General features: G+C 43.0%; 2 protein-coding genes and 1 pseudogene across 4 annotated transcripts; all 3 read left to right on the top strand.

Annotated features, from left to right (window-relative positions):
* The first annotated feature begins 14,289 nt into the window (after positions 1–14,289).
* On the top strand, positions 14,290–14,832 carry LOC308617483 (large ribosomal subunit protein eL31-like; annotated as a pseudogene). Its single transcript has one exon. The product of its transcript is annotated as a large ribosomal subunit protein eL31-like (transcript).
* A 13,193-nt stretch (positions 14,833–28,025) lies between these two features.
* Positions 28,026–28,415, top strand: LOC308617868 (vacuolar ATPase assembly integral membrane protein VMA21-like; the record flags this gene model as incomplete). Its single annotated transcript, XM_081235298.1, is given in 2 exon segments — positions 28,026–28,393; positions 28,396–28,415. Coding segments are annotated over 2 exon segments (303 nt in total). The 5' UTR covers positions 28,026–28,110.
* An 11,461-nt stretch (positions 28,416–39,876) lies between these two features.
* IFNAR1 (interferon alpha and beta receptor subunit 1) lies at positions 39,877–66,747 on the top strand. Of its 2 annotated transcripts, none has more exons than XM_081234967.1 (11): positions 39,877–40,284; positions 45,140–45,263; positions 50,788–50,969; positions 54,649–54,806; positions 54,919–55,060; positions 55,959–56,073; positions 59,049–59,248; positions 59,357–59,514; positions 61,974–62,124; positions 62,616–62,761; positions 64,221–66,747. In XM_081234967.1, the coding sequence occupies exons 1-11, from the start codon at positions 40,212–40,214 to the stop codon at positions 64,443–64,445; spliced, it is 1,674 nt and encodes a 557-aa protein (XP_081091093.1). In that variant the 5' UTR covers positions 39,877–40,211; the 3' UTR covers positions 64,446–66,747. The 2 variants fall into 2 exon arrangements, with proteins under 2 accessions (XP_081091093.1, XP_081091092.1); XM_081234966.1 differs by having other exon boundaries at positions 39,879–40,284; positions 64,206–66,747.
* Positions 66,748–72,089: the final 5,342 nt, after the last annotated feature.

Raw genomic sequence — 72,089 nt, 5'->3', positions numbered from 1 at the left:
TCGTATGTGACCCTTTGTGACTGGCTTCTTTCACTTAGCATGTTTTCAAGGTTCATCCATGCTGTAGCATGTAGCGATACTTCATTTCTTCTTATTGCTGTGTACTATTCCATTGTATGGATTTACCACATTTTGTTTATCCATTTATCAGCTGATGGACAGCTGGGTTGTTTCCACTTTTTGACTAGTATGAATAATACTGCTATGAACATTTGTGTAGAGCAGGTTTTTGTGTAAACATGTGTTTTCAGTTCCCTTGAGTGTATCACCAGGACTGGAATTGCTAGGTCTTTGGACAATTTTATGTTTAGCTCTTTGATGAACTGCCAGACTGTTTCCCCAAGCAGTTTAGCACCTTTTAACATTGTCTTTTCACAGCGTTGGTTTCACACTGTTAGCTATTAAAGTGGTGGCACCATATCCTTGTCTTCCCCAGCACTTAGAACAACAAAGGGGCTACTAGATGGTTGCTGAGACTTTTGCCGATTTAAAGTTCTCTATTCTTTAGGGCCCATCAATCCACTAATGACCTTTATACTCACGGTGAGACAGAGAAATATTTCTTGGTAAAGCTTTACATGCTTTTATTCCCCCTCCCCAAGCTAACTCGGTGTTACCTCTTCCTTAATTAGTCTCTTTCCTCTTATAATTTCTGCTGCCAGCCCTTGGCTGGTCCAGAGCTGTCAGGATTTCTTTTCATGGGCTCCATGGCTTCATCTGCCTCATTCGTACTCAGTGGGAAAAGTGATGGGGTGAGGGGAGTGTAGGCAACAGGATCTGTGTCTAGGCTGGGTGTGGGGATTAAGGGAGGGGGAAGGGAGGAGGGAACGCCCAAGAATTGAATCCAGTGGATTCGAGAGATATACACTATTGATTCTCCTTGAAAAGGACAGAGAATAAACATTCAGAGAGAGGATTGCCTGGTTAGCTGGCTGTATATATCAGTATTGGATAAAGTTCATTAGTACTTTTTCAACTAAATATCTCCAACTCCCCAAAATCTCCCTCAACTCAAATTATCCTCTGGGCCATGGTTAACCGATTCTCTACATTATGAGTCAAACTGGAGAATTTCATGATCTGAGGACCCTGATCTGCTCATGGGCTCCTGGTGCTTCCTTCGCCCTCATTCCACTGGCGCCTCTCCAGCCTCCCCACCCGTATTTCTCACTGGTCCACAGTGAAGTCGGCTAAGTCTTCTAGCCTTGGAGGCCAGAGCTCCTTCCAAAGGGCCCTTAACTATGCTCATCTCTGGCTTTGATTTGCCCAGCAGCACGTTGTCACCCCATCTGTGCTTTCCTGTCTGAGTCGCTTTGATGGTGGAGCCAGAAGCAAAAATAGCAGGTAAATAGTTTTGCTTCCTCTTGGTTCTCCATTTACAAAACCCCTTCTACCCAAAGCAGAAGGCGTGGCCCTCTTTGTTCTTCCTGCTGCAAATGTGGCTTCTCAGAAGCTCACCTCTCGAAGATACTCGGCTCATTCTGGTGCTGTAGTCTCGCTGGCACTCTCGTTAGCAGGTTCTAGTCACTAACACTTGCCTGAAGCTGTGTGCCCACCTTGCACCTTTAGAATGGATCCTCTTTGAGTCTGAGCTCAAAAAACATTAATGGGTGAACATTATTTAGTTACACTCCTCTTCACTTTCGTGTATTGCCTCTTCCTCTACTGGGACTTGGTGACAGCCTTAATTGGTTCTAAAACATTTGGAAATGACCTTCTTGCGGTCTACGATTTCAGCATCTCTCAGCTTTTCCATGACTAGACCATCTTCTCCACTTTGTCCACTTGGGCATCATTCAGTCATTCAATTGTGGAATTATTCAAGCAGCAGGACGGGGTAGGGTAGGGATGGGATAGACTGAAAAATAACCCCCTGAAAAGATATCCAGGTCCTTACCTCTGGAACCTGTGAATGTGACTTTATTTGGAAAAAGGGTCTTTGCAGATGGGATTAAGGTCAAGGTCTTGAGATAAAGACATTATCTTGGATTATCTGGGTGGGCCTTAAATGCCCCTACAAGTGTCCATATATGAGAGGCGGGGTGGGGGGGGGTGGATATTCCGTGGATAGGAGAGGAAGAGGTGATGTGAACACAGAGGCAGAGATTGGAGTGACGTGGCCACGAGTCAAGAAATGTCTGGAACCACCAGAGCTGGAAAGAACAGATTCTCTTTTAGAGCCTCTGGAAGAGTGGAACCCTACCAACACCTGGATTTCAGGCTTCTGGTCTCCAGAACTGTGGGAGACTGATTTCTGTTGTTTTAAACCACTCAGCTTATGGTAATTTGTCAAGGCAGCCACAGGAAACTAACAGAGTAATGAATGGCTCCCTTGTTTTAATCTGACCAGTTATAACCTCTTTTTTGTTTTGTTTTGTTTTTCTGTTTTTTGGGAGGTTTTTTGTTTTTTAAAACATCTTTATTGGAGTTTAATTGCTCTCCAATGGTGTGTTAGTTTCTGCTTTATAACAAAGTGAATCAGTTATACATATACATATGTCCCCATATCTCTTCCCTCTTGCATCTCCCTCCCTCCCACACTCCCTATCCCACCCCTCTAGGTGCTCACAAAGCACCGAGCTGATCTCCCTGTGCTATGTGGCTGCTTCCCACTAGTTATCTATTTTACATTTGGTAGTGTATATATGTCCATGCCACTCTCTCACTTTGTCCCAGCTTACCCTTCCCCCTCCCCATGTCCTCAAGTCCATTCTCTAGTAAGTCTGCATCTTTAATCAAGACAGTATGGTACTGGCACAAAAACAGAAATAAAGATCAATGGAACAGGATAGAAAGCCCAGAGATAAACCCACACACCTGTGGTCACCTTATCTTTGATAAAGGAGGCAAGAATATACAATGGAGAAAAGACAGCCTCTTCAATAAGTGGTGCTGGGAAAACTGGACAGCTACATGTAAAAGAATGAAATTAGAACACACCCTAACACCATACACAAAAATAAACTCAAAATGGATTAAAGACCTAAATGTAAGGCCAGACACTATCAAACTCTTAGAGGAAAACATAGGCAGAACACTCTATGACATAGATCACAGCAAGATCCTTTTGGACCCACCTCTTAGAGAAAGGGAAATAAAAACAAAAATAAACAAATGGGACCTAATGAAACTTCAAAGCTTTTGCACAGCAAAGGAAACCATAAACAAGACCAAAAGACAGTCCTCAGAATGGGAGAAAATATTTGCAAATGAAGCAACTGACAAAGGATTAATCTCCAAAATTTACAAGCAGCTCATGCAGCTCAATAGCAAAAAAACCAAGAATCCAATCCAAAAATGGGCAGAAGACCTAAGTAGACATTTCTCCAAAGAAGATATACAGATTGCCAACAAACACATGAAAGAATGTTCAACATCATTAATCATTAGAGAAATGTAAATCAAAACTACAATGAGATATCATCTCACACCGGTCAGAATGGCTATCATCAGAAAATCTCCAATCAATAAATGCTGGAACCTCCATACTGTTCTCCATAGTGGCTGTACCAATTCACATTCCCACCAGCAGTGCAAGAGGGTTCCCTTTTCTCCACACCCTCTCCAGCATTTATTGTTTCTAGATTTCTTGATGATGGCCATTCTGACTGGTGAGAGGTTCCTTAAAAAACTAAAAATAGAACTACCATATGACCCAGCAATCCCACTACTAGGCATATACCCTGAGAAAACCATAATTCAAAAAGAGACATGTACCAAAATGTTCATTGCAGCTCTATTCACAATAGCCCGGAGCTGGAAACAACCTAAGTGTCCATCATCGGATGAATGGATAAAGAAGATGTGGCACATATATACAATGGAATATTACTCAGCCATAAAAAGAAACGAAACTGAGCTATTTGTAATGAGGTGGATAGACCTAGAGTCTGTCATACAGAGTGAAGTAAGTCAGAAAGAGAAAGACAAATACCATATGCTAATACATATATACGGAATTAAAAAAAAAATGTCATGAAGAACCTAGGGGTAAAACGGGAATAAAGACGCAGACCTACTTGAGAATGGACTTGAGGATATGGGGAGGGGGAAGGGTAAGCTGTGACAAAGCGAAAGAGAGGCATGGACATATATACACTACCAAACGTAAGGTAGATAGATAGTGGGAAGCAGCCGCAGAGCACAGGGAGATCAGCTCGGTGCTTTGTGACCGCCTGGAGGGGTGGGATGGGGAGGGTGGGAGGGAGGGAGATGCATGAGGGAAGGGATGTGGGAACAGATGTATATGTATGAGTGATTCGCTTTGTTATAAAGCAGAAACTAATAAAAAAAAAGAGAAAAAAAATTAAATAACTAAAAAATAAATGCTGGAGAGGGTGTGGAGAAAAGGGAACCCTCTTGCACTGTTGGTGGGAATGTAAATTGATGCAGCCACTATGGAGAACAGTATGGAGGTTCCTTAAAAAACTAAACATAGATCTACCATATGACCCAGAAATCCCACTACTGGGCATATACCCTGAGAAAACCATAATTCAAAAAGAGTCATGTACCACAATGTTCATTGCAGCTCTATTTACAATAGCCAGGACATGGAAGCAACCTAAGCATCCATCGACAGATGAATGGATAAAGAAGATGTGGCACATATATACAATGGAATATTACTCAGCCATAAAAAGAAGGGAATAAAGACACAGACTTATAACCTCTTTTTAATGTTTAAAATGGGGAGGAGGACAAGCAGCTGATTGTATGGGAACCTGATACCACCCTCTCCTCAGCAAGGTACTAACCTGAGGACTGACTGCCTGCTGTCTTGTATCCTGAACTCTAGTTCAGACAATGCTCAAGCCAATCCACTCCCTGGGGGGAAAAATGGAAAAAAAAAAAAAAGTCTGTTTCATGCAACAAAGACTCAGTGTGATTTTTCTCCCTGAGTCAAGTTCACGTTCTGTCTCCTGGCTACCTCACCACTCGTGTCTGGGCCAAGAAGACATCAAACACGGCCTTAGTTTCCACACCCATCAGAACTCTTCATTCAACAGCCACTAACGTACAGGCTGGCACTTTATGAGCTGGATTATTGCCCTGGGTTTGTGACTAAAAATATGCCCAGAAGGTTAAAACCATGGGGATAAAGTCTCTGAGCAGGAGAAATCTGGGCAAAGACAGACTCTAGATTGGATTGAACAATTCTACAAAAAACAGGAAACCCAAGGCAGCTGAGACTTCCTTTCCTTTGAGGGTGACAGTGTGCACTTGCCCTGATGGAGCAGGAAGGAGTAACAGCCAATCCTGTGGGCAGGCCCTGTTCTAAGCCCTTCTGCATTTTTATTTAATTCCCACAACAGCCCTATGAAGCAGATGCTATTATTTGCCTCACTTTTCAAATGTTGAAACCAAAACACAGAGAGGTTAAGTAACTTACCTGAGGTCACACAGGGAAGAAATGACAGAGCAGGGATTTGAAGCTAGGTGGTCTGGCTCCAGAGTCTGTGGTCTTACTCACCTGTGCCAGGCAGGCTCTGAGATGGTCACCCCTGTTCCCCATCTCTTGGTAGTCACACCTTTGAGTAATCCCCTCCTCTTGAGTATGGATGGTACCTATGAGTTAATAGAATGCGGCAAAGGGGACAGGATGCTCCTTCTGTATTTAGGTTACAGGTGATTGTGGTTCCCATCTTTCTGGCAGACTCTCTGTAGTGCCTTCTCAGCTTGCACCCTTTGAGGGTAGAAAAGCCCACATGGGGACTTCCCTAGTGATCCAGTGGTAAAGAATCCACCTTCCAATGCAGGAGACAAGGGTTCGATCCCTGGTCAGGGAACTAAGATCCCACATGCCGTGAGGCAACTAAGCCCGCACGCCACAACTACTGAGCTCGCGTGCCTCAACGAGAGAGCCCACATGCTCTGGAACCCGCAGGCCACAACTAGAGAGAAGCCCGCGCACCACAACAAAAGCCTGCACGCCTCAATGAAGATCTCGCGTGCTGCAACTAAGACCCAACGCAGGCAAAAACAATTAAAATAAATAAATAAAATAAATATTTTTTTTTAAAAAGAAAAGCCTACATGACAAGGACCTGAGGCGGCCTCCAGTCACTAGCCAGCAAGGACTTGAGATCCTCAGTCTAACGGAGGTAGGAAGTAGATGGAGCCCTGGGCTGGACAGCTGGTGTTTGTCAAACGGAGTAAAATTGAAGCTTTGTTTTCCCTAGACACTCTAAGGACAAAGTTAGTGGCAAGAGCTGATCTCTGCTGAAGTAAAGAGATAAGATGACCACTACAGAGGTCAAGGAAAACTTCCCTGGCTGCACATGCTCAGCAAGGTTCCTTGGGGATCAAAAAGGGAGGGGTGCCACCCCATAATAGGTGATGTCAAGCCTCCCACAGGCCCCCACGCTGGAATCCATCTTGGCGGAAAGATGCACAGGCAGATGGGGGAGGACCCTAGGACAGGTCAGCGGTGGGAAAAGAAACAAGATAATTGGCCAAAGGTAAACAAAGACCCGGAAGAACCGCCCTATATAAATGATTTAACCGCCTCTTTACTGCACCCCTCATTCAGGATGTCCACACCCTTTCTCTCCATGTGTGTATTTCTGCCTTGCTTCTGACTTAAATATGTAAACTGTTTCTCTGTGTGCTCTCCCATATGTTGTGCTGTGTCTGTAATAATAAACTGTTTACCTGTTTTTACAGTTTTTGCCTCCTTGAAACTTTCTTGCTTTCAAACAGGGGCAAGAGCCAGGGCCACTTTGCTTCTAGCCTCTAGCCCCTGGTGGTCTAGCGGCTAAGATTCCTACTTTTTCATCCAAGCTACCCAGCTTCAATTCCTAGACAGGGAGCTAAGATCTCTCTTCAGGACCGCTCACTGCTCTCTCTCCAAGATCATAACAGCCCTAAAGAAACTAAATTCTGCCAACAACCCTGTGAACTTAAAAGTGGATTCTTCCCTTATAACACAGGGAATACAGCCAATATTTTAAAACAACTATAAGTGGAGTCTAACCTGTAAAAATTATGAATCATGATAGTGAACACCTGAAACTTATATAATATTGTACATCAACTCTACTTCAGTAAAAAAATAAAGAAAAAGTTGATTCTTCTCCAGTGGACCCTCATCCTGGCTGACACCTTGAGAGACCGTAAACAGAGGAGCCAGCCAAGCTCTGCCTGGATCCCTGACCCATAGAAATTGAGATAATAATGCTGTTTTAAGCTATTACGTTTGGGGTTATTTGTTATGCAGCCATAGATAACTGATACAGCCCCCTGGGTTTGAGTCCTACCTTAACCAGTCACAAGGCCACTGACCATGCACCATCCTGGGCCTCAAGTTCCTCATCTTCTCAGTGAGAGATGGGTTCGTTTCACTCATTCACTCAACAGATATTTACTGAGCAACTATCTGGTGCAGAACCAGAACCAGAACCAGATGCAGTTCTAGGTGCTGGAGATACAACACAGAAGGAAACAGAGTCCCCTCCTTCTTAGGGCTTATATTTTAGTGAAGGGAGGTAGACGTGATAGTTAATTTTATGTGTCAACTTAACTGAGTCACAGGGTGCCCAGATATTTGGCTAAACATTGTTCTGAGTGTGTCTGTGAGGATCCTGGATGAGATCAACACTTGATTAGGTAGACTGAGTAAAGCAGGTCGCCTTCCCCAATGTGGAAGGGCCTCAGCTAATCCACTGGAGGCCTGAATAGAACAAAGGAGAGAATTGATTCTCTTTGCCTGACCGTTTTCAAGCTGGGTTATAGGTCTTTCCTCCTGTGCCTGGACTGGAACTTACATCATCAGCACTCCTGATTCTCGGGCCTTCAGGCTTGTATTGGAATTATACCGTGAGTTCTCCTGGGTCTCTAGCCTACAGACAGCAGATCGTGGGGCTTCTCAGCCTCCGTAGTTGCATGAGACAATTCCTATAATAAATTTTTTTATGTATATATACATACATATATACACATGTATACAAATATACACACATACATATATGTGTGTGTGTGTGTGTGTGTGTGTATTATATCCTATTGGTTCTGTTTCTCTAGAGAAATACAGTAGACAATGACAGACATGTAAATGAGTCATATGGCAGGTTGCTATGGGGAAAAGTAAAGCCAAGGATTGTGGACAAGGAAAGCTGGGAGGCAGGAGGGAGATCACAGATGACCTCAGTAAAGATGAGACATTTGAGGAAGAGACCTGAAGGAGGTGAGGGAGAAAGAGCTGCAGCTGTTTGGGGAAGAGCATTCCCAATAGAGGAAACAGCAAGTGCAAAGGAGCATGCTTTTCATGAGCAAGGATGGGCAAGGGGGCCAGTGTGGCTACAATGGAGGGACCTGGGGTGGGGGTGGGGCGAGAGGAGACACAGGAAGTCCTCCAGGTACCACAGCCAACAGGTAATGGACTGAGACCCGGAAGGTCTGAGTCCAGAGCCTGAGGTCTTAATCACCACCCTTCCCTGCTTCTCTTCCTGAGGATGCCCTTTTGCAATGCCTTGCAGGTAAGAGGTAGGCGATGATTATATTGCAGGAGTGGGAGGGAGATCCCAGTCTTTTTCTCTACACACACACACAGAAACTCTTTTCTCTTCCCTCCATTTAAGCCTCTATTAACTGACTGGCTCCAGACCACTATACAACTTACTTCCAGTGTCTGCTGGGAAGCTCAGAGTCAGTATTGGACTTTCAAGCTTCTTCCTCGCTGTGTGTTAAACAAGAGTCAGTTGCTATAGTGCCAAGTTGCCTCTCATGTATCTTGATGTTTTTGCTCCGTTTGAAAGAAACAAACCTGGAAATCAAAAGTGATTTCTAGGATGGTGTGGTTTGTGCAAGAGTGACAATGTGAAACTCCACTCAGCAATTCCATGCTCGACAGAAAGGCCTCAGCCCCTCATCGTGAAACCCAGCCAGTTGGACATATTTATTTATCTCCATGCTTCCCCTAGGAGGGCAAGCAGACCTCAACTCAAATCCTAGCTGCGTCATTTTCCAACCAACCACCTTGAGGACGTAAGGTGTCAAGAGTCTGCTTCCAAGTGCAGAAAACCACAACCCAAGACACATTAACAGAATACAATAGCAGAAACCCACATGTACAATAGCGGAAGAAGAGAAAAAAGAGACAAAAGATGTTGACAGATATTTGGAAGCTGGAAAGTCAATAAAGGAACAGCACTTAGCAGAGTAGAGAGACCTGAAAATTAAGTATCTCAGGAAAGGGCTGCCCATGAGAACCCAGCCGGTTAAGAACAAGGAGCCCCCAGAAAATTTCCAGAAACAGAAGTGCCAAGCACCCCAGAGACAGGACCATGGGACGAAGTTGGAAATGGGGGAGCTGGTCGTGTGTAGGGCAGTTTTAGTCCCTCCAGGTCCCCTCCCAGCTTGCACATAGTCAGCCACCCTTCTTCAAATCCCCCTGGCTTATTCTCTTCAAAAAATTGAGAAGTTGGGGAAGTTAGGAGATATATATATATATATATATATATATATACTTTTTTAGATTCTTTTCCACTATAAGATATCAAGTATAGTTCCCTGTGATATACAGTAGGTCCTTGGTTATTTATTTTCTATACATTAGTGTGTATATTTTCATCCCAAACTCCTAATTTATCCCCCTCACCTTTCCCCTTTGGTAACCATAAATTTGTTTTCTATGTCTGTGTGTTATTTCTGTTTTGTGAATAAGTTCATTTGTATCATTTTCCTAGATGTCACATGTAAGTGATATCATATGGTATTTGTCTTTCTCTGTCAGAGCTTTTTAGATTTGGAGGATCACACGTAAGTGCTGTGGACAAGTATTTATTGCAGAGTTTTTGTAACAACCGTGTCAAGGTCATGACATTACAGTCACAGCTCTGATGGTCTTGGCTCATCATAGACTTTCTGAGGCACAAAATTGCTGTGCTTGTGATTTCAGTTAAGGTTCCAGTTAATTCTCCATACTTCTCAGGGCACCACAGAGATGCGTTTACCTGCTTTCCCCCCCGGGAAAGTGGTGCTTCAGTGATCAGAGAAACTCACATTAGTTGCTCTTGGTAGAGACCCAGGGAAAAAGTCCTCATTTAGACTCCATAATTGTGAATGAGTTGGCCAGGTATTTGGGAAGAAAAAAACTACTATTGCTTTTATTCTTTTTTCCTGGAATTATTAGATTATGGTGATGGAAGGAGACGTTTCTGAAAAGAGAATCTGCAACACTTAAAAAATACTGGAATAGCAATTAAAAGAATGTATTTGAAGAATTACTATGGAACGAAGCTTTAAATACATACACTGAAGATGAAATTTCCACTGAATAAGTGCTGCTATAAATATCTACTTCAAAGTCATTAACCGATACCTTAATATCGAAATTCAAGATAAACTTAAGTTCACAGCATAATTTTACACAAAGTAGACCTACTGAGGCAGGACTGTTTATTACACTATTTGTACTCCAAACACATCCCAAAATGAGTTAAAATTTCTCAAGAAAGGTCAAGGGATATATCAAGTACTTCCCATGTAAGAAATAACAAGTTTGGATTTTTTTCCAAGCTAGAAAACATATAATTTTTTTTCTCAATAAGCAAATAATGGGACATAATTCAAAATCTGTATCTGATATTCCTAGATGATTCCATATTTAGTAATATCAGCAATGTGCACCACACCCACACACATACACATACAACAGAGAGTTTTTAGAAATCACAAAACATCTCTTTTACTGAACATCTAAATTTAATTTTGAGGTCGAGACTTTTTTGCAAAGTACCCTTATAAATCGAATTAAGGTTTTTCACAGCTTTTTGTATGTTTGTTTCTTTTTTTTAAATTTTTTTCTGTTTTTTTCTTCCAGTTTTGTTGAGATTATAAACAACATACAGCACTAAGTTTCAGGTGTACAGCATATATTTGACTTACATCATGAAATGATGATTTGACTTACATCATGAAATGATCACAATAAGTTTAGTGCACATCCATCATCTAAATACAAAGTAAAAGAAATAGAAAAAATATATATATATATTTTTCCTTGTGATGAGAATTCTTAAGATGTACTCTCTTAACTTTCATATATTGCATACGACAGTACTGTAAAATTCATCATGTTGCACATCACATCCCTAGGACTTATTTATCTTATAACTGGAAGTTTGTACCTTTACTCCTGCATCCAATTCCCCCTCCCCCATCACAGCTTTTCTCCCCCTGCAGCACTTCCCTTGGCTCAGTGTATATTATGTATCACTGTGCAGAGAGGTGCTCTTGAACCTGGGTGCCCCCTCTCCCTCAGTCTCTGCTCCCTGGCCCAGGCCGTCATGAAATCCGCTCTTCTTGGGCTGAAATACAGAGACCGACACAAACCAACAACTAAAGACAAAGTAACAGCACAACAGCACGTCAACCACAAGGAGGGAGAGGGGGAAGGCAGGGTGGAGGAACGGAGAAGGGAAAGACGGGGAAGGAGATGAATGGAGGAAGAGCAATTTTGTTTGGTCCATTGGTTTTCCCAGGTTGAAATTTCTGAAACTGTGGGGATTAAAATGGGGTAAACGTCATTAAAAAACAATGAACAGCCATATGATCCAGCAATCCCACTCCTTGGTATTTACCCAAAGGAGCTGAAAACTTATGTCCACACAAAACCCTGCACACCTATGTTTATAGCAGCTTTAGGCATAATTGCCCAAACTTAGAAGCAACCGAGACTTCCTTCAGTAGGCGAATTGAATAAACAAGAAAATCCAGACAATGCAGTATTATTCAGTGCTAAAGAAATGGGCTATCAAGCCATGGAAAGACATGGAGGAAACTTAAACACGTATTACTTAGTGAAAGAAGCCAATCTAAAAGGCTACATGCTACATGATTCCAACTGTATGACATTCTGAAAAAGACAAAACTATGGAGACAGTAAATGGATGAGTGGTTGCCCTGGTGGGGGAGGGGAGGGGGAGGAAAAGAGGAACAGGCAGAGCACAGATGACTTTTAGGGCAGTGAAACTATTCTGTCTGATACTATAATGGTGGATACGTATCACGATACATTTGTCAAAACCCGTGAATATACACCAAGAGTGAACTCTAATGTAAACTATGAACTTTGGGTGATAAGGATGTGTCAGCGTAGGCTTATCAGTTGTATCAAACAGACCCTCTGTGTGGGATGTTGGTGGGGGAGAGGCTGTGCACGTGTGGGGACCGAGGGTACATGGGAACTTTGTATTTTCTAATCAGTTTTGCTGGGAACCTAAAACTGCTCTAAAAAATAAAGTTCATTAATTTTTTTAAAAATCAATGAACATCGGGAAATAAGTTTAAGGGGAAAAGGTAACTGCAGAATGACCTTATTGAATCATCTCATATTCTTGCCCCTAGTGTAGGGTTTAATCAGAGCTCTAATTATCAGGGCAATTGGTGGACAAGGACTAGCTTGTTCATCATTGTATTTCTCCCATCCTCTAAAGGCTCTCAATACATGTTTGCTTTCTCCCATGTAGCTGAGGAAGCTGAAGATTTGAGGGATGCTTTTGAGTCGAAAAGCCAATATGTGCTACTGTTCACCAGTCACTGGACTATCATTTAGACTTGGAATAAAGGTGTGTTACCTGCAGATGAGTTTACAAACTGCCAAGGGGCTGGAGGGAGGCTGGCATGAGCCAAGGATGGCTTAATGCACACTAGCATTACCCAAGGACAGGTAGATAACATGACATTTCCTAGAGCCAGAACACCCATCCTTTTGTAAGACTCTGGTGTTACCAGAGAACCCTGGTGAATGCAGCAGTAGTCAGAAGCCAACTTACTTTGGATTTTAGGAAGTCAAGACTTAGCAGTCAAGAGGAGAAATTACTCTTAAGAAGGAGACAACCATTTCCAGTGTGTGACTATCCCCAGGCCCCTGTGGAAGTACAAATTACTAACACAGAGAAATCAAAAGCACCAGCACAATAACTGAACATGCACTGTGAAAATTCTCTGCCACCTGCAGTGCCTTCAAGTGCTTATTGTAAGCTGTCCTGGGAGGGACATCTGCCTGGCCAGGAGTGTTGCTGGCTGCTTTGTACACATCCTAGGGTACTTGATGAGTAGACCTTGGTTTTCTTGGAAAACTAGAAGGCAGACCTCTGACCTCTAACCAGGTTATCCTTATAACTGATCTCAGTGGTATTTCTTTTTCAAAAAACATAAATTGTGGCAAATGAGTGATGTCCTCCATAGTACTAAACTTCAGCTGTCACTGATTGTGTCTACATGTCCAGGATAAAATATTTATGTCCACTAGCAGCTCTGTGATAAATTGTCTAAGAGCCACAGCAAGAAACAGGAAAAGCTGGTCATAAGAATTTCCCAGACAGGTACTTCCCTAGTGGTCCAGCGGTTAAGACTCCATGCTCCCAATGCAAGGGTCCTGGGTTCGATCCCTGGTCAGGGAACTAGATCCCACGTGCCGCAACTAAGACCAGGCGCAGGCAAATAAATAAATATTAAAAAAAAAAAAAAGAATTTCCCAGACAGAAAGGAAAAGGCCAGCAGGGAGGCTCCCCGTAGGCTGTCTTAGTCACTCAGCGACAGCAGTCAGACTCTCTCCCGTGGCTCAGCCCAATGACCAGCCCAGGGCCACCATCCTCTGATGCCTTCCTGCCAAGAGCACCCCAGACCCACGTTTGGTACTGAGCCTTAAAAACCAGATTTCCTTTGGGAAAAGCTGGTGACTCCCGCAGTAGAATATTCTCGAAATTAACTGAATTCGTTCTGACATCAGGAAGAGGTGACCCCACACACCCCACTCAGGTCTCTTCCACGACTCCACATCCTTAAAAAGGACGAGGGTGCAGCAGAGAGCAGCAGGGCTGAGGTTGGAGAGGAAAGCAGGCTGGAGAGGGAACCCAGGGAAGAAGCCTGTGCCCAGCATGGAAGAGCTTGGGTTCTACCTGAGTCATCGTAGGTCCACATCCTGCAGGCGGTGGAGGGGCTGTGGGAGATGCCAAGACTGGAATGGGAAAGGCAACGGGAGGTCCTCACTGTAGCCAGGCTGGAGATAATGATGGCTTTTGGTGGAGGTGAGGGCAAGAAGGCAGGGGAGGGATATGAGGAGGCAGAAACAGCAGACTGAAAGGGAGAAACCTAGGCTACAGCCCAGGCTTCTGGCTTTAAACAGCTGGAAAGAAGCGGGTGCCATTTCTTTCTCTTCCTGCTACTGGGCAGCACCAGCTGATGGGGAATCGCTAAGGTTGTTCTACTGAAAACGTGAAATTGCCCCAAGCGGGCTGCCCTGAAAGGCCCCATTATCTTGACTGTACTCACTGCCCTGGAGGCCTTGGGTGTCCCTGAGGTCCTGAGCAGACACAGAGGTAGAGGCCTCATTATTGTAAGTCTTAATGGTTACTAAGAAATAAAAATCATTTTATAAAATAAAATCGCTTCCTTTCCAATCCCGGCTGGGCAGGATGGCTCCTGCAAAGAAGGTTGGCGAGAAGGGCCGATCCGCCATCAACGAGGTGGTGACCAGAGAACACACCACCTACATTCACAAGCGCATCCATGGAGTGGGTTTCAAGAAGTGTGCCCCTCGGGCACTCAAAGAAGTCTGGAAATTTGCCATGAAGGAGATGGGAACTCCAGATGTACGCATTGACACCAGGCTCAACAAAGCTGTCTGAGCCAAAGGAATAGGGAATGTCCCATACCGTATCCATTTGCAGTTGTCCAGAAAACCGAATGAAGATGAAGATTCACCAAACAAGCTCTATATGTTGGTTACCTATGTACCTGTCACCACTTTCAAAAATCTACAGACAGTTAATGTGGATGAGAACTAACTGCTGATTGTCCAATAAAGTTATAGAACTGCCAAAAAAACCCCACAAAACTATCTCGGCCCATTGAATTGACTGTAATTATTCAACCCAAACCAGGTCCTTCCTAGGACACGCGGTTGCAAAATGGCTTATATTGATTGCATCGTAAACACTCACATAATTTGACATAGTCTTTTATCAGCCTCCACTTTCAAGATAAGACCTTCAAACAGCATTATTTTTCAAAGAATTACAAGACTGAGGACATTAAAAAAAATCACAAGCAAAACTGACTGTTTAGAGCCAATAACCTGGGCAGGGTCTCAATCAATGAACAAAGCCTATCCAAAAAAGATAAAGAACTTATTTTGCCTGGACAGGATCCCTTGGATGGCAGATCTAAATTTCCTGTTCCTGGTTCTGAGCTTTCAACTGATGAGCTGTATTGGTCATCCTAACAGCTTACTGAAGGTCACTCGGATTCTCCAGGTCAGGCAAAGGAAATTGTAATCTGATCTATCAGTCAGGGATCTAGCAGGAAAGAGATGGAACATTCCAATAGAGCAATTGAAGAGGGTACGATTGAAGGGACAATTTATAGTGGGGTGGGCAGGGGTAAGGGAAACCAACAAGAAAGAATACAGTAGCATAAGGCTAGCAATAGTGGGAAGAGTTTTGTGTTTGTTTGTTTGTTTGTTTGTTTTTTGGCTGCATTGGGTCTTCGATGCTGCTGCAGGCTTCCTCTAGTTGGGGCGAGCGGGGGCTACTCTTTGTTGCGGTGCGCGGGCTTTTCATTGTGGTGGCTTCTCTTGTTGCGGAGCACGGGTTCTAGGCACACGGGCTTCAGTAGTTGTGGCTCGTGGGCTCTAGAGCGCAGGCTCAGTAGTTGTGGCACACGGGCTTAGTTGCTCCGTGGCATGTGGGATCTTCCCGGACCAGGGCTCGAACCCGTGTCCCCTGCATTGGCAGGCTGATTCTTATCCCACTACTAGCTCTAGGCCTGGAGGGAAATGGGAGGAACCATGGCCCCAGAGAGAGTACGGATGAGCAGCAGGGTCTATGGCCAACCCACAAACCCTCCAGGAAGGGATCCCACCTCAGTGTCCCCCACCCTCCAATCTCAGACTGATGTCTCCCACTGGCAGAACCCAACCAGAGTCAGAAGGTAAAGGGCTCCGTTGATGCATTTTATACACAGTGTCTCCCAGGGCAGACAAGGAGCAGAGTGGATCTGGAGGGGCAAATGGAGGGCTCCAGCATCCCAGGGAAGCAATATGAAAAAGAGAAAGTAACATTAAGAACAGAGATCATGGAAGCAAATTTAGATCCACGGCATTGGCATTTTTGCCAAACAAAAGTTTTGATAGCTTTATATTGACAATTTTGTCATCATTGCTTTCATGTGTGTCAGATTATTAAGATGTTTAAAGCATTTTAAACTATCTCATAATTTGGCTTATAATTTTCAAGTTTTCATTTGGAACAGTTTAACTGACTGAGATCACTGTTAAAATGTTTGGGGAACTCTAATTTGTAAAATTCATGTTTTTTGATATAATAATTGTCTAAGCAGAATGTGAATATTTAGATAATTGTTAGCTGTTAAAAAAAACAATTTAATGTGGGTTCGTATCAGTGTACAAAAACCCTTGGACATTAAAATTTTTTAATGGGGTAAGTGCAATGTCATTATGAGCCAGGAGGGAGGTAAGTGCCAGGTGACCTTGCAAATCTCCTTTCTGATTCTGTCTTGGGTCAGCCCCAGAGTCTTGTTCCAGAGCCCAGAACCTGAGGTCTTATTTGTATTGTTGTGGGTAGAAGAACTGGGGCTTTCAAGAACCTCAAAGGGAGTAAAAAGACAAATAATCCAATTTTAAAATGGGCAAAGAGGGGGACTTCCCTAGTGGTCCAGTGGTTAAGAATCCGCCATCCAATGCAGGGGACACAGGTTCGATCCCCGGTCAGGGAACTAAGTCCCAAATGCCTCAGGGCAACTAAGCCCACGCACCACAACTACTGGGCCCATGCGCTCTGGAGCCCGCACACCACAGCTAGAGAGAAGCCCGTGTGCTGCAATGAAGAGCTCGTGCTCCACAGCAAAAGGTCCCACATGCCGCAACTAAGACCGGACACAGCCTAATTAATTAATTGATTGATTGATTAATTAATTAATTAATTTTAAAAGCTGCTGCTCTAAAAAAAAATGGGCAAAGAATCTAAATAGACATTCCTCCAAAGAAGACACACAGTTGGACAAGATGTACATGAAAAGTTGCTCAATATTATTAACAATCAGAGAAATACAATTCAAACCACAATGAGATACCACTTCACATCCAATAGGGTGGCCATAATTAAAAAGACAGATAATAACAAGTGTTGACAAAGATGTGGAGAAATCAGAACTCCTCTTCTCTGCTGTTAGGATTGTAAAATGATGCAGCTACTTCAGAAAGCAGTCTGGCAGTTCCCTAGACAGAATTACCATATGACCCAGCAATTCCACCTAAGTTATATACCCAAGAGAAATGAAAACATGGGCCCATTCAAAAACCTGTACACGAATGTTCATAGAACTGTTATTCATAATTGCCAAAATATAGATACAACCCCATATATCCATCAACACATGAATGGTAAATAAAATGTGGTATATGCATACAATGGAATATTAGTTGGCCACAAAAAGAAATGAGGTACTGATACAGGCTACAACACAGATGGACCTTAAAGCATGGGAAGAGATATGGGGATATATGTATAGCTGATTCACTTTGTTATAAAGCAGAAACTAACACACCATTGTAAAGCAATTATACTACAATAAAGATGTTAAAAAAAAAGAACCAATAAAAAACAATTATAACAAACAAACAAACAAAAAAAGCATTATGCTAAGTGAAAGAGGCCAGTCACAAAAGACCACATTTGTATGATTCCATTTATATGAAATGTCCAGAACAGGCAAATCCATAGAGACAGAAAGTAGATTAGTGACTGCCTAGGGCTGGAAGTTGCAGGGGGAAATGGCAGATAATTGCCAAAGAGTATGGGGTTTTCTAGGGGAGAGAGGAAAGTGTTCTGGAATTAGGTAGCAGTGATGGCTACACAACTCTATGAGTATACTAAAAACCATTCAGTTGCACAAAGTGAAAAAAAAAAGTCTCAAAAGGGCTCAGGGTCACTGGTCTAAATAAGTTTGGGAGGTTCCCAAGCTGAAGAGCAGGGGTCACGTGCCCATAGGGCTGAGATCACATGGCATAGTTGGGCCCATGAAGCTCTGCCTAAAGGTAATTTGCATTTTTGAAAAGCTAATAGACTTTTTTTTTAGAGCAGTTTTAGGTTCACAGCAAAATTGAGTGAGAATACAGAGTCCCCTCCCCCGCAACCACACACAGCCTTCCCCACCATCAACATCCCACACCAGTATGGCCCATTTGTTGCAATTGATGAACCAATATTCACCCATAGCTATTAACCAAAGGGTCCACTCTTGGTGTTGTCCATTCTATGGGTCTGAACAAATGTATAATGACAGGTATGCACCGTTATAGTATCATACATAGTTTCACTGCCCTAAGAATCCCCAGTGCTTCACCAATTCATCCATTCCTCCTCTCTCACCCCTGCAACCACTGATCTTTTTATTGTCTCCCGTAATGTGGCCTTTTCCAATATATCATATAGTCAGAATCACACAGTATGCAGCCTTTTCAGATTGGCTTTTCTCACTTAGTAACATGCATTTGTTTCCTCCATGTCTTCTCATAGCTTAATAGCTCATTAGCACTAATAATAATATTCCATTGTATAGATGGACCACAGTTTATTTATCCATTCATCTACTGACGGGTGTCTTGATTGCTTCAAATTTTGGCAATTATGAATAAAGCTGCTATACACATTCGTAGGCAGGTATTTGTGTGGACATAAGTTTTCATCAGTTTTAAGTAACACTCTGCATGCCAAATACTTGGTTTGTTTTATAAAACTCACCCCTAGTTTGGAACCCCTTTCCCAGAGGCTTCAAGAACCTGGCACAGCTAGATAAGCTCACTCTTCAAAAAAAGGCAAGAAGCTAGTAATTATTTGACCCTCAGGGTACGCTAGTGTTACGTATGACCTCACTTGCTCCTCACCACCGGCCTCAGATGGGTGCGTGTTACAGATGAGTAAACTGAGGTTTGGTCCTTCCATTTCTGTGTATTATCCAGTGTTCTCTTAGAGTCTTGGACTCTCGGTGCTGGAAGGAGCCTTAGACATTGCCTAGTCGAATCCCCCTCCCTTTATATATGAAGAACCAAAGGCTTACAGACTCAAGGACATGGCCAAAATCTTGGAGTAATCCTTTCCTCCTCTAGTTCTCTCTCACCCCAAAATACAATCCATCACCAAGACATGTATTATTTACCTTCAAAATAGATTCAACGTGCAGCACTTCTCCCTACCACCATTGCTTCTACCTCAACGAGGCCTCCCTCACCAATCACCTGGATTACTATAAGACCTTCTCAACAGGTTTCTTTCTTTCTTTTTTTTTTTTTTGCGGTACGCGGGCCTCTCACTGTTGTGGCCTCTCCTGTTGCAGAGCACAGGCTCCGGACACGCAAGCTCAGCGGCCATGGTTCACGGGCCCAGCACATGTGGGATCCTCCCGGACCGGGTCACGAACCTGCGTCCCCTGCATCGGCAGGCGGACTCTCAACCACTGCGCCACCAGGGAAGTCCCCTCAACAGGTTTCTTTACTTCCTCTCTAGCCCCCCCATCCTATACTTGAATCTTTATACAGCAGCCAGAGGGAGCCTTTTGAGTCATAAATTCATTCCTCTGCTAAATCTCCATAATGGCCTCCATTTACTCAGAATAAAGGCCAAACCCTTCCTGGAGCCTGCAGGCTCTACAGACTACCTCCCTGGCTCCTTTCCTCCGCACCCCTCCCTCTCCACACTCCAGCTCTCCCAACCTCCTTGCTATGCCTGCGACATGCCGAGCACATGTATGTCTCAGAGCCTTCACACCTGTTCTCTCTTATGCCCAGAACGCTCTCTGTTTACACAGCCCTCTCTTCATGTCATTGCATTTCTGCTGCAATGTCTCCCCTTTGGAAAGATCTTCCTTCTCACTGTCTCTTGTCCTGCTTTGTTCTTTTTCATAGCATGTATCATTACTTGACCTTACATTATTTCAATTCCGTTCAACAAATACTTGTTCACAGAGTTGTCTGTATCCACACTAGACTATAGGCTCCATGAGGGCAGAGACTTTGTGTGTCTTGTTCAGTGCTGGATCCCCAACCCTTAGAACAGTACCTAGTACCCAATAGGTGCTCAAGATCTATTTGTTGGATGCATGCATGAATGAATGAATGCATGCCCAGTAAATGAGTGGCAGACTCAGACCCAGAGCTGAGGTCTTCTGTGTCCCTTGACTGGTTGATTCCCATCTTTTGGATTCTTAGACATGATAGGTACACAATTTGGAGTCAGCACATGTAAACTTTCTTAAACTCTTCCATCTGTAGTTAAATTATATCTGTACCCATAACTAGGACTTGTACAGCATCTTTTTCCCCATGTGGAAATGTAAGCACCTTCACGTTGATTGTTTCTCATTCATTCTAAAATGCAGAATTTATGGCAGGAATTCTACCCCCTCATTGCTTTCTCTCTCCTTCCCATGACCCTATGCTCCTGTTTTTATCCTAGGAGTCTGCCTTGTATTGGGGTTCCTATTACTTGAGTCAGACGTCCCTTCTCTATTGAGCTTAGAGGTGCTGCTGGAAGAAGCATCTGAGAAACTCAACCTCAGGGGCTCTGGGAGAGGGAAGGTGAGTGCCTGCTGTGGAAGGGCAAGCGTCACATTATAGTTGAATCTAATGCACCACATGCAATGTTTTTCTTTTTCTTTTTCCTCCAACTGAGGTGAAATTCACATAACATAAAATTAACCTGGTTGAAGTGTACACTTCAGTGCCATTTAGTACATTCACGATGTTGTGCCATCACCACCCATATCAAATTCCAAACCATTTTCATCACCCACACCCAGTAAGTAATCACTCCCCATTCCCCCTTCCCCCAATCCCTGGCAACCACCAATCTGCTTTCTGTCTCTGTGGATTTACTTATTCTGGGTAGAGTTCATATAAATGGAGTTATACAGTATATGCCCTTTTATGTCTGGCTTCTTTCACTTAGCATGACATTTTAGAGGTTCATGTACATTATAGCATGTTTCAGTGCTTCATGCCTTTTTATGGCTGAATAATATTCATACATACGCGCACACACACACACAGCATTTGTTCATTCATCCATTGATGAATATCTGGGTAGTTTCAGGCAATGTTTTTTGGAGCGTGTCTGTAAAGATAAAGCTAAGATGGGAATCTAGTGCTTTCTGACTAACAAAAGAACCTCCACCGCAGTGATGAATTGAAATAACACAACACTGGTTCGGTCGGTCAGTTGCTGTGGGAACAGATTACAGTGGTGGGTTAAGTATCATTAGTGTGTTTATTTACAATGTTCGAAGCAAATACCATTTCCAAAAACAAACATACCTTATGTATTTGTCATCAAATACATTACATTTCTCCACAAAGCCTTATTTCTTTTTTTTTTTTCATCTTAACTCAGTAAACCTAAGGAGAAGGTTTGTCATAAAGGCAACACACAAGATGGCATTGTGTGGTATAAGCCAGAAGACCTTTGACCCTCCTGGTTAATGATGTTTCATATAAAACAGCCAATAACCTTTTTCGTATCTTGCTCTTTGATGGAGCAATTGAAGGTTACAGGGTTTCTTATTATAGAAAATTGTAACATGTTTTATGATTAAGGTCCTTCAGAGACAATTTCTGCTTAAGACACATTGTAGGCGTTAACAAGCAGCTACACCTTTGCTGCTTCCAACTCAGGGAGTGTCTCCAGCACCTGCTCCTTGCTCCTCAGAGCTGCCTTGCCCCTGCTCTCTTGTTCATCCTCTCCAACCTGCCTTGACCCTCTGGGTCTCCACCATGCACAGTTAAGCTCTGCTGGTGACCCTCCTGTTTGCTGGCCACACCTGCCATGGCCTCTCAGCTGAGGTCTTTCCTTTCCTCTCTCCGCCCCGTTCTGGCATCAATTTTCCACCTTCCGGAAACACTGCAGTCCACAAACTCCTTAGGGGACTTGATTCTTTATTCTGAGAAGCACAATGAAAATGCATCAGACTTAAGAGAGAGATCAAAGCTTTTCTTTCAAAGCCTATCACTTTATGCAGGTAAAAAGTGTCCCGAAAAATTGGAAACCTTGTGACTTTTGACAGAAACTGAACTGCATTTGCAATATATTTGGATATATTAATTGTTACACCTGAAAATAATGAGATTGCTGATTGCATTTAAAATTCAATGAAGTAGGTTAATATTTTACTGGGATAAAAGAACTGCTTGTGAAATATGCTAGCCTGATACAGAAGAAAATTCTGAATATCCTATCATCACTAATAAGAAACTTTGAGTCCTGTAGATACAAAGGACTACATACAATACTGAAGGTTCCATACAATCACATGGAAAACTACATAAATTGTGTTAGAAGATTCCGTGAAAGGAACAGAGATTAAGAAATATAATCATCTAAGCTAGGATGGGAAGAACATCAAAATTCCTTAAAGTAATGATTTTCAAAGTATGTTCTCTGGACAACAGCAATCACCTGGAAACGTATCAGAAATGCAAACTCTCTGGTGCCACCCCCGACCTATTGGATCAGAAGCTCTAGGGGTGAGACCTGTATTTAAATCTGTGTTTTAACAAGCCCTTGGGTGATTCTGATGCACACAGAAGTTTGAGGACCACTCCCTTAAATGATACATAAATGGTTAATTTATTACAAAATTTGCAGATTTCTGTATTATTGTGACTTCTTATTTTGCAGGAGTCAGAAAGTACCCTATGGTGGTGGAGATGAATGGATGTGAAACTCCAACAAGAGCAGAAGAGATTCTTTATGACAGCTGAGGTCTATCCTCCAACCCATCTGGCAGGTTTGTGTTCTTTGTGGTTTAACAGTCTTAGAGACATATCTGCCACATTCTGGGTACCTGCATTCTTCCTGCCATTAGCAGGGGCAAATACATTCTAGGAAGCACAAGAGTAGAAATCTGTTCCTCCTCACGAGACTCTCTTAATGGACTTTTGGAGAGAGAAGAGTGGGGCTTTTGCTAGAAGTAGAAATGGGAAGGGTGTCAGCTTTTGGCTCACATTACAATCTATCTTAATTGGATTCCCTCCAGAAGAAGATCCTGAGGTGATGATTGAGAGCATGTAGTTTTCCTGGAAGGTGCAAAGACAAGAGCAGAGGGAAGATGATACAGGAAAAGGAAGACTTCCAACAAACCAGCTATCGAAGAAAATCTTAATCCCATGGAGAAGCTGAGGAAAGTGATGCAGAGCACATTCCTCAGAAGTATCCTAGCCAAGGACTAAGGGAAGTGGGGTACATATACCGCTATATATATCATTCCCAAGAGCTTCTAGCCTGCATCCAACAAAGGTATAGGTGCTTGCCATTAGCAGATGCTGGCTGATGTACACAGACAAGTAAAGGGAATTCTAAGGGTCATGGATCACCAATAGCGTTGGTATATGCAAGGCCAGACAATAATGTCTGGTCCTGATTCTAGGATTGGAAAATGAGGACTCAGTCCCTGCTTAGGGTGGAGTTTTATTTTGGTTTATTCCTGAAGCAGCAAATAAGCTCTGCAAATGATCAAAACAAAATAAAAAACAGGTGGGTTCACATGGCTCTCAACGGCCTCCCTTGTGACTCACTTTCACAATTCTGTGCTCTCAGCAGTTGTACTGAGAAGAGCCTACTGTTGTGGGTTCATAACATTTTATTACCTCTAACCCAGACACAACTTATTCTACTAAATAAGACATCAGTTATAATGCTCAAGAATCATGTTTTTTTTTTTAATATAAATTTATTTATTTATTTTTGGCTGTGTTGGGTCTTCGTTTCTGTGCGAGGGCTTTCTCTAGTTGCGGCGAGCAGGGGCCACTCTTCATCGCGTGGCCTCTCACTGTCGCGGGCTTTCGTTGCGGAGCACAGGCTCCAGACGCGCAGACTCAATAGCTGTGGCTCACGGGCCTAGTTGCTCCACGGCATGTGGGATCCTCCCAGACCAGGGCTCGAACCCGTGTCCCCTGCATTGGCAGGCAGATTCTTAACGACTGCACCACCAGGGAAGCCCAAGAATCATGTTTTGTGCATTTTGAAAGAAAAAACCAACCTTTGACCTTTTAAATAAATAGATGCCTAAAGATTACCAGACAATGAGAAAACTAGCAGCATAAAAGAGAAAGACAAAGCTAAGCAAACAGAGCAAAGTGACTCTTGGAGAAATAGACTACTGGAACAGAAAAGAAGGTCACAAAAATCCAAGTTCTAAAAGATTTGAGGTGTTGGTGGATCCATAAAACAAGAACAGGGTGCTACTTTAAAAAAAATCAGAATAATAAAGTGCTTTTGAAAATTAAACACACAATTGCAGAAATAAAAATTTCATTGGAAGTCAAATAAGTCCTCCAAAACCAAGGATAAAAGTACAAAGGGATAAAAAAAAAAAAAAAAACAAGAGTGAACAGATTAAGAGACATCAAGGGTCAATGAAGAAAGTAAAACTTCCTACTAATAAGAAGAGAACAGAGAAAATGGAGAGGAGAAAGTATCTGGAAAGCAATACTATGATGGGACTCTTGGTTCTGGATCTATATCAATACGCAGCTCAGGACAGTGATCCTTGAGAGAAGAGAAACAACCGAGATAAGCTCTGTGATTGCCCAGGCTGACTTTCTGGAGAGAACTGCCAGGAATCAGCACAGAGAGGAGGAACCCAGAGCCCTGTGGGTTGAGTAGATGGAACTAGGAATCCACAAAGGCTGAAGCAGCTAGATTTCACAGGGCAGAATTACAGGGTATAAAATCTGGATATCAGGAGAGAGATCTAAGTTGAAGACAATTTTGGAAGCCACCGGCATAAATGACAGCCAATGAACTCATGGAGGGGAAGAGACCATGAGGGGAGATTGCTTAAAATGAGTAAAAAGAGGGGTTAGGACAAAACAGTGAGGGACACCAATATTAAGTAAAAAGCAGTGGTGTGGGTTTGCGATGGAGTTGAGAATGGCCAGAGAGACAGAAGGAACAGCAAATGAGTGTGAAATCATGAGACCCTGAGAACAAGGGAACAGGGAATGATGTGGTATATATATTCAATGGAATACTACTCAGCCATTAAAAAGAATTACATTTGCAACAACATGGGTAGACTTGGAGGGTATTATGCTTAGTAAGTCAGAGAAAGACAAATACTGTATGATATCACTTTAATGTGGAATCTAAGACACACAACAAACTAGTGAATATAACAAAAGGGAAACAGACTCACAGCTATAGAGAACAAACTAGTGGTTACCAGTGGGGAGAGAGAAGGGGGGAGGGACAAGAAAGGGGTAAGGGATTAAGAGGTACAAACTGCTATGTAAAAAATAAATAAGCTACAAGGGTATATTGTACAGCACAGGGAATATAGCTAATATTTTATAAGAACTATAAATGGAGTATAACATTTGAAAATTGTGAATCACTATATCAAAAAAGCAAACAACCCAGTCAAAAAATGGGTAGAAGACCTAAATAGACATTTCTCCAACAAAGACATACAGATGGCCAAAAAGCACATGAAAAGATGCTCAACTTCACTAATTATCAGAGAAATGCAAATCAAAACTACAGTGATGTATCACCTCACACTGGTCAGAATGGCCATCATCAAAAAGTCTACAGGGAATTCTCTGGCAAACCAGTGGTTAGCGCTCTGTGCAGCACAGGTTGGATCCCTGGTCGGGGAACTCCTGCAAGCCACATGGCACAGCCAAAAACAAAGTCTACAAACAATAAATACTGGAGAGGATGTGGAGAAAAGGGAACCCTCGTACACTGCTGGTGGGAATGTAAATTGATACAGCCACTATAGAGAAGAGTATGGAGGTTCCTTAAAAAACTAAAAATAGAACTACCATATGATCTAGCCATCCCACTCCTGGGCATATATCTGGAGAAAACCATAATTAGAAAAGATACATCACCCCCAATGTTCATTGCAGCACTATTTACAAAAGCCAAGATGTGGAAGCAACCAAAATGTCCATCAACAGAGGAATGGATAAAGAAGATGTGGTACATATATACAATGGAATATTACTCAGCCATAAAAAAGAATGAAATAATGCCAGTTGCAGCAACATGGATGGATCTAGAGATTGTCATACTGAGTGAAGTAAGTCAGACAGAGAAAGACAAATATACGATATTTCTTATACGTGGAACCTAAAATAATGGTACAAATGAACTTATTTACAAAACAGAGTCGCAAATGTAAAAAACAAACTTATGGTCACCAAAGGGGAAATGTGGTGCAGAGGGATAAATCAGGAGCTTGGGTTAACGTACACACACTATTATATATAAGATAGATAACCAACAAGGACCTACTGTATAGCACAGGGAAGTCTACTCAGTATTCTGTGATAACCTACATGAGAAAAGAAATGAAAAAGAATGAATATATGTATACGTATAACTGACCTGAAACTAACACAACATTGTAAATCACCCCTACTCCAATAAAAAATTTTTTTAATTGTAAATCACTATGTTGTACCTCTGAAACGTATAATACTGTACATCAGCTATACTGCAATTTTTTAAAAATTAATAAATAGAAAAGAAAAAGAAAGAAAGCCTGTGTCACTCCCTTGGTTTCCCTTTTTTCTCTGGATGCCTCTTCTGGGACCCATTTGTAGATCCTTCTTTTCCTTCCTGAATTTATGTGCCTGTGTTCCTCAGTTCTCTATCATTCTCATTCTATACACTTTCCCTCTTAGGGACCTCATATGCATGCATGGATTCATTTAATAAAATATAAAGCTGATGACTACCAAATCTATTTTTCCAACTCAGACCTCTACATGAAACATTTACCCGCTAAAGCAGGTAATGTGTCTCAACATAAACTCATTGTCTTTTCCACTCTACTCTTCACTCCTCTTCTATTTTCTCTCTTGGTGATGGGTTCACTGTCAAGTCATTCTTTGAAGTGGAAACCTAGGAGTTATCCTTGTTGAAAGAAATAATCAATAAACAATCTATAACTTGAATAGAAAATAATTTCATTTGAGCCAAACTGAGGACTATAGCCTGGGAGACACAGATTCAAGAAGCACTTGAGGGCTTCCCTGGTGGTGCAGTGGTTGAGAATCTGCCTGCCAATGCAGGGGACACGGGTTCGAGCCCTGGTCTGGGAAGGTCCCACATGCCGCGGAGCAACTGGGCCCGTGAGCCACAACTACTGAGCCTGCGCGTCTGGAGCCTGTGCTCTGCAACAAGAGAGGCCGCAATAGTGAGAGGCCCGCGCACCGCGATGAAGAGTGGCCCCCGCTCGCCGCAACTAGAGAAAGCCCTCGCACAGAAACGAGGACCCAACACAGCCAAAAAATTAATTAATTAATTAATTTAAAAATAAAAAAGAAGCACTTGAATTGTGTTCTGCTGGACTACAGAAAAGGGGAGGCTTATAAAAGCAAAATTATATAAGTTTGTCAAGAATTATAATTGGAACTGGCAAGAAGTAAGGGTGCTTGTGAAGCAAGGATTGGTTGGGGTCTGAAATGGTTGCATAGTTACAAGGGGAGACCTCGAGACCAGAAGGTTGCAGCTGGCAGCCGCTAACAGATATTGTTTTGAGAATGGCTGTTGCTGTCCTTGAGTCTGATACAGTTCAGAAAATTCAAGTTCTCAGTAATGCAGGAACATGTCTGAAACCACATCCACAATGACCACCCAGTTCCATTTTGAATGGTTGAACTACAGCTACTCCATTTTGAGTTTTAAATGCATTCTCTTCTTTAATGGTTAAAGCAGATGTCCAATGCATGTTTAATAAGCCACAAAACAGGCTGTTCTAGTTAGCATAAACTTAAGCCAGAATGAGTTCCCCATATCTCAACATGTGAAAACGTCTTCCATCATCTTCAACTACAACCTCTTCCACAACTAATTAGCAAAAGATAGATGCTACTCCCTAGTATTCACTAGCTCCTTACCTTATCCATGACTCCAGTCCTACCTTAAAGGCCATCCCTTTTATCCTGGCCTAACCAACAACCCTATTTTAAGAAATATTTCAGCGGCGCGGTCTGCTTCAACCGGTCTCCCGCGGAGCCGATTAAGCGCGGATGCCAAGCCCAGCCCGCCTCTGAGCGCCTGCTGCGGGCGTGGCGACGCCATGGAGCGTTTTGATAAAGCGGCTCTGAACGCGCTGCAGCCGTGCGACTTCAGAAATGAAAGTTCATTAGCATCCACTCTGAAGACGCTCCTGTTCTTCACAGCTTTAATGATCACTGTACCTATTGGGTTATATTTCACGACTAAATCTTATGTTTTTGAAGGCGCCTTTGGGATGTCCAATAGGAACAGCTATTTTTATGCTGCTATTGTTGCAGTGGTCGCCGTCCATGTGGTGCTCGCCCTCTTTGTTTATGTGGCCTGGAATGAAGGCTCAAGGCAGTGGCTGAAGGTAAACAGGATTAAAGTGAACATCACCTTTTGATAGCATTAAAATGATTTTTTTAAAATGGTAAATGCGTCTGGGGTATTGATGATTTTAATAAAGTTGAAAGAACATGTTAAAATCAATCTTATGGAATCACGTTTGACTAGTGTAAATTTTGATCCTTCTAAAACAATGGTTTGTATCATCAGTTTTAACTGTATGAGCCTCTCATTTGCAAATGAGAATTTGGAAAAGTTAAATTGGTTACAAATAAGTATGTGAAATTAGTTACACATTATTCTGGGAAGAATTTGATTATCTTACAACAAAACAAAATTTTATAGCATTTTGTCTTTTGGTTGGCTTTGAGTTTTACTCCTCTGGATATATTCAGATGTACGTAGTGGAGCAAATCTAAACTTTATTTTTCGCTGGAACAATTTTCCTAACTATCATGAAAATACCAGGTCATTGGATTTTGGGTTGTAAATGCGTATTGGAAATTGCTTAAATTGTGGACACTGGAATTAATCTGAATGTCACTGAGAAATTTTGCATAAAGTAATCCCTCGTCAATAGAAATCTTTCATGACATTATTTCATGGGGAAACTAGGCTGAATCACACCCATTCATGTAAAAGGACTGGGTTTATTGAAGAATGCAGACAGCAAAGCAAAGAGAGCTACCTGCCTAGGCACCCAGCTTACTCCCTAAAGGCCCCTTGCAGGCCAGCCTCCTGCTTTCAGACAAACTCTGTAACGATCTGCTTTGCTCTGGTCATTCAACAATGAACTTATGCTTTAATTGCAAGGTTGTGTAAACTCCCTTTAAATTTGTTTTTCCTACTTTTAAATAATGTATATGAGTGAATTTACATTTAAATGTGTTCATTTTTGCATACTTAGGGAGTATAAACTATCCTGAAAATAGATTATTTTTATCATCCAGGAAGTATTCTTGGAATTTCTAGTCTAGTCTTTTAAATCAGTGCCGTTATATCCCAGATACATCAATAGATAATGTATCTAAGTTAGATAATCCTTGAGGTCCTTTCTGATAGAAAAAGACCCTGTGGTTTTACTTTCGTATCCTTGGTCTGTGTTCTTTCTAGCCACTTGGTACTACTTGTGTGCAATCTAAAAACACACCCCCAAAAAGTGCATATTAAAACAGGAAGAAAATTTAAATTCCCTGTAATGTTGCCACCTGGAGATAACCACTATTTTGGTTTACATCCTGTGTGTATTTCTTAATGCTAGTTTGTTACACATGAGAAGTTTGGTTTAAGTTCAAATTCTGCCAATTTTACCTGGCGGCTATTTGCATTTTTTCAGATGAGTGATTATTGGCCGTTTTCTTAAAAAGCACATTCTACCTTTACTCTTTTTTTTTTTTTAAATAGTAATAGCTTTCATTTATTGAGTCTTTTTTTTTTTGGCATCTTTGTTGGAGTGTGGTTGTCTTGCAGTGGTGTGTTGGTTTCTGCTTTGTAACGGAGTGAATCGGTTATATGTGTACATGTGTTCCCGTGTCTCTTCCCTCTTGCATCTCCCTCCCTCCCGCCCTCCCTATCCCACCCCTCTGGGTGGTCGCGGAGCGCCGAGCTGATCTCCCTGTGCTGTGCGGCTGCTTCCCACTATCTATTTTACGTTTGGTGGTGTGTGTATGTCCATGCCACTCTCTCACTTTGTCACAGCTTGCCCTTCCCCCTCCCCGTGTCCTCAGGTCCATTCTCTAGTAGGTTACTCTTTTAACTAGATATCTCATTGTACAAATTTCCTGTCATTGCTAATCCCTAATACAATGGCCCTTGTTGTGAGTGTTTGCCATTACTGGTTTTGTTTGTTCACCCCTACTTTTGATGTGGAACTGGACTAAAGGAGTAGAGAGGTAGGCATAAAAGCAAAGAAGGCATTTGTGTTTTTTTTTTTTTTATTTTTATTTTTTTTTTGCTGTACGTGGGCCTCTCACTGTTGTGGCCTCTCCCGTTGCGGAGCACAGGCTCCGGACGCGCAGGCTCAACGGCCATGGCTCACGGGCCCAACCGCTCCGCGGCATGTGGGATCTTCCCAGACCGGGGCACGAACCCGTGTCCCCTGCATCGGCAGGCGGACTCTCAACCACTGCGCCACCAGGGAAGCCCTGTGTTTATTTAATTGTTGAGAAGAAATAAAAGATTATTGTAGGACTATTTTTTATTCTTGCTTATAGTTAAATGTTATCTACAGTTTAAATGCCTTAAGTAGTTATTCTAAATGTAAAATGTTTTCTTAAAAAGACTACAGTTTTGGTATAAAATTCTACAAATTTAATATGAAATTGTAGGATACTCCAGATTGAGTCTGGTGTACTGTATGGTAGATTTCTAGATGATCCCCTCTTTAGATGCCTTGTTGTACTAAAATTTGTCCACCTGATTTCTTTTTCTATAACGTCAAGGTTTTTCTTGTACTTTTGGGACTTATGCTATTTGTAAAACGTTAATGTCCAGTGTTGGATTGTTTTGTTTGATTTCAGATTTGCTGAGTAGATAACATGGGTGTGTTTCTGCAAGTATTTAAACTGGGGATTCATGCAAAAGCAGATGTAATTTCCTCTTGGAAAAGGTACCCAGCATTTGAAAGTTAGAATCGGATACTAAGGTTGATGTTTGGGGTTATTACAATATAGACTTGTTTTCACACCAGTTGATATTTTCTTAGGGTTTTAACTGTTAACTGGGTAGTCTGCTGCTGTTGAAATAACATGGTATTTGACAAAGAGATTTATTTTTCAAGATGTCTCAGTGATTTCCTCTTGTACAATGTATATACTTCAGGGTGTATAGAAAGGAAAGCTACAATTGAGCCCTTATATAAATGTTATAAGGTAGGAATATGTTCACTATTGTTTGAAAACTGATTGTAAGAAGAACCTCAATTAGGGAGTGTAGCTTGAAGTGTCAGTACAGGCTACTGATTTAACACATGACCTTCTTCACCTCACCTCCCATTTTGCCCCCCAGAATATAATCTTTATTCTCATTGTGCTAAACAATGAAAAGTCTGCTGTAGAATGCATCTGATGTCATTAGCTCTTCAAGTGGATACCATTTTACATGTGACAGCAGAATTCAGTTTTGAATTGCTGAAGAAATTTAAACCCTCCATAAAAAAGAAAAAAAGCCAACCTGCGTTTCATGGGAATCTAACAGAAATACACTGTAAGATTATTTTCATCATAAAGATCTCATCAGCTTTGCCGCCCCCCAAAAAAGAAATATTTCAGTCTCCCACTGTTCTCTCTAACTCACTCTCCACACTGATGCCAGAGTGTTTCTACTGGAAAATTGGATCAAGTTATTGCTCCTTTTAAAGAAATCCATTTAGATATTCTCCATAGCCTTCAATTTCAAAATTAAACCTCTCAACTTAAAAAGGGTTTAAAAAAAGAAAAGAAAGAAAGAAAGAAAAGGAAAGAAGAGCTGCAAGTTCAGATGCATGTGAGATTTTGGTGGTGAGAAACTAAAGTCTGATCTGTGGTTGCTTGAATTTTCCAAGAAAGGAGGAGTTGAATGGGACATCTGTTGAAAATGAGAAGTGGTGGGGCAGAGATTTGCAGTGAGTGCAGAAGGTTTTAAATGTCAGCCCAGTTGAGGTTAGACAAGAAAGTTTTGATTTTGGGGTCACATGATCCTTCAGAATAGCAGACCTAGATCTTCCCCCTGAGCCTTTCTGAAATAGAAAATACAATAACCACAATGGCCAGGGGAAAAATTAGCCAATATTTATTGAACACCTTGTGCCAGATTCTGGTGTTGGGGTTCAGGGAGGGTCACCCCAAAATATGCTGATGGCACGTTGATTATTTTGTATTGAAGTTGTTTGAGAAGCAGTGGATGCAAGAAGAAAATTGACCCTCCTCTGTCCCCGTGAAAGCAGGAAATAAATCTTCCATGTGAAAGGTGCACTCCCTTGCATCTGGAAATAGGACACCCTTATCACAAGAGATAGGGAATTCAGGCCCAAGAAGCCTATATAAACCAACTTTGTTACTTCTTTAATTTACTACCCCAAACCCAAACTCTGTTTAATATTTATTTATTTATTTGGCTGTGCCAAGTCTTAGTTGCAGCAGGCAGGCTCTTAATTGCAGCTTGCAGGATCTAATTCCCTGACCAGGGATCAAACCCAGGACCCCTGTATTGGGACCACAGAGTCTTAACCACCAGACTACCAGGGAAGTCCCCCAAACTTTGTTTAGATTCTTCACTAATTAAGCACCCAAAACTAAGTTTCTTTGTCCTGACAATTCCTCACAAATTTATTATTTCTTTATCAAAAAAGTATAAAAGCTGCCTGCTTTGGCCACCTCTTAGGGCCCATTTCTATGAGAACTCCATATATACAAGTTAAAATTTGTTTCTTTCCTCCTGTTAATCTCTCTAGTGTCAATTTTATTATTAGTCCAGCTGCAAGAACTTAAGAAGGGAGGGGAGGGGGAAATTCCCTCCTCCCTGACAGTTGGTAAGCCAGCCAGGAGACTGGCCAGACCCCTGCCACCCCAAGGCTGCTACAGCTGAGAGATCCTGAGACACCTGACAAAGGCCAGCAGAAGCTAAGATTTCTTATCACGTCAGCCTCCCAGATCTCTGCCTGCAGGGTCTGGTTGAAGAGAAAGCGGTGGGAGTCCCTTTTCTCTCTCTCTCTATTTAGATTAGCAGGAGATTAGTTTTGGAGCTAGTTCCTTGTGACACAGAGCCTCTGGCATTTGGTAAATGAGTACTCTTGCTTTTTATTGATTCTGTCCTCCCAGATGGCCACTGTTTTTCTTTGTCTCTATCTGTTGTGTCATTTGTCAGAAGGAGGAAGAACGATAGGGCAGAACACATGCGTAGGCCCTATAAGCCTGCCTGCCGTTCAAGCAATAGTAGAAGTCTTCCCCCCAAGATTAATTGGTCTAAGGTCAAATTATATACTCAGAAGAATGGGGAACATCCAAAAGCCTTTGTTGAACGTTTTATACAAACTTTTCAAAGACACACAGCACTGAACCCAGAAGCCCCAAGAACACAGGAATCTCTTCATATCTGCTTTAGTGGGAAATTTTCTCCCTGTTATTAAAAACAGATTCAAAATAGTGCGGTCAGTTGGTCTGGGCAACCGCTAAGCTAATAATGGAAGCTGTAGCTCAATTCTTTGAAAATAGTTTGCAGGAATGTCGGCGGGGGGGCGGGGGGAACAGTTAAAAGCAAGAGTTCTTGCTTTGCAACTGGAATCTTTAGAAAAACAAAAGCATGATTCTAAGAGCAACTCCACACCCACTCAGAGCTCTTCCTATTTGCCTCCAGACAATTGCAGATACTGTAAGAAATCCAGACATTGGAGGAAAACCTGTCCTGCACTTAAGAGAAAGGAAAGTTTAAGAAACAACCTCTCTAGGTCCTATTACTCCCAGGTTCATGTTTCTCCTCCTGACAGACAATTCCCCCTCAAATGACAGTGTCAGTGGATCCTTAGTTCAACCCCAAAAGCCTACCGTTAAACTTAAAACAGAGGTTCCGAACTGGATTTCTTAATTGACACTGGTGAGATTTTCTCTACCATCTGTTCAGAGGATTTATCTCTACCTGTCACCTCTGAGTCTATTCAAGCAGCTGGAGTCTCTGGGCAGCATACCTCATTGCCCATGTCTCAGCCCACCCTAATATCTTTAGGACCTCTTAACACCTGTCATGCTTTTCTAGTTTCAAACTCCTCACCAGCAAGCCTTTTGCTACCTCCTTTGCAGCCTTAAAATTAGCTCTGGCTACACCTCCAGCTCTTGGCTTACCTCATTTTGACCAACCTTTTCATCCATACTGCCATGAAAATAATGGAATTGCTGCAGGCATTATAGGACAGTCTTTTGCCTCTCAGATGAGTCCTATAGCATATTTCTCATGCCAGGTAGACACTGTAGCATTAGGTAAGGCCCCACACTTACATGTGGTGGCCACAGCTGCCACCTTGATTGACAAAGCCAGTACTCTAACAATAGGGTCTCCCATGCAACTTTCTGTTCCCCACGCTCTGTCTGCTATCTTGCAAGTTCATAGGATGCAGCATCTCCCTACATGGGCAACAAACCACCTATGAGCAGGCTCGCTTGTTTATTTGTTTGTTTGTTTGTTTGCCACGCTGCACGGCATGCAAGATCTTAGTTCCCAGACCAGGGATCGAACCCACACCCCCTGCAGTGGAAGCATGGAGTCCTAACCACTGGACCACCAGGGAAGTCCCCAGGCTTTTTTTTTTTTTTAATAGATCCTTTTTGGAGTACAATTACTTCACAATACTGTGTTAGTTTCTGTTGCATAACAAAGTGAGTCAGCCATATGCATACACATGTCCCCATATCCCCTCCCTCTTGAGCCTCCCTCCCACCCTCCCATCTCACCCCTCTAGGTCATTGCAAAGCACCACCCAGGCTCTTTTAATTAACCCTTCCATCATCTTCCATTGTTGTAATACTGTAAATCCAGCTACTTCATGCCCCCTCCCTGGTGATGGAGAGCCTGATTCCATTCCACATGATTGCCTTGAAACTACAAAAATGGTCTCAAAGCCACAAGAAGATCTCTCAGACATCCCTTTGGACAACCAAGACTAACTTCTATTTTGTGATGGCTCATAAATGAAATTTCGAGAGAAACATAATAACTAGTTATGCCATGGGTTCCCCACATGAAACACCTGAAGCATAATCTTTGCCCACTGTCAAACCAGCCCAAGCTGCTGAGCTTGTAGCTTTTACTAGAGTGTGTACATTAGAAAAAGGGAAAACCACTTCTCTTTTGGAGTCTGTCATGCTGTTGGCTTAATTTGGAAATCCCGTGGATTCTTAACCTCTGCAGGGACTCCTATTGCTAATGGGCATATAATTGCTGCCCTATTACAAGCTATCCACTTCCTTTCTAAAACTGCTATTGTTCACTGTTCAGCCCACACTGAGAAGACAGATTCTATAACTTTAGGGAACAATAGGGCTGGCAGAGCAAAACGGACCCCCTTATCCTTTCTTCAGCCAGTTTTTAAACCTGCCTTCATCCCTGACTGATAATAATTATCAGGCAAATGTCCCACAATCTGGAAAAAAAACAAATAAAACCAAAATGGTACCAGACAATTATGAGATGGATTAGACATTGAGCCAAACGAACTTCCCCGTAGCTCCTTTTCTTTTGACTTTTTGATTTTCACTTCTTTAATTAAAACAAAAGTTTTAGTGCCCCCATCTTGGTTTCTAAATACTATTTCCCACTAAAAGAAGCCTGGGCCCCTTGGAGAAATGGTTGATTTCAGGGCTGGGGCAGGAAAAATATAAAATGAGCCTAGAACATTTTATGCCCAAAGGTAAAGAAGTGCTCAAAAAAAAAAAAAAAAAAGATGGGATGTATCGAAAGAAACAGGAGCCAGCTTGAAATGGCTCCCCCTGGCCAAGACTGGAACAATTTGAGCACTAAAATAAAAAGGGTGAATAGCTGGAGTACAGGGGATTTGGGGGGCAGTAAAACGATTCTTTTTTTAAAAATAAATTTAATTATTTATTTATTTTTGGCCGCATTGGGTCTTCGTTGCTGCACGTGGGCTTTCTCTAGTTGCGGCGAGCGGGAGTTACTCTTCATTGTGGTGTATGGCCTTCTCATTGCAGTGGCTTCCCTTGTTGTGGAGCATAGGCTCTAGGTGTGCAGGCTTCAGTAGTTGTGGCACGTGGGGTCAGTAGTTGTGGCACATGGGCTTAGTTGCTCCGCAGCATGTGGGATCTTCCCAGACCAGGGCTCGAACCCATGTCCCCTGCATTGGCAGGCGGATTCTTAACCACTGGAGCAGTAAAACTATTCTGTGTGATACTGTAGTGGTAGGTTAATGACATTAACCATTTGGCAAAACCCATAGAATTATACAACACAAAGAGAGAACCCTAATGTAAACTATGCATCTTAGTTAATAATAATGTATCAGTATAGAATCATTAATTGTAACAAGTGTACCATACCATTGCAAGATATTAACAATAGGGGAAACGGGGTGGGGGTGGATGGAAGGGAATATATGGGAACTGTCTATACTTTCTATAGAAAAGTATATTCTAAAGTATATTCTAAAAGTATATCTGTCTATTTTTCTATAAATCTAAAACTGCTCTAAAAAGTGAAGTCTAATAATTTAAAAAGTTTTTAAATAAATAAGGATTGGGACTTCCCCGGTGGCTTAGTGGTTAAGAATCTGCCTACCAATGTAGGGGACACGGGTTCGAGCCCTGGTCCAGGAAGATCCCACATGCCTTGGAGCAATTAAGCCCGTGTGCCAAAACTACTGAGCCTGCGTTCTAGACCCCTGATTCCAATCATGAAGAAACATCAGACAAGCCCAAATTGAAAAGCATTCTGTAAAATAATTAGCCTGTATAAAAAAAAAAAAAAAAGTCGGTGTTGTGAAAGACCAAGGCCAGGTAACTGCTCCAGATTAAAGAAAGCTAAAGGAGTTCAGGGAAAAAGAAGTTTGTATGCATACTTGTATGTGTAGACAGAGATGACAAATATGACAAAGTATCAACTTGGTGAATCTGGGCAAAGGGTATGCAGCAGTTCTCTTACTATTTTTGTAACTTTTCTGTAAGTTTGAAATTATTTCAGAATAAAAAGTTTAAAAACATGTTTTATGGAAAAACTGCAAGTGTAACTGATGCTGAATTTCAGCCTCTGCACACTGGTGCTGGATGAAATCTTGGAGACAGGGTTTTGGTGAAGTAGAAAGAAATAGCTTTATTGCTTTGCCTGACAAAGGGGACCACAGTGGGCTAAAGCCCTCAAGCCTGTGTGTTCCGCCCTGCAGGAGGTAGTGAAGAGTCTTATAGTGTTCAAGGAGCAGGGTGTGATCAGCTTGTGGACATTCTTCTGATTAGTTGGTGGTGAGGTAATTGGGAGTCAGCATTATCAACCTTCTGGTTCCAACCGGTCTGGGGTCTATGTGCTTGTGGGCAACATACAGTTAACTTCTTCCACCTGGTAGGGGTTTCAGTATCTGCAAAACAGCTCAAAGGATGTGGTTCAGAATATTATCTATAGCCCTTGAGAAGGAACTAAAGGTCCCTGACTCTGTTTAATGACTAAACTATTATTATTTTGCCTTGCTTGACTTTCTTTCTGCATTTTCTCACTTCTCAGGTCAAATTTATTCTTTTTTTTTTCTTTTTTTTGGCAATACACGGGCCTCTCACTGTTGTGGCCTCTCCCGTTGCGGAGCACAGGCTCCGGACGCGCAGGCTCAGTGGCCATGGCTCACGGGCCCAGCCACTCCACGGCACGTGGGATCTTCCCAGACCGGGGCACGAACCCGTGGTCCCCTGCATCGGCAGGTGGACTCTCAACCACTGTGCCACCAGAGAAGCCCCAAATTTATTCTTTGACTAAAGTTTTTTCTACAGACAAAAGTCAGGTGGAGGACATGGAGGGGCGGGAGTAGGGTCTATTCTGGGAAGGCCTGATAGGTTCCTGCTCAGTTACGTAACCTCTGATGGATCATTTTGACGTGAATAAAGGGGGTGAAGGGGAAGTTCTAGGTTAAGGTTACAGAGCACCACACAGGAAACCAATTCATGTTTCATCCAGAGACAAACTATCACAGTAAACACGTTGAAACTGAAGTGCACAAAGTACTACAGGGTGTCACACCGGTGGTAACTTTTAAAACTTCAATCCAATGTTATTCAGGTACAATCCAATCTTTACAATTATTGTATTCAGATGGGAAAAAATCATGGAAGTCTTCTGTGCCATTCAACTGGTTTTACAAAATATATTTACTGACCTTTCTTTAATAAGTTTAAAACAGTAGCATGTCATGTAGCAATACTGAAAAACAAAACAAAGCATTAAATCCATTAAAATTGCTTTTATTGGGAACAAATGAAAATCAAAAGAAACTATACAGGTATTCACTATATATAATTCTTGCATTTTAAAATAGATTTGGGGGACTTCCCTGGTAGCACAGTGGTTAAGAATCCACCTGCCAATGCAGGGGACACGGGTTCGAGCCCTGGTCCGGGAAGATCCCACATGCTGCGAAGCAACTAAGCCTGTGCTCCACAACTACTGAGCCTGTGCTCTAGAGCCCACAAGCCACAACTACTGAGCCCGCATGCCCAAACTACTGAAGCCCGCATGGCTAGAGCCCGTGCTCCGCAACAAGAGAAGCCACCGCGATGAGAAGCCCACGCACCCCAGCGAAGAGTAGTCCCCCCCCACGCCGCAACTAGAGAAAGCCCGCGCACAGCAACGAAGCCCCAATGCAGTCAAAAATAAATAAATAAATTTTAATAAAATAAAATAGATTTGGACATATTTCCACTTGAATGAGATTTGTGTTGCCAAAAATGCTATGTGCATCTCGAGCTGCCCACCAAAGTGGAGGGAAATTTTTCAACATATTTTAAAATATTTCGAATGAAATGTTTCAGTCCATGAAATACTTTGGGCCCATTGTTCTATTCCAACTAGTTTGCAAGAACAACTTTTGGACGGCAGGAAATAAAAACTTTAATGAAAACCATAAGTCGTTGTCAAGGCTTTTAATGAGAGTATGATTAATAAGTTCAATCAGGAACTTCCTTCTTCCATGTACAGCCACATAGTCTCATCTGGTATTTTTCCATCTATGACCTCAATGGAAGCAAGACACTGACATACTCACAACCAAACCTAAAATTTTATGAATCACAAAGTAATAATCCAAGGTTTTTAAAAATGAGGGCTAACAACTGGACAGATTTACTAAAAATCATTGTTCACTTGAAATGGGTGAATTTCATGGTATTCAAATTACACCTCAGTTGTTTATAAGGCAATATTCAAGCGCATAGTTCTTTACCAAAACTCATTTTACTTTATAATTGAGCATTAAATTGTCTTGTTCTTATAATTAACAGTTACGCCTTTGACTACTTATTTCATCATTCGTCCTTTACATTCTCCCTTTTGTGTATTTTTATAATGTACATAATCTATTATTAACGTACTTAAATAACCATTGAATAATGGACTCAAATTATTTACTGATAAGGGCGGATGATCAAAACAGCTTAGGGACCTCTGTTCCGGACACCACCCCCAAGGCCCGGACGCCGTCACGATCAGAGGATCAAGGGACCCGTGCTGCCCCGGGCCAGGTCGCTCAGAAAACGGGAGCTCAAAGTGTCTAGGCTTAACTCTGGACACGCCTACCCTTCGCGGCCTGACCCGCTCGGAAGCTTCCTCATTTCCTTCTCCCTTAATCCCCAAGCCTCCCCAACACCGCTTTTCCAGGCTCCCTTGTCCGCTACCTGGGCCGGGGAGGGCGAGGGACGAGAGCGCCCGACAGTGGCCTCCGGCTGCTATTAGCGGGAAATGAGGGGGCAGGGAGGACGGGGGAGCGGACGCCAGGCCGCGAGGCTTGCGCAGACGCACTGGCAAGTTCCGCGTTCCTGCCGGTGGGGGGGCAAGGCCTCCGGTTAGACACGGTCTTCCCGGAACCCAAGGGTGCACCGCGAGTGTGCAGTCTCGGGGCGGAAAGAGGGATCGGGGGGAGGGCAGCGGAGGCTGGGCTGCCCACCGGTGTCCCACGCGCGTGCGCGGACGGTGGCACGCGCGCAGAAGGGACGGCGCGTGCGCGGGAATCGGTGGGCAGCGGGGCGGGGCGACGCGGAGGTGGGCTCGGTGAGCTTGGGGCACAGGCCGGGGGACAGACAGTTCGCCCAACCTTCCTTCGCGCCGCCTCGTCCTACCTGCGGTGGCAGAAGATGTGACAGGAGGGCTGCCGGCGGCCCGCGGACGATGCTCGCGCTCCTGGGCGCGACGACCCTGATGCTGGTCGCTGGGGCGCCGTGGGTGTTGCCCGCAGCCTCAGGTGAGAGATAGGGTTCCCTGGGGCGGGGGCTGGGCGCGAAGCTGGACAGCGGCGGCGTGGGAAACCTCGGACCCGGGAGGGACAGAGGTCCTCTCTGGGAGACCTCTGGTTGTCCGTGGTCGCAGCGCTCACATTGAAACCGACTTGGGCTCAAAAATTAAACGAGAGAAAGTGATGTTCAAGATCTTTCCACACCGCTTGCTTGGGGGCGCCCTGTGCCTGTTCCCTGGGCTCCTACCCCGCGGGGCTGGGTGTGGGAGAGCTTTGGTGTCGAGTTTGTTTCGAAAAATCCGGCAGCTCGACTGGACTTTTTAATAATAAACAAGGCTTTAGCCACGAGCTATGTGCTGCTGTTTCTTCAATTTAGTAAACTTTAGTTACTTGGTCCCATGTGGGAGGGGGATAAGGTTTGCAAGCATTTCTCTGCCCTCAGGATTCGTACAATCTAATAAAAAATAATAATAAAAGAAAAATACAAAGCCCAAATACAAAGGCTGGGAGCCACCAAGCTAATTTGCTGCCTTTCTTAACTTAGCTGGGATGCATGGAGGAATGGCACCTATCATACGGTTGACTTTGTAGCGAGAAGGGGGACTCGGTGTCCCCCCTTCGTCTTTGTAGGCCCAAAGACAAACAGGGCCTAGCAGCTGAGAGCAGGAATCCGGGAGTTGGTGAGGCTGCCTAGTGGGCTTAAAACACCTGTTTGTTTAGCAAAGCATATCCTTATTTTCTGGGGTACGTGGTATCCTATCTATCTTGTCCTAAAAAATAAAACAGCCAGTTAGTTATTTTACTAGCATAATGGGTTTCGTCCAGAATAGCAGAGGAATTGCAATTTGGGACAAGCAAGTTAGGTCAAAAACCTTAGGCAATTCCAGCAACAAAAAGAGAAGGTTACTTTATAGAGAAAAAGGAGGAAGTTGGGTGGGGCTGTTTTGAGAGAAAGTCCATTGGAGGAAAGCAAGAGTTCAGGATGGTGCTGCTTTTCCCATTGGCTGGGCTTGTTGCTGGCAGAGGAGAATTCTTCCTCCTGGGGTCTGGAATTGATGGTGAGTGAAAGTGCATGAAGGCTCCAGCTTCTGGCCTCCTGACTTCATTTTAAATGATGTTTCCTTTATTCTGTTTCACACCTATTTCTCAAACTCTTGCACATACATGATATATAGTATATGGGTACTAGGGTCCTGGTATAACCCCTGGTAATTTCTTTGGAGTCTTTTGTTCATGAAAATTTTGCCTTAAACTCATGTTTGCTTCCATATAAAAAAACTTTCCCCAGAATTTTCATGTAAAATTAACATTCCAGGAGGGTGTTCATTAAGATCACAATTTTAATCTAGATTAGAGGAGAGCTAAAATAAACTTCATATACAACTGGCATTTATTGCCCTCTTAACTGTGTACCAGGCACTACTCTTAGTGTTTTAAAGGTATGAACTCATTTAGCTTTCAGAACAAAGCTAGGCACTGTTATCCTCATTTTACAGAGGAGTGGACTGAGGCCATATAGCTAGCCAGTGCTTTAGGAGGAAATCAAACCCTGAGAATCTGGCCTCAAAGCCCTGGGGCCTAAGGCTAGACTTTTTCTAAAGGTCACACAATTTAGTTCTTGATTATCCACCTATATGTTAAGGGCTTAGTTATCTTTCAATTAACTAATCTACTTTTTTCTCAAAGGAATAGCAATGTTGAAAACTAAATGAAATGTTAACCCTAACTTGAGATCATAATGTTGCTCTATGTTTCAAAATCATCAAACTGTTCCTACTTTCAAACCTAGTAAATGCAACTCCGGGATCCTAGTCTAAGAAAACTATCCAAAATATGGGAGGAAATTTATATCTGTATAGATGTATGTGTCTGGATTTATGTCAGACTTAAAAATATAGTAAACCATGGGACTTCTCTGGTGGCGCAGTGGATAAGACTCCGCACTCCCAGTGCAGGGGGCCTGGGTTCGATCCCTGGTCAGGGAACTAGATCCCACATGCATGCCGCAACTAAGAGTTTGCATGCCACAACTAAGGAGCCTGTGTGCTGCAACTAAGGAGCCCATGTGCTGCAACTAAGGAGCTGGCGAGCCGCAACTAAGGAGCCCATGAGCCACAACTAAGGAGCCCACCTGCCGCAACTAAGACCCAGCGCAACCAAATAAATAAATAAATACTAAAAATGTATATATATAATAAACCATTTCTAGTCATCAATATGAATGTGAAGGGTTGAAGCAACCAATTGTATAAATAGAAATATTGGATTAAGTACCCTTTTATATATTTTACATGCTAAAGGTTGAAATAAACTATTATCAAAGGGATATTGCTAATACTAATAGAACAAAATCTATGAACTCTAAAATCCTATTTAATAACTATTTCCAAGTCCCTGTCCATTTATCAGTCAATTATGTGTTTGTCTCCCAAATGCCAAGATGCCTCTAACTCCAGGGTCTCCTTCCCTTAGTAGCAGAAGGATGTCATCTCTGAGGAAATACCTGGCTCTACCCCCGGTATCAAATTGCTGCATCCTATCTCAGGGCCCAGAATTACTAGAATTAGAATATTCTGGGCTGGAGACTACAAATGCCATCAGACCTTTTGTTAACCCCATAAACCCAGTCACTGTCCTTTGGCTGCATAGAATCTCTAAAATTCCAACAACTGCGATGGGGATTAAGTTTAGAGTGGGATACAGGGGAGTAATTCTATTCGGTGATGAAGTCTCAGAGAATAGGGGTGTAAAATAGAAAATGTGGGTGGGGAGACTCAATGAGTGCCTCCCCAAATTAAAAGGAAAAACCAGAAAATGTTTACTCAGATGTCTCCCCTTTTGACTCCATACCGTAATATCGCTAACTGGAAAGTAGAGGCAGCAATCCCAATAAATAAAAGTTCTATACAAGGACCTCTTTAGTAGAAGGTCTGTGAGGAGATAACATCCTTGTCCTGAAGCAGAAGTAAAGGCTAGAAATATTGCAGGGAAAAGAGTAAACTTAAAAGCTGGTCTTTTAAAAATTGTAATTTATCATCATGAAAGATCAGTCCTTTGTGATATGGAAAAAGTTCCTGCGAACTCAGCATCAGTCTGAGGACTCTGAAGAATGCAGGTTAAGTATGAAGCTGTATATACCTTGCCTTAAGGAACTTCCAGTCTGGTTGGAGGTTGTGTTTAACATAAAGAAGCAATTTTTTTTAATAAATGTATTTATTTTATTTATTTATTTTTGGCTGCGTCGCATCTTCGTTGCTGTGCACGGGCTTTCTCTAGTTGCAGCGAGCAGGGTCTACTCTTCATTGTGGTGCGTGGGCTTTTCTCTAGTTGTGGCGAGCAGGGGCTACTCTTCATTGCGGTGCATGGGCTTCTCATTGCGGTGGCTTCTCTTGTTGTGGAGCACGGGCTCTAGGTGCGTAAGCTTCAGTAGTCGTGGCATGCGGGCTCAGTAGTTGTGGCTCGCGAGCTCTAGAGCGCAGGCTCAGTAGTTGTGGTGCACGGGCTTAGTTGCTCCGCAGCCTGTGGGATCTTCCCGGACCAGGGCTCAAACCCGTGTGCCCTGCATTGGCAGGCGGATTCTTAACCACTGCGCCACCAGGGAAGTCCCAAAGAAGCAATTTTTTTAAAGACATCTTCAATCAGCAAGGTTTGAGAGCCTGTTAGATGTCAGGTACTGTGCTGAGTACATCTACTTTAGTGTGAAATTGAGTGGTGCAGATTCATGATGCAACGTGTAAAGAAAGAGCAAGGTTGGCATGAGCTGCAGTATTTGAGGAAGGTTTTCTGTTAGGGGGCAAACTTGAGCTGGGTCTTGGAGGATTTGGGCGGTCAGAGAGGAAGAGAAACGCTATTTGGAGGGGCCAAAAAGGAAAAATCAGAAGAGAGGGCATCCAACTGGTGGAAGATTTGTACTAGAAGTATAAGAAATAAAGGGGGGGAAAAAAAAGAAATGGCAAGGCGGGGTTATAAATTAGGAGTATGGGAGTAACTGATACAAACTACTATACATAAAATAAATAAGCAACAAGGATTTACTGTATAACACAGGGAACTATATTCAGTATCTTGTGATAACCTAAAATAGAAAATAATCTGCAACATGTTATATAAAAGTGAATCACTTTGCTGTACACCTGAAGCTAACACAATATTGTAAATCAACTACACTTCAGTTTTTTAAAAAAGCATAAGAAATAAAATAGGTCTCTAGATGGAAGTCCTTAAAAATAAACAGAAGGGTTCAGACTTGATACATTCAGTGGTCAAGACCTTTTCAGGTTCCTGTAGGGCTTGGGTGACGTGATAAACTTTTATATCTCTATCGATTTTGTTATGTGAATGTTTGGTTCCTATGAATAGTTGTCAGCTCTGAAACCACATCTGTTCAGCTCTCTATCGGAGTATATCCCTCTCTGAACATAGTATGCGAAACCAAATTGAGGCTGTTAAGCAGTCCAACCCTGTATCCTTTACATCAGTATCACTTCTAAGACCAAAGAAAAATACTATTTTTATACAGAGACTTTTTTTTCGAATTAAAAGACAATGCTTACCTTTTTATGATTTATTTTTTCTACCTTTATCGAGATATAATTGATATATAATATTTGCTTTTTATAGATTTTAAAAACTCAACCAACTCTCTCGAATGCAGAGATAGAAATAATTAGCACCCTCCCCATCCTGAGAGCAAGCACTAGGTTTTTTTAGATTTTTGTATATACTTAACTTTTATATTTTATATTTAAATGTATTCATTCTCCAATCAGTGATGTGAAGAATAACATTTTAAAATATATAAAATATCTATAGTATGTATATAAGTATATATGTATAACTATCTTCTTTCTTATTGCCTTGACAGGGGGAACAAATCTAACATCTCCTGAAAATGGCCGGGTCTGCATCATTGATGACAGCTTTATCCTGAAGTGGAACAGCAGCAGTGAGTCTGTCAGGAATGTGACTTTTTCAGCAGAGTATAAAATGTACGTTACTCTACTTATTGATTTGCTGAATAATTTTTACCATTTTAACACCATAATTTTTTTTTCAGATTTAGGAAACATTTGGTTTTTCCATTTTTTTAAAGAAAATATATGGCTATTTTGCATAATATTTATAACTTCATTTCTACAAATAGAGACTCAATCAAATTCATCTTTGGGTATTGAAGCAAGAGATTTTGGGGACGAGGCTAGCAGACAATTTCTGTAGTCCACAGCCATACCTTCTCTGTTCTGTATGCTCCAACTTCTTTAAATATAAATTAGGGGCTGACCTAAAGCATACCTTGAGGATATGGGAGAGTGCCCCTAAAGCCCTAGCCACGGTCTTGGAATAGGCTTCTGTGGTCAGGCTTTCCTCTTGTCTCCATCATACACAAAGTTTTAATTCTAGATACACTTTATAAACATCAGTATATTGGACCCTGCCTTCCCACAGACTCAGTGTTTCTGGTGTTTCTGCCTTTTCCCTAGTGCTAACTTTCTACTTAATGATTGCCAAGAGGATAGGCAGACAGGGAGTTGTGGACGAAGGGGTTACAGAAGGAAATACCACTCAGGAAGTATAGTACTTTGCTTTGGGTTCTGGGACCCTGTCTGCTAACCATGATCCCTGTCCAAGAAAGAGCAGGCAGGAAATCAGGCAGTGAAGAAACAGGGTGTAGGACCTCTAGAACCAGGATTCCACCACTTCAGCCACAGCCCGGTTGTTCTCTAGTTGATGGTTAGTAACTTGTGTGTGTATATACAGTTGACCCTTGAACAATGGCGTGGGTTAGGGATGGTCACCCCACCCCACCCCCATCCCATGCAGTCGGAAATCTGAGTATAACTTTACAGTAGGCCCTCCATATCTGCGGTTACGCATCTGTGGATTCAACCAACCCTAGATCGTGTAGTGCTGTAACGTGTATTTATTGAAAGAAATCTGCGTGTAAGAGGGCTCACACAGTTCAAACCCATGTTGCTCAAGGGTCAACCATATGTATGTATACACATACACACACACACATAGGTGGCTTTTCTCAGAGCCGATAATTTAACAGTTTTCATCTTTAGAGATTTTCTTTAAATTGAACTTTGAGTTTTGTTACCAAATTTGTTCTTTGCCTTAGTTCAGAATGTTGTTATGAAACAACTATTTTAGGTATAATAGAGATTATTTCAGATTCCTTTATTTAAAATTACCCTTGTAGGGGCTCCCCTGGTGGCGCAGTGGTTAAGAATCCGCCTGCCAATGCAGGGGACATGGGTTCAAGCCCTGGTCCGGGAAGATCCCACATGCCGCGGAGCAGCTGAGCCCGTGCGCCACAACTACTGAAGCCTGCGTGCCTAGAGCCTGTGCTCCACAAGAGAAGCCACCACAATGAGAAGCCCCACACCGCAACAAAGAGTAGCCTCCCGCTCGCCGCAACTAGAGAAAGCCTGCGTGCAGCAACGAAGACCCAACGTAGCCACAAAAAAAAATTAAATTTTAAAAAAATAAATAAAAATAAATAAACTCAAATAAAATTACCCTCGTAATAAAGAGCAGAGCCATAGACGGTGCTCTCGTGCTCTTGTTCCTTCACACGTTCTGTCACGTATACTGAATTCTCCAGTTCATGATAATCTGTCGGTTCTGACTTTAGTATCCAATGCACTATTTCAGTGTCTTCTTTCTCTATTCTGTTCTCTATTGTTTATTCTGCTAGCTTTATAAACAATGGCCCTGTAAGAACACGCCAGGTCACAAGTTTGGGGAGCCAGTTTAGCGGTTAGTGTGGTGTAGTGTTATACGAACTTGATCCAGGCTACTTGGGTTTAAATCTATCCTCTGCTACTTATTCTCTCTGTCACAGTTTCCTTATCTGTTAAGTAAAGATAAAAAATTAGTATGATCATATGTGATTTATCATTCAAACCAGGATACTTCTGAGAGTGAACAGAAGCACTTGATTTTAGATAAGCTGGAACAATAAGCTTAAACCAGGACAGTCCCAGGCAGACTGGCCTGGGACACCCCAGTGATGAAGCATCTAACTCGGAAGGCTATTATGAGTGTTACACAATTGTGTATCAAGTGTACATAACAGTGGTGCGGAGAACATGATCAACCAAAGTGTAGTTAATAGCAGCAGCAGACATATTTTTTTCTATATAGTGTTTCTCAGAACATTAGAAATATCACTGGTGATAAATGATACACAGACACATAAATAAGCTACTGGGATACCAGTGCCTGTAGAACATACGCTTATCTAAGACGTCAGTGTTTGTGACTTATATCTAAAATGTATTATGGGGACTTCCCTGGTGGCACAGTGGGTTAAGAATCCACCTGTCAATGTAGGGAACACAGGTTTGAGCCCTGGTCCAGGAAGATCCTACATGCCACGGAGCAACTAAGCCCACGCATCACAACTACTGAGCCTGCGCTCTAGAGCCCACGAGCCACAACTACTGAGCCCCCGTGCCACAACTACTGAAGCCCGCGTGCCTAGAGCCCGTGCTCTGCAACAAGAGAAGCCACCGTAATGGGAAGCCCGTGCACCGCAATGAAGAGTAGCCCTCGCTCGCTGCAACTAGAGAAAGCCCATGCACAGCAACGAAGACCCAACACAGCCAAAAATGAAAATAAATTAATTAACTAAATAAATGAATATATTTAGTTAAAATAAATAAAATGTATTATGACGTATGTAGTGTGCAGTCTTCATTCAACAAACATTGAATGCCTTTTATGCCAAACACTCTTCTGGGTACTTGGAATACATTAGTGAATAGGAGAGACAAAGATGGCATGAAGTTTTATTATGAAACTGGTTTTATGAAATGAATTTTCTATTGGTTACACATTTATTTTCAAGTTATATTTCTGTTGTGATCTAAACACTGTATAAGATAAAGTTTGTTTGTTCTTTTAAGAAAATATAAAAGTAGCTACCCCTATAGTAGCTCCCTTACATGCAAAAGCAGTTGTAATAGTGGGCAGCTGCATCTCCTGGAGCAGGAAAGACAGATGTAAAGAGTGAGGGTATGTTAAAACCATATCAAGGCTTAGTTTTAAATTTTTTATAAGGTTTTCTGTTGAGTATAATAAAAGTTCTCCATATAAATGGACCAGAAATGCTTTACTGGCTTTTTGCCTGGAGCTCATTTTATTTTGACCCTCTATGCACCTGATTTAAAGAGGTCTATGTACCGTACCCACTTCCCAGACTTCCTTAATCTCCTAATTTCTCTGGAATTATATTTTCTAATAAATGACATTTGAGGGGAAAAACAATCTGAATTATTGGTTTAGATTTTTAAAGTCTGGATTTAAAAAAAATAGATTCTGTTGTGGAGGAGTTTCTCAGGAAGATTTGCATTTAAATCAAGGTATTATTAATGCCAACTCTAATCTCAAAGCTCAGATAGGTAAAGAAGGGGAAACTCGCCAGGAATGAAGTGTATATGGTAGTGTATATTATTGGTAACTTTTTTTTTTTTTTTTTGGCTGTGTTGGGTCTTTGTTGCTCCACGCGGGCTTTCTCTAGTTGCAGCAAGCGTGGGCTATTCTTCATTGCGGTGCGCGGGCTTCTCATTGCGGTGGCTTCTCTTGTTGCGGAGCACAGGCTCTAGGTGTGCGGGCTTCAGTAGTTGCAGCACGCAGGCTCAGTAGTTGTGGCTCGCGGGATTAGTTGCTCCATGGCATGTGGGATCTTCCCAGACCAGGGATAGAACCCTCGTCCCCTGCATGGGCAGGCGGATTCTTAACCACTGTGCCACCAGGGAAGTCCTGGTAACTTTTTTTTTTTTTTTTTTTTTTTTGCGGTAGGCGGGCCTCTCACTGTTGTGGCCTCTCCCCTTGCGGAGCACAGGCTCCGGACGCACAGGCTCAGCGGCCATGGCTCACGGGCCTAGCCGCTCTGCGGCATGTGGGATCTTCCCAGACCGGGGCATGAACCCGTGTCCCCTGCATCGGCAGGCGGACTCTCAACCACTGCGCCACCAGGGAAGCCCCCTGGTAACTTTTTTAAGATGTCTATTTTTTGAAAAATAAGGTAGACTTGAATTGGAGTCAGCACAAACATTATTTAGATATCATCCCTAATTTCTATTAGCTTTATTATTAATAGAGAGCATCCTTAGCTTTTTATTAAAGATGCTTTAGGGACTTCCCTGATGGTCCAGTGGTTAAGACTACGTGCTCCCAGTGCAGGGGGCCTGGGTTTGATCCCTGGTCAGGGAACTAGATCCCACACGCATGCCGCAACTAAGAGCCCGCATGCCACAACTAAAAACAAAAAAAAGATCCCGCATGCTGCAATGAAGATCCCCAGTGCCACAACTAAGACCCGGTGTAGCCAAATAAATAAATATTTTTAAAAATAAATTAATTTAAAAAAAAAACATGCTTTAGCATCTTTAAAATGAGGTCTACAATATTACCCCAAAAATAAAAATCAGCTAGTGCTAGAACTATGAATTAGGCTTGACAAAAATGCCTTCTCAGAGGATAGTTTCTCTCTTTGGTTTAAGGCAGACAGGGCTTACCACAGGCAAAAATTTTGAAATCTAATGTTTGTTTTCTGTCCCTCACCTTCACTTCAGCCTCCTGTCCCCTTTGTAGCAACATGTCCTTTCTGTTTAAGGTACTCTGTGCCAACTTAATTTCTTCACATGCTTAAAAAAAATCTAATATCACTCAAACTTTTTTGTGTGTGTGGTATGTGGGCCTCTCACTGTTGTGGCCTCTCCCGTTGCGGAGCACAGGCTCCGGACGTGCAGGCTCAGCGGCCATGGCTCACGGGCCCAGCCGCTCCGCGGCATGTGGGATCTTCCTGGACCAGGGCATGAACCCGTGTCCCCTGCATCGGCAGGTGGACTCTCAACCACTGTGCCACCAGGGAAGCCCTCACTCAAACTTTTTAATTGACTAAATCTACATTGAGAAGTTTGTTAGTTTATGTTAACATTTTAAGTGCTTTATTTCTAGTCATGTAACAAAGGAATTATAGAGATCAGTAGGCAGAAGGAATGGTTTGGTTTTGAGAAGAGCAGAGGAAATTCTCAAACCATACTGATTCTGAGGTCTTCCTTAGGGTTAGTAAATCTCTTCATAGGGAGAGGTCAGAAGGGAATCATCAAATCCACTTCCCAAATTTTCAGTAAGGAAGAGAGGATCCAGAATACAAAGTAGTTGGCCAAAAGTCACACAACTATCTTTAACAAAGCCAACAGTAAGTCCACTTTTATAGGTTCTTCCTTTCTCTGCTTCTTTGATATCCTAATGCATTAGGATTTTTTACATTAAAAAGTTAACTATATGTCAGAATTATTCCATTGTATAAATAATAATTTGGTATATATGTATTGAAAAAGAGTAGAATGTTACACACAAAAATATTGTCAGGACATTAACTCAAGTAGAAGAAATAACTACTTACACTAGCTTTATAATGTTAATGTAAGTAGAAAACATGTTTGTCACTCTTGTATTTATAATGTTCATTCATTCATTTGCTTTTTTATCTTGAAGACCAGGGATGGATAATTGGAAGAAATTGCCTGGGTGTCAGCATATTACTAGTACCGAATGCAACTTTTCTTCACTCAAGCTTAAAAGTGTTTATGAAGAAATTGAATTGCGCATAAGAGCAGAAAAAGGAAACAACACTTCTCAATGGCATGAGGTTACGCCATTTATACCATTTCAAAAAGGTAAGAAGTTGCCAGCTGAATTACATTGTATTCTTTATTAAATATTGCCAGAACAACTCTCTTCCCAAGCCCATTCATTTTCATGATATAAAGTCTCCCATCTTTAAAAACAAACAAACAAGGATTCCCTTAAACCAGTATCTCCTTCCTGCTATGGCATCATTTTCCTGCCTTCCCTACGGTGCAGGGGTCCCCAAACCACCCCTTCCACCCCGGGCTGCACAGCAGGAGGTGAGTGTCATGAGTGTTGGGCGAGCGAGCGAAGCTTCATCTGCCGCTCCCCACCACTCCCCACCTCACCCCACCACTCCCTATCGCTCCCCACCACTCCCCATCTCTCCCCACCGCTTCCCATCTCTCCTCACCACTCCCCACCGCTCCCCACCACTCCCCACCGCTCCCCACCACTCCCCATCTCTCCTTACCGCTTCCCATCTCCCCACCGCTCCCCACCACTCCCCATCTCTCCCCACCACTTCCCATCTCTCCTCACCACTCCCCACCACTCCTCACCACTCCCCACCGCTCCCCATCTCTCCCCATCTCTCCCCACCGCTTCCCATCTCTCCCCACCACTCCTCACCACTCCCCATCTCTCCTCACCGCTCCCCATCTCTCCCCACCGCTCCCCATCTCTCCCCACCGCTTCGCATCTCTCCCCACCACTCCTCACCACTCCCCACCACTCCCCACCGCTCCCCACCACTCCCCACCGCTCCCCATCTCTCCCCACCGCTTCCCATCTCTCCCCACCACTCCCCACCGCTCCCCATCTCTCCCCACCGCTTCCCATCTCCCCCCACCACTCCCCACCGCTCCCCACCTCTCCCCACCACTCCCCATCTCTCCCTACCACTCCCCATCGCTCCCCACCGCTCCCCATCTCTCCCCACCGCTTTCCATCTCTCCCCACCACTCCCCACCGCTCCCCACCACTCCCCACCGCTCCCCACCACTCCCCATCTCTCCCCACCGCTCCCCATCTCTCCCCACCGCTTCCCATCTCTCCCCACCGCTCCCCACCACTCCCCACCGCTCCCCACCACTCCCCACCGCTCCCCACCACTCCCCACCACTCCTCACCACTCCCCACCGCTCCCCATCTCTCCCCATCTCTCCCCACCGCTTCCCATCTCTCCCCACCACTCCTCACCACTCCCCACCGCTCCCCATCTCTCCCCACCGCTTCCCATCTCTCCCCACCACTCCCCACCACTCCTCACCACTCCCCACCGCTCCCCACCACTCCCCACCACTCCCCATCTCTCCCCACCGCTTCCCATCTCTCCCCACCACTCCCCACCACTCCCCACCGCTCCCCATCTCTCCCCACCACTTCCCATCTCTCCCCACTGCTCCCCACCGCTCCCCATCTCTCCCCACCACTTCCCATCTCTCCCCACCATTCCTCACCACTCCCCACCACTCCCCATCTCTCCCCACCACTCCCCATCTCTCCCCATCACTCCCCATTGCTCCCCACCACTCCTCACGACTCCCCATCGCTCCCCACCACTCCCCATCACTCCCCATCGCTCCCCACCGCTCCCCATCACTCCCCATTGCTCCCCACCACTCCTCACCACTCCCCATTGCTCCCCACCGCTCCCCATTGCTCCCCACCACTCCTCACCGCTCCCCACCGCTCCCCACTGCTCCCCACTGCTTGCATTACCACCTGAACCATCCCCTCCCATCACCGCCGCCCCCACCAATCTGTGGAAATATTGTCTTCCACAAAACTGGTCCCTGGTGCCAAAAAGGTTGGGGACCGCTGCTATAGTGGTTGTTCTCAACGTGTGGTCTCCAAGACCCTTTCAGGAGGTCTATAAAGTCCAAACTATTTTCTTAATAATTCTAAGACTTACTTGTCTTTTTCATTTTGATTCTCTCGTGAGTGTACTCTGGAGTTTTCTAGAGGCTGTTTGATGTGAAATGGTGACTGACTGAATGCAGAAGTAGGTGTGAGACACAGCTGCCTTCTTTATTAAGCCAGACATTAAAGAGATTTGAACAAAATGTGAAATAGCACCACTTTCCTCACTGAGCTTTTTGGCTTGTTTGTTTTGGGAAATATAGTCATTTTTTATCACGTAGTGGGTTTTATCATTACTATTTTTTAATGAATTGATATTTTAAATTTTTATCAATTTTAATGTTTAATATGCCAAATATTCAATGACATAGCCCATGTAGACAAAAGCTCTTTAGGACCCTCAGTTTCTCTAAGAGTGTAAAGGAGTCCCAAGACCAAACAGTTTGAGAACCACTGTCCTATACAAAGCTCACACAAGAATGATCTGTACCCACTCTCTGTACACTTTTCCTCCTACGCCCTCTTCAGCCCTCTCCATTTGAGCTTTGTTCCCCATCACTACCCTAAAACTACTCTGGCCAAGGTCACCGTGACCTCCACAATGCCTAGTGGATTCCCCGTCCTCTTCCGGCCCAGTTCCCCTGTGGCATCGGCGTGATCATCACTCCCTTCCTGGAACCCTTCCATCTCTGATCTCTAGGGCGCTGCTCTTTCCTGGCTCTCCTGCTGCTCTTTGGTTGCTCCTTTGTCAGTTTCTTCTCATCCCCCAGACCTTTAAATGTTGGACAGCTGCAGGGCTCAGTCTGCAGGGCTTGGTCCTTGAAGCTCTTCTCCTACGCACCCTCCACCAGGAATCGTATGGCTTTCAACATCATCTGTGCTCTTGGCTCCCCAAATTGTATCTCTCCAGCCCCATTCCTTCCCCTTACCTTAGACTCATATCACCAGCTGTCTATTCAGCATCTCTACTTAGAGGTCTACAAGTCGTCTCAAATTTAAAATGGCCAAACAGAGCTCTTGATTTTCCCCCTCCAGACCTGCTCTTCTTGCAGTGTTTTTCATCTCGGTTAATGACATCACCTATTTATTTGCTCCGGCCAAGAGCCCTGGCATCACCTTTGACATCTCTTTCTCGCATGCAACATGCAGTCCGTCAACAAATTCTGAGTGATCAACCTTCAAAGTATATCCCGAATCGGATCTCTTCTCACTTCCACCCCTGCTACCAGCCTTCGCCAGGCCACTTCCGTTTGTCACTCGAACTGCTGCAGTAGCTTCTCTGCCTCCTCACACATCAACCAGGGTGATCTTTCCCGGATGTGAATCAGGTCTCAGCAGTCCTCCGGAGACTACAGGCTCAGACTACAGAGTTCTGCCTGTTACCTGGCTTCTAGCTGCCTCTCTGATCTCATTTTCTACCACTCAGCCATTCGAGCGCCCCCTCCTGTCTCTTGAAAATGGTGAGCACACTCCCATCTCAGGGGCTCTGCCCTTGGTGCCCTCTCAGCTGGGGATGCTTTTCCCCTCGAGACCTGCATGACTGCCTCCCTCACCTTGTTCAGGTCTCAGCTCAGACGTCTCGGGGAGCCTCCTGCTCACGAACTTACCTAAGACAGCTCTTGCTGCCATTCTCTGTCCCTTTATGTTACTTCATTGTTTCTTATAGCACACGTGACCTTATAACATTATATGCATTTGTTTATTTGGGATTTTTGGCCACACCCCTCACTAAAGTGTAAGCTCCATGAGGGATTTTCTCTGTTTTATATGCCAGGCACATATTAAGTGCTTAGAATTGTTTGTTGTATGAATGTTTTGGCTTGTATTAGTGAACTTATATAGTAAATGTTTTTATTTTTACAGCTCAGATTGGTCCTCTAGATGTACATTTAGAAGCTGAAGATAAGGCAATAATAATAAACATCTCTCCTCCTGGGACAAAAGATAGTATCATGTGGGCTATGGATCATTCCAGCTTTATTTATACCTTAATTATCTGGAAAAACTCGTCAAGTCTAGAAGTAAGCGTTATTTTTATCTTTGTTTGATGTGAGAGAAGAATGACATGAATTCATTCTAAAACTTGACTTTTTACTTTTTTAAAGAACAGACTTCTTTTTTTTTTAATTATAGGAAAGGACTGAAACTGTTTATTCCAGAGATAAAATTTACAAACTCTCACCAGAGACTACTTACTGTTTAAAAGTTAAAGCAGAACTACGTTCACCAAGAAGAGTTGGTTTCTATAGTCCAGTGTATTGTATAAACACCACAGGTAAGGAGGAAGTCTTGCTTCAGATTCAATACCTATGTATATAAATTGGCAACCTATCAATTTTGGCATTTTTCCAATAGTTGCTAAAGCTTATGTGATGGTTTAATAGACACTAAAACAAAAGCATTCTAACAGCATTTACGTAAGCAACAAATGTTATATGGGATTTTTGTCTCAAGTAAATAGTAATGAAAATTTTGTGTAAAATCCAAGTATTTTCTAACGGAAAAAAAACTGTTTTTATTCAGAATCCACAAGAAAGGGAGGTAGTTGCTAGAAGAACAGTTAGTCTTCCAAAATGTTTACCTTTATAGATGAAATGTCAAAATATGAAAGCATCCTGATACATTTAACCAGTGACATCTTGCCAACAATTAAGGTTTAAGGGCAGGAGCTTGGATTTATTACTTTAATTATAAGTTTAATATAAGTTTGTTTTTAAAATCAAACAGTATAGAAGGGTTTAAAGGTTTCCTCTCCTGCCTTCTGACCCCCTGGTAAATTCCATTTACCAGAGATAAGTATCACCATCAGTCTGTGTACAACCTTTCATACTTTTTTCGGGGCTTATATAAGTATATACTTGGACTTACAGTTTTGGGGGTTTTGTCTTTTAAATTAAAAAATAGGGTCCTGCCAGATATATTTTAAACTTGCTTGTTTAACCCAATATATTGAGGCTCTCTTTTTATGTCGGCACATATAGATCTATCACAGTCTTTTAAATGGCTGCATAGTATTCCCTTGTGTGAATATACACCATAACTTATTTAGCTGTTACATCATTATGATAAAAGTCAAGCCTTTTATCTTCTTGCTCATGCTGTTAGGAATTCTAGCCATCTGTCTTCTCACTAGAGAAAATGTGTGTGTTTTTTGTGTGCTCTTTGTCTTCTAGAGAAACATAAAGTGCCTTCACCAGAAAATATACAAATCGATGCTGAAAATCAGGTCTATGTTCTTAAATGGGATTACGCATATGAAAACACGACTTTTCGAGCTCAGTGGTCCCAGTAAGTTCTATTCCATAAATGTCCTTTTGCAGTTTATTTTGCCCAGTTTGTTAGGTTTCTTTTCACTCTGCTTCAGCCACCTGCTGCTCCGTGCACACGTGTGGCCTGATGGAAAGGTGGTTGTGATATACTGGAACTGGAGTGTTTAATTCTAGTCCCAGGATGTCATTGAGCTAATCACTTAACTTCTTTGGGCCTCAGTTTCTTCACTTGTTGTAAAATGGGTATATTCTAATAACATCTAGTGTTCTTACTGGCTCTCTTTTTTTTTTTTTTTTAAGATGTGATTCTAGTTGCATGTGCTATTTCCTCAATCTGGAGTACTTGACACATGGCCATGATCTTTTCTTCAGAACCCACTTCTTCCATGAGTCCTTGAAATGATCTGAGTCCAGTCACTCTGTCTTGTTCAATTCAAGTTAGCCTTCCCATTGTCTTGATTATTTTAGTGGCTTTGGCGGATTTTTTAGTGATTACTTTAGTGGGAAATTAAGAAAGTTGGAGAGAACTGTGCTCTATGTGATTGAGTAGAGACCAGCCAAATATGAGTGAAGCTTAGCACCACATGAGTGGAAGAGGACTGCATATAGTTTATACTGGTTGGAAAACTGTAGGGGAGTAGAGAGGGAGAAGAGAAGAGGATAATCAAGTGGAAGGTGAGGTGGACTATGGGGAGAGAAGGGCCGGGAAAGAAAGAGATACTGAGGATCGCGGAATAGAGGGACCAAAGGCAAGTATAGGTAAAGCAGGAAGGGAAGAGTGAGAGGAAAGAGACTAGAAAGACACAGAAAACATGAGGGAAAAGGGAAGTCAATACTGCTGTGATTGACTACTTTCAACCCTTTGGTGTTAGTTCCGAAGCAATAACAGTTTGTCTAATAAAGGCTTTCATGTCATACACGCCCTTACAGATATACATATATACATACACACACACGCACACACTGATCAGGAAACTGTACAGGAGTCTTTTATGTATTCTTCACTTTCAAAAGCATGTTAAACAGTAGGGCCACAGACTAGACAGGGATGGGGGTTTCTGATGTCTGGTCTCTTAAGTTTCTTTTGGGTACTTAGCACACTGTACAAAGCACTGAAGGAGTCGTAAAGGTACAGCAGAATAAAACACATGGTGCTAGAAATCCGAAGCAGTTATCTGCCTTTGCATAGCAAAATGTGATTTAGGACTGAGGAGTGGAGTACAGATTATAAGGGTTACAGAAGTCGGAAACGTAAAGGTGGATGGGGCTGGAGAGACCAAAGAAGCCCTCTGGAAGGAGATGCAGTGTGAACCAGGCCTTGATTGCTGAGTCACATATTTTTAAACGACAAGAGAGGGCATCCCAGGCAGGGGCTACACACAGGGGAAAGCTCAGGATAGGAAGAGACAAAATTAGGTCGGGGTAGCGAGGAGCTGTTCATTTCCCATTGCTCTGTAACAAACTACCACAAACTTAGCAGCTTACAACACACTGTTTATTATCTGTCCGTGACTTCGGGTCAGGAGTCCAGGCGTGGCGTAGCTGGGTTCTCTGCTCGGGGTCTCGCAAGGCTGCAGTTCAGGTGTCAGCTGGGGTGCTGTCTAGTACAAGCTGTCTCGTGCTGTCTCCTTAGCTCATGTGGTGGTTGGCAGAATCCATTTCTTGCAGCTGCAGAACTCATGGTGACCTGCTTCTTGGAGGCCATCAGGAGAGAGAATCTCTGCCCTCTAGACCCTCTTTTAAAGGGCTCATCTGATCAGGTCAGGCCCACCCAGGATAGACTCTCATTTGATGAACTCAAAGTCAACTGGTTTGGGACCTTGATTTCATTTGTAAGATCCCTTCACCTTTGCCAACTAATGTAACCTAATGAAGAGTTCATGGATCCTGCCCACACTGAGGCGGAGGGGATCATGTAGGGCTTGTGCACCAGCGGGTAGGAATTTGGGGGGCCAGTTTGGAAATTTGCCGACAAGAAGGGAGGACCTGCTTTGAGAGTAGCAGAACATTTGGGCCTGGGAGAGCAATGAGAGGGAACATTGAATTAATAGGATGGCATAAGCTTAGGCTTAGCCTCAGACTGCCCTGGAGGCATTTGAGTGCCATTGGGAGTTTTGTGTTGAGGGATGGGTCACGTGAGACCTGTGTTTGAGGAAGGTGAAGGTGGCCACATTGTGTGTGGTGCAGCGGGACTAAGGAGACAAGACAGACAAGGGGACAAGTCAGGAGGCTGTTACAGTTCCAGGCGTGAACTGAGATGCTTGGAGCTGTTGGTTTCCGAGCAGCTTACTTAACCTCTCCAGGCCCAGTCTTAATCTGTGCAGACTTGCTCTTAGGACACTGGTGTGTATCTCTGATACAGCACTTACCCACAGGTGTGCTGGTACATTTAGCAGCTGGCTTTCCAGAAGGGAAAAGCCTTATCTGTAGCATTTGCCAGCTTTTATAATATAACTACTCCTATTAACGGCCACTGTCAAGCTCCCAACAGCATGTCACTGAACATGCATCTGGGAAGATGCACAGTAAGCCCTCCGTCATATAGCGTTTCCGCTGTATAGACACGATAGACGTAAATAGCCTTGAGCATAGATAATAAAATGTAGGAAAATAATTAGGACAAGATGAATTTTGAGTATTTATTACTTTTGTTTTTAATACAATTTATTTATTTGTAAGTTTATGTAACTTAACTTTTAATAATGGCTGTATTTAACAACTAGCTGGCAGCATTCCCAAAAACTTAGCAGTTGTTTCTGTGCACCGGTACGAGCCAACTCTAGCTCACCACTACCTTATCACACTCTGGAGCAAGATCTTTGGTTTTCTTTTGTGAACATGTCTCTTCCACCATCCTGTGAGTTTCCTGAGGGTGAGGACCGTTTCTCTCTGTAACTTTAGCCCCTAACAGAGTGTCTAGTGTATTATAGGTATTCAGTAAATGTTTACTAAATTAACGTGTTTGGAATAAAAAACATTTATTTGTCTTAAAAGTGAGTTTTTAAAAAGGATCCCTGGGAGTCATTCAGACAAATGGAAACAAGTACCAAACTGTGAAGATGTCGCAACTACCCACTGTGTGATTCCTCAAAATGTTTTCCCAGAAGGAATTCACCGTATCCGTGTACAAGCATCTAATGGAAATAACACATCTTTTTGGTCTGAAGAGAAAATATTTAATACTGAAATGAAAAGTAAGCCAATAGTTTTTACTTTACATTGTAATTCTCCAATTTGGTGCGAACTCTTAAAATTGTTTTTTAGTCTAATTTGAACTTTGTGTCTTTACACATTTTTTCTAGCTATCATATTTCCTCCAGTCATTAGCATGAAATCCATTAATGACGACTCACTGCACGTCTCTATCGGTGCTCCAAAAGAGTCTGAAAACAAGTCTGTGAACCAGCCTTACCCGCTAATTTATGAAGTTATTTTTCGGGAAAACACTTCAAACGCTGAGGTAAAAAGACTATGTAGTATAGGTTTATAATTTAGAGTTATAACTGTGGTTTGGGTAAACAAACTTGCAGTTAAAATTCTAGGGAAATTTTTAAACTTGAAGACTATGTGATTAACTCAGATATTTACAATAGGAAGAAATGAGCATTTTCCATGTTTTACACAGTAAGAGTTACGATCCACCTGCATCTGGGCCCCAGTTAGTTGTTGTTGTTGTTATTGTTGTTTCTTTGGTCACGCCACCTGGCATGCAGGATCTTAGTTCCCCGACCAGGGATGGAACCTGTGCCCTCTGCAGTGGAAGCTCGGAGTCCTAACCACTAGACTGCCAGGGAAGTACCCCCTCCCCCCCCAGTTAGTTTTTAAAATTCAGATCCTGAGTTTATTCCTACTCAGTTAGAATCTCTGGGGGTAGAACTCAGGAATTTGTATTTTTAACAGGATTCTCAGGTATTCGTGAACCAGGGTTTCTCAGCGCTATTGACATTTGGGTTGGCTGATTCTTTGTTGTGGAAGCTGCCTTGTGCATTATAGGATGGCTAGCAATACCGTTGGCCACTACCCACTAGATGCCTGTAGCGCTCCCTCCCGGTTCTGACAACCCCAAATACCTCCAGATACCGACAAATATCCCCTGGGGGTAGGGCACCTCCAAGAGGGCAAAAATTGGTTTTTAGGGCGCAAAAGAATCTTAGCTGTTACAGTGGTTCGTGACCCTCCAGGAGGAAAACCTGCCTCGAGTGTTCAACTTCGCCCAAAAAATCTTATTCAACTTTGTAAAGGGGGAGGGATTAGGAAAAAATGGTCTAAAAAGTCTCCTTAGGGGAGTAGTCATGACAAAAGGGTTGAGAAACACTTGTTTAAACCCTACAATTCAAAAACCACTGACAAAGCTCATATACATCAGATAATCCACATTATTCCTAGATCACTTTTCCCTGCGGAATTACAATCAAGGAATCAGCCTTTAAAAATCTTGTGCAAATAAGTTGGTAAATTCTGTAACTTCATTTTCTGTTGAAAATCTAAGAAAATTCCAGCGACTTGGCTAGTTTCATTTTAACTATCTGAACACTCTGTAACCATAGCAGAATTTAGCCCTATTGAGCACTATGGTTAGTTCTCAGTCATCCCTAGATCAGAAAGATCTAAATTTGTGTCTCAAGCCCCCAAATTGTGTAACCTTAGGCAAGGCGGTTAACTGCTAAAACTTTGTTTCCTCTCCTCTAAAGTGGTGGTGGTCATTGTAACTTAATTTTTTTTTTGTTTTTCATTGGGGTATAGTTGTTTTACACTGTTGTGTTAGTTTCCACTGTACAGCGAAATGGAGTTCCCTGTGCTATACAGCAGGTTCTCATTAGTTATCCATTTTATACATATTACATTGTAACTTAATTTTTTTGAAAGGATGTTTATAAGGTTTAAAATGAGGTAAAATATATGAAAATACCACATTGCTTGACAAATAGTAGATTCAATAACTTTTTTTTTTTTTTTTGGCCACCCTATGCTGGGTAACACATCAATAATTACAATCGTAATAACAAGTCAAATTTATTGAATACTCATTGTGTATCAGGTACTGAACTAAGTATTTTACATGAATCGTCTCAATCATTCTTCAACCCTGCCAGACAGTTTGATTGATTAAATTACTATTCAGCAAATACTTGGGATGGAATATTCGTTACTGCCGCCCTGATACTAGGCTGTAAACAGTGGAATGGGAGTGGATGTGGTGTGAGCAGAGGCCTTAAGTGCGCATGCATGCTTCTCCCATTTGTCAAGAGGAAAGCAAGCTCCACGTGGTCTCTGGCCCCAGGCGGATAGGAGACTGTGGAGCAGACCTAAACCTGATCCACGGCCTCAGTGAGTGTTCCCCCAGCACTTTGGGACACTCACGAGTAAGAAAAACAAATATCTTTTGAGCCACAGGCTGTTTTGTTACACAGCATTGCACAACATTATTTTGTTGGCCTTGTAATATTTTGTTATACAACATTATTGTGGCAATAGCTGACGAATACAAATAGGAGTAATAATTGTCCTCACTTTACAGATCTGGGAGTAGGGCCCAGGGAACTTAAATAACTTGCCTAAGCCCATGTAGCTGTGAGTGATATCTTGCTACAGGCAGTTTGAGGCCAGAACCTCTGCACTTAATTGTTCTGCCACTAAACAGAGATAACATGATGGTGATTAAACCAAACCAGTATGTACTTATAAAATAAATTAGAGTTGTCTTAGGAAAATATTCTTTTTTTGGCAGCAGCCATGTTTAACTTTTGAATTTGGTTATAATGTGTTGTCCAAAACAAATTTATATTTCTCAAACACATACCAAGTGTTTGGGAGAGGCCAATCTTAGCTTGACTATTTAAGGAATTCAGAAAATAGATATTCCCTATATGATTTCTTGGGGTTCTAAATTTTATCAATGATTTACTTATTTTTTTATAGAGAAAAGTTGTAGAGACAAGAACTGATTTTACTTTTCCTAACTTGAAACCGCTGACTGTATACTGTGTGAAAGCCAGAGCAGTCACTGAGAATGACAAGTGGAATAAAAGCAGTGTTTTTAGTGATACTGTGTGTGAGAAAACAAAACCAGGTCAGAACCTTTTATTGTATCTTTTCTTTTTTAATGTAACAAGACTTAATAAAAATAACCAATTCATTGAAACTTGTAAAATATTTCCTTTTTACCACAAACATATAGAGAATATTTTCTTCATGAACTGTGTGAGTACTTCATGCCGAGCCTTCCAGTTTTAGAAAATATTTTTAATACTCAACTTAGTTCAGTGGTTTTTGCATGCTTTATATTTCATGCATATCTGCATAATTAATTTCCTTTTATTATGACTCTTAGAATTTAATGAGACTATTTTAATTTTTTATAGAATCCTTAATATAATTATTATGTGGAAATCCCTTAATTAGTTCAGTTGTGAATTTTTTTATGTTATTGTTGGTATTATTTAATAGAATGTATATTTCCTTTCACGTGGCTGTATTTGTTTCACACAAACTGTCAGCAGTCTTAATGTATTTGTGTGTCAAAACCTATATAGATGCTAAACGCCATTTATTTGTTTTTAGGAAATACTTCCAAAACCTGGCTTATAGCTGGCATCTGCACCGCATTATTTTCTCTCATTGTTGTCATCTATGTTGCGAAAGTCCTCTTGAGATGCATCAATTACGTGTTCTTCCCATCAAGTAAAACTCCTTCCGCTGTAGATGAGGTATGTTACTTTTCTTTTCAACAGTTAACTGGATTTTTCTTAAAATGAATGGGAAATATGTTTGATTTCAACAGAATATAAATGTTTTCTTGATATTCAGAAAATAATACAGACTGATTTGGGTTTTTTTCTTCAGAGTTTCAGAAAATTAACTTTAGAAACAGTCATCTAATAGAATATAACATGGAATAGTAAGGTGTGTCCTTAATCTCATATTTTTCTGGCAGTTTGGTTACTGTGGCACTTGTTTTACCGCTGAAAGTCTATATTCACAAAAAGATTAAAACATTATCATCAGTGCAAAAACTGTATTCTGTGGATAAAATCACAGAAAACGAAATAGCAAAACACAAGTTTCCTTTCACAGCACCTCGGTGTTTTGGTTGGCATAGTTAGTGAAGGCACTGAGTGGTGAAGACCAGAGTGTGGACACCACCCTGGGGGTGGTGGGTTCACTGGAGCAGCTTCCACGCTGCCTGCCCTGTTTCAGGTTCCCCAGGCTTTGGAGCTAGAGACCTGAAGGTGAATTGTTGATGGGCTGTAGTGTATTTGGACTTACTGGCTCTGTGAACTTGAGCAGCTCTCTTAAGGGTACTTGAGCAAGTGCCCGTAGACTGTAAAACAGAGCCAGTGGTACCATCCTGCAGAATTGGGAGGGCCAAAGGAGATAAACCAGAAAGGCCTAACACTGTACAAACGTTCCATAAATATGAACTGTTTTACTCTTTTATGCCTGAGTTTTTTAATATCATTTCTATATACTCTTCTATTCAGAGCTGTTATTTAAAGAGCTTAAAACTATCAAGTTACAATAGCTCTTTATTCTTAGTGGGACAGGGAAAAATTAATTTCTCCCTGTGCTTTTTCTGGGTATTTGTGGATTAGATACCAAAATTTTTATTATGTCAAAATAAAGGGCTTCCCTGGTGGCGCAGTGGTTGAGAGTCCACCTGCCGATGCAGGGGACACGGGTTCGTGCCCCGGTCCGGGAGGATCCCACATGCCGTGGAGCGGCTGGGCCCGTGAGCCATGGCCGCTGAGCCTGCGCGTCCGGAGCCTGTGCTCCGCAACGGGAGAGGCCACAACAGTGAGAGGCCCGCGTACCGCAAAAAATAAAGTAAAATAAAATGTCCCAAATCCCAGTGCTCTCCCTTTCCTTCCTCACCCACACTCTTCCACTCCCCACCCCTGATAGCACAGTGGACCTTTCTCAGGGACTCTTCATATAATTCCCCAAAACAATACTAACATGTACATGACCTCACTAGTGATGGTCTTATTCCAAACATCATAGTGCAATCGATATGCTCTTAGCTTGCTTTTTAATATGCATGTCAAAAGATAGGGTTTCTAGATAGCTTAAGAAACCACAGCTTATTAGAACTAGAAAACTAATTTTTGTGATTTTAAATAATCTGTTTCTGTTCTTTCCCTTTTGAATTAGTATTTCTCTTCACAGCCAGTAAGGAATCTACTCCTTTCCACTTCTGAGGAACAAACGGAAAGATGTTCTATAATTGAAAATGCAAACACTATTACTGTAATAGAAGAGATTAATCCAACTGATGAAGATCACAAAAAGTACAATTCCCAAACTAGTCAAGATTCGGGAAACTATTCTAACGAAGACGAAAACAGTGGAAGTAAAATAAGTGAAGAACTTCTGCAACAGGAAACTGTGTGACCAGGAATGAACTCTAAAATATTAGGGGGTCTCGCGGGAGTTGCAGTGGGAACCTGGGCTCCTTGCTCCTCTCAGTAACTAGCAAGAGACTCTTTGCTTGTGGGGGCAGAAAGAGCATCTTCAGTTAGTAGGTCCTAAAAACACAGGCAAGCACTTAAGTATTTGAAAGGAATTTGGAGAAGAGTTTTCTACATTCTTCTCCATGTGTAAGGTCTTGAAAGACCTGTCATGGGACCGCCCTGGATGAGAGGAGTTAAATCCAGAAGGTGCCCTCTGTCTTCCTAATGATCCCCTAAGCACCACCGTGCGTGCCGTCGTGTGGTAAGGGCGGCGCTTGCGTTCCCATCAGCTGATACCGTCGCCGTGCTGCCACTGCTGCTGCATGTACCATCTGTCTCTTCTCCATCCCAGTATTACAGTCCGTTATTTTTCAGGACATATTTAGAACATTTGGTCTTTTCTTTGGACACGAAAGTAGGCCCTTTGGAAATGTCTTTAGAAAAGCCTGAATACCACCATCACTTGGTTTTCTGAAAACGTAGCTTACTCTGGAAAACAGCTGCAGATGCCAGAAACATGGTGTGGTCCTTACGGTTTTTTCAGGGGAATTCTATCCGTTTTACCAATTACACTGGCTTCTACATCACAGTTACCTATCCCTTCTAGGGTTTAGGATTAAAACCAGAAAATCTTTTGCTATATGTCCTGCTGACCGGAGGCCTTTGGTTCAAAGCAGATCTGGGTTGGCCCTTCGCTTGTAAAGGCCCGTCAGTGGGAATTTGCCTCTGTAGCGAGGAAGTGAGGAACATGCCAGGACCCTGTCAGCCCGGGCTTCCACGCTGTGTCAGTGCGACAGGCCTGGTCAGCACGCAGGCCCGGGATTTACCAGAGGAAGAAGGCTGCTTCAGAATGCACATCCCAAAAGGAAACAGCGCCTTCGTGGGATGTGAAAAAGGGAAAACTCGGGCATTAGGATGAAAAGACACCACAGAAGTCGCCAGGTCCCTGGATGTGGGAGTCTGTGTGTCTTTGGGGTTTAGGACCCCCTGTGGTTTCCAGCAAACAAGCATCTGAGCAGCAGCGAACAAAAAACCCTCGATTTTGCCTTGTCTTCTGACCTAAAAATGCAATTCCATTCCATTCTTCATTGTGGTCCACGTGTAGCTTAATCAGGATGTGCTTACTTGTAAAGTGACAAGTGTTTTTTCTGAAGAATAGTTTACTTGGAAATACCATATACTTGGGAGCACCAATAAACTGCCTCAGAACTACAATATTGATAGTTCTTGGAGAAGCTGGATAAAACCTACGCATTTATGTAAAAGATTTGTATCATTACAGCCAGAAATAATGTATTAATACGTAATACAGATTAACATACGTAAGTGGTGATGTACGTCTGTAAATATACATGCATACTTATACCTACATGTGCACATGCATGCTGTGGGCCATACTCCAGCAGGACAGCCATAAAGACTTAGCATAGCTTCTACTTAGAAAAGTATAAATGCTGCTCGAGAACTATGAACTAAAGAGTCTGAGCAGAAATTTGCAACCTATAAAAAAGTTATTTCAAAAATATAATTCAGGGCTTCCCTGGTGGCGCAGTGGTTGAGAGTCCGCCTGCCGATGCAGGGGACACGGGTTCGTGCCCCGGTCCGGGAGGGTCCCACGTGCCGCGGAGTGGCTGGGCCCGTGAGCCATGACCGCTGAGCCTGCGCGTCCGGAGCCTGTGCTCCGCAACGGGAGAGGCCACAACAGTGAGAGGCCCGCGTACCAAAAAAAAAATATATATATATATATATATATATAATTCAGAGTTCGTATCTTTTCCCCAAGCTGTGACCTTCAAAGCAGCCTCTGATTGCTCCTAAGAATTTGGAGAGTGTACAGAAACTTTGCCTACCTGCCCGCTCGTCCCGGTAACCCTTTGACTACCTGACATGTTTGTTTTGTGGTGTCTGTCTGCCCCCCCCAGGGGACCGGAAGCTCTGTGAGAGCAGGAATTTACTTTTACTTGTTACTGTATCCCCAGCACCTACCACAGTGCGGTGCCTCACACCTAAAAAGTGCGCAGGAAATAATTGTCAAATGACTGAAATCTAAAATTGGAACCAAATGGGTGTTTCTGACACTGTTTGTGTGTCTTGTTGAGTTGTGGAAGGACACAACCATGTTTCCAATGTTTCTATGCAGTGAGCTTTGTATCTTATTTCATTCGTACTTTGTCCTAACCCCCATTGCTGTTTTTTAAACAGTTTGTTAAAACAGTTTTCTGTAATAAACGCTGAAGCCGAAAGTCTTGGGTTTTATGGTGGTTCTGCTTGAACTGATTAAACTTGCATCACAGGAGTGGCAACTGCTGTCTTCACAAGGTATTCACAACCGAGGGGGCTGGCCCCTGTACCCGGTGTGCGCATGCCCAGCGTTGGTATCCTGAAGGGGGCCCCACTGCCGTCACCGCCCCACGGAGCTCCTGGACAGGGAGCTCTCTGCTTGCCCTTTGCATTTTCACAGCCTCAACTTTAGACTTGGCCGGAGCACAGCCTTGACCCAGTGAGTCTGCAGTGTGGTGCAGACTCTGCTCTGTCGAACTACACTGCTTCCTTTTACCAACATTTCTTCTCAGGACAAGCTCTTTATGGAGACTCCCTAGTCCCACATGTAAATTGATCTGCCTTCTAGACACGTTTGAATCTGAAGTTAAACACCACTGACATTCAGGCTGGGAACACTTCGTGTGTTTTTAGTAAGCTTCCTCAAATTTTTTTTCAAGCTGTAGAGGGAAGTAAATATGAGTAAATTCATCTCTGATGCCCGGAAAACCCCTTGTTACTTAACAGTAATGACAAATACCAGTAACATCCAGTTTTTTCACCTGAGTGAAAAAAATGCAAGAAGAGAGAATTTGACACGTCTTTCATGGAAAGGATATACCTTCCCTTCCCACGTTCTGTACCCACTAGAACTCATGTTGTAGCAGAAGATATCTTCTGGGTGCGGAAGTTGTAATTGATGCAGACCAAGAAAAGAAAAAGTGGGCAGCGTCGATATGCTGGCTTAGAAGAAGGTCTTGGGAAGAGGGAGGAAATGGAGAAATTCTCTCAGGAGCAGGTTGACATTAAACATTTCTCCTCACAGTGACTGGCCACTCCCGGTCCTCGGTCCCCAAAGTTCCTGGATCCATCAGAGAGAAGGCGCTGAGGGGAAAGGGAATGACTTGAAGAAGAACATTTTCCTATCTCTCCAGTAGAAAGCTGGTCCATATTTTCCAAAAGACTGGAATTAGTCCTTAACTGCATAACAGATAGCAGAGTGCCTTTTGTGTACTATTGTCTGTTCCCAGATTTTATAAGGCTTTAATACCCTGGAATTTAACTTTTAAAAAGAGCTGGAGAATTCCCCAGCGGTCCAGTGGTTAGAACATGGCTCTTTCACTGCAGTGGCCAGGGTTTGAAGCCTGGTCGGAGAACCAAGATCCCGCAAACAGAACAGCGTGGCCGGAAAAAAAATGATGATTGGGCTTCCCTGGTGGCCCAGTGGTTAAGAATCCACCTGCCAGTGCAGGGGACACGGGTTCGAGCCCTGGTCCGGGAAGATCCCACATGCCACCGAGCAACTAAGCCTGTGCGCTACTACTGAGCCTGCGCTCTAGAGACCGCAAGCCACAACTACTGAGCCCACGTGCCACAACTACTGAAGCCCACGCGCCTAGAGCCCGTGCTCCACAAGAGAAGCCACCGCAATGAGAAGCATGCTCACTGCAATGACGAGTAGCCCCCGCTCGCCGCAACTAGAGAAAGCCTGCACACAGGAACGAAGACCCAATGCAGCCAAAAATAAGTAAATTTTTTTTTTAAAAAGATGATTATGAGTGTTTCAGAATAAAAGTGCACCATCCACTCTGAAATCTTCCTAGAAGACCTCCACCGTGTACACATGTAGAAGTCGCCTTTGTGCCCATCTTACCTTCATGTCTGTCCAGCAGAGACATTGCCCTAGGAGAGACTTTATAGCATTTGCCAACATATGTATCCCCTTCTGCTAGATAACACGCTCCATGAAAGCAAGGACTAGCTTTTTTTTTTTTTTTAACTTTGTAGCTGACACTTGGTAAGTGTTTAGTAAGTGATTAAGTGGGCATTGAATTACATACATTGACTGGATTCGCCACTAGGGGAAGACAAGTCATCCTATTTAGGTTCACAGCTAGCTGGTATTTTCGAAATAGATTCCTAAACCGCTGTGTCATGAGGAAACACAAAGAAAGCAAGGTGTTGCTGAAGACGGTGTATACCGTTTAGAGTTGCTAGATTTAACAAAAATACAGGACACCCAGTTAAATTTAAATTGAATTTTAATTTCAGGTAAACAATACATAATGTTTTAGTATAAGTCTGTCCCAAATATTGCATGGAACATAAACTCAAAAGTTTTTTGTTATTTGTCTGAAATTACAGATGGGCCACAAAGATGATTTCTACATGTCTATGTGACAGAATTCATTTAGAAGATTTCAAAAATTGTTTTATACTAAAAAATTCATAATCATCTCTATGTAAAATGCCAGAGTATTCAAAGCATTGTACAGCAACAAAAAATTTTTAGTAATATCCCATGCAATATTTGGGACACACTTACACTAAAACATTATTCATCTGCTTATGTGAAAGCATAATTCTAATTTTGTATTTTAATCGGGGAACGCTGGGGATGTTAAGTTTCAAAAATACTACTAGCCCTCCCAACACCCCCCAAACCAATATAAATAATGTTTCATACAGAAATGTATACTAGCTTCATCACACATAACATGTTTTATTCACAATTTAAAACAATGTTTAAGGGACTTCCCTGGTGGCGCAGTGGTGAAGAATCCGCCTGCCAATGCAGGGGACACGGGTTCCACCCCTGGTCCAGGAAGATCCCACATGCTGCGGAGCAACTAAGCCCGTGTGCCACAACTAGTGAGCCTGCGCTCTAGAGCCTGCAAGCCACAACTACTGAGCCCGCATGTTACAACTACTGAAGCCTGCACACCCAGAGCCCGTGCTCTGCAACAAGAGAAGCCACCACAATGAGAAGCCCACGCACCGCAATGAAGGGTAGCCCCCACTAACTGCCACCAGAGAAAGTCAGCACACAGCAACGAAGACCAAACGCAGCCTAAATAAATAAACAATGTTTAAGAGAGTCAACACTGCAAACATTGCAAGCCAGAAAAATGAATGCCAGTCTAATTCTGTCCCAATATGAAGGCATTGAGGGAGGCAGCTCTGTGGAGTGGGGACCTTCCGAAGAATCTGGCCAGCTACCAACTTCCGCTCGCTTCTCAGCTGGCTCTGTTCACATGTTCTTGCACATCACAGTTACTCGCATGCTTGTCTTTCCTGCCGGACTGTGAGCAACATGAGGTGAAGGGCTATATTCATTTGTCTTTGGTTCCTCAGGCCAAATGCTGCCCGACATACCATGAGTTGTTGCTCAAAAAAAGGATCTGTTGAATTGAAATGGATTCACTGTTTCGTTTAGAGTTATTTCTTTCAGATCACTCTCCAAGAGTAGGGTTACTTGGTCAAAAAGCCAGAATAGGACTTCCCTGGTTGTCCAGTGGTTAAGACTCCACCCTACCTAAGCTGGGACGAAGTGAGTGGCATGGACATATAGACACTACCAGATGTAAAACAGATAGTTAGTGGGAAGCAGCCGCATAGCACAGGGAGATCAGCTCGGTGCTTTGTGACCGCCTAGAGGGGTGGGATAGGGAGGGTGGGAGGGAGACGCAAGAGGGAGGAGATATGGGGATGTATGTATACGTATAGCTGATTCACTTTGTTATACAGCAGAAACTAACACACCATTGTAAAGCAATTATACGCCAATAAAGATGTTAAAAAAAAAAAAAAAAGACTCCACCCTACCAATGTAGGGGGCATGGGTTCGATCCCTGATCAGGGAACTAAGATTCCACATGCCACACAGCGTGGCAAAAAATATATATATATATATTTTTTGCCAGCTGAATTACTGCCTTCCATGTACTGGTCTGCCTTTCTTTCTTGCCCACTAGACTGCCTTCCTTCAGGGCAGGGACAACCTTCTACTCTACTCTTTTCAGCACCTCCATGTACTGACCTCTTCCTAAGAAATCAGTAAACGTAGATGAAGAAATGAACCTCCAGGCTGCCCTCCACTGCACTCTGTGCCAGCTCAGGAAATGGATCCATCCTTTCACTCAGACTGGAAACCCACAAGGTGTCCTTGACCCTTCCTTCCTCCTCACTCCTTATCCCATCCTTCCCCAAGTCCCATTCCTTCCACCTTCTCAACTGCTCTTGAATCCTTCCGCTTCTGTGTCCGTCACCCCTGCCCTAGTCTACGCCGCCATCTGGTCCCCACACACCACCTCCTAACCGGTCCTGCTCCTCTCTTGTCCTTCTCCAAGTCATTCTCCTTACAGGAGAGAGTGGCCCTTTAAAGACAATATTTGGGACCTATCAGGTGCTTTCCCATTGCTCTTAGGTTAAGCCCTGAAGCCTTTCCTCGCCTAATGTGGCTCCTTTTTCCAGCCCGACCTTCCCGGCCTTACTCTTGTTCCTTGAACTGTTACTCTCTGACTAGGCTGTCCTCCTGTTATAGGCCCCTCAGCACTCCGTACTTCCACATCACCCTAGAAAGAACTCGTATAATGACCTTTCCCCTATTAGACTGCCAGCTCCTTGGAGGCGGGGGCAGTGACACTCTTGCTCACCAGAATGATCCCAGTGCTCAGCATCACACCTGGTACAGGGTGGAGCTTAATACATGTTTTTAAATGAACGAATAAATTACATGCCTTTACTTGTACGCATGAATCCAACAAATGGCCTGGAATAAAAGAAATTAGAAAATCATGGACAAAGAGGTCTAGGGAAGGGGTAGGTCTGGGTGCCTATTACCAGTGCTCACCAGAGAGCTTCCACCATGGGGGAGCCCTGGGCCACTGGGTGGAGAGGCCCACTCATCCTATAGAGGTCAACCGGTCTCCATCTTCAGCCCCCATGCTGTTTGCACAGTGTGCCCAGGACTAGAGCAGCCATGAAAGAAGCTATGCACGGGCCCAACAGCCTGGGCTCCCTGTCACCAAGGCTGGTCGCTCAACCCCACATCAGCCGAGATGGATGCTGACTCCTACACAGTAATATCCTTCATCCACCCATGCTCCAGGCACCTGACCACTTCCACCTGGAGGGTTAGCAATTCATTTTACTGGGATTAATGCTATTTCTTACATGCCCGGCAGTGCCTTAGTCCCCATCACCATCCAAAGGTCAAAAGAGTGGGTGACATTTTAGTGTCAAAATAGCTATGCAGAAGCTACACTTCCCAGAATTTCCTTCGCTGTATTGTTGCACATTAGCAGCCCCCTGGGAAGCAATTTGCCGAAGATGTTTAAGACAGAGGCAAGCATCCATCATGGCACTGGGCAGCTGGGCACATGGTTGTTGACTCGCTTGCTTGACTTGCTGGTGTGGGACAGCAGCTGGTCAGTTCACGTTCAGCTTTCCTTCCTGACAGCATAACTGCCGAGGGTCTAATCCCTACGATTAATATCAGTATTAGTTTTCCGTTGCTACTCTAACAAATTACCACAAACAGTGG

This window comes from Mesoplodon bidens (genome assembly GCF_964165515.1).
Source record: "Mesoplodon bidens genome assembly, chromosome: 5".
NCBI lineage: Eukaryota > Metazoa > Chordata > Mammalia > Artiodactyla > Ziphiidae > Mesoplodon > Mesoplodon bidens.
The sequence above is the reverse complement of the archived record's forward strand: the minus strand, read 5'-3'. Positions and strand labels throughout refer to the sequence as shown.

Bases quoted from the DNA above. Each gene is read 5' to 3' on its own strand.
- IFNAR1 (XM_081234966.1), top strand. From the start codon at position 40,212: ATGCTCGCGCTCCTGGGCGCGACGACCCTGATGCTGGTCGCTGGGGCG. The intron at 54,807-54,918 runs GTAAGCGTTATT...TTTTAATTATAG, and splicing joins AAAACTCGTCAAGTCTAGAA to GAAAGGACTGAAACTGTTTA. The intron at 55,061-55,958 runs GTAAGGAGGAAG...TTTGTCTTCTAG, and splicing joins GTATTGTATAAACACCACAG to AGAAACATAAAGTGCCTTCA.